The 72,089-nt window shown below is 44.6% G+C and overlaps 3 protein-coding genes across 5 annotated transcripts in view; 1 reads left to right on the top strand and 2 right to left on the bottom strand.

Moving 5' to 3' along the window:
• Positions 1–2,737: 2,737 nt before the first annotated feature.
• Positions 2,738–17,052, bottom strand: epsti1 (epithelial stromal interaction 1). Of its 2 annotated transcripts, XM_014173911.3 has the most exons (11): positions 16,776–17,052; positions 14,912–14,970; positions 14,286–14,369; positions 14,143–14,216; positions 13,061–13,144; positions 12,369–12,442; positions 11,389–11,473; positions 8,358–8,441; positions 8,179–8,240; positions 7,689–7,894; positions 2,738–3,530 (listed from the first exon to the last, which is right to left on the bottom strand). In XM_014173911.3, exons 1-11 carry the CDS (start codon positions 16,967–16,969, stop codon positions 3,403–3,405), a joined length of 1,134 nt encoding a protein of 377 aa, XP_014029386.1. In that variant the 5' UTR covers positions 16,970–17,052; the 3' UTR covers positions 2,738–3,402. The 2 variants fall into 2 exon arrangements, with proteins under 2 accessions (XP_014029386.1, XP_014029387.1); XM_014173912.3 differs by lacking the exon at positions 14,912–14,970 and having other exon boundaries at positions 16,776–17,045.
• A 3,022-nt stretch (positions 17,053–20,074) lies between these two features.
• LOC106586410 (DnaJ (Hsp40) homolog, subfamily C, member 15) lies at positions 20,075–37,002 on the top strand. Its single transcript, XM_045707432.2, has 6 exons — positions 20,075–20,375; positions 20,742–20,793; positions 22,266–22,336; positions 25,158–25,237; positions 25,603–25,673; positions 36,328–37,002. The coding sequence occupies exons 3-6, from the start codon at positions 22,325–22,327 to the stop codon at positions 36,399–36,401; spliced, it is 237 nt and encodes a 78-aa protein (XP_045563388.2). The 5' UTR covers positions 20,075–20,375; positions 20,742–20,793; positions 22,266–22,324; the 3' UTR covers positions 36,402–37,002.
• Positions 37,003–68,595: 31,593 nt separating this feature from the next.
• The window catches only part of enox1 (ecto-NOX disulfide-thiol exchanger 1), a 127,723-nt gene continuing 124,229 nt past the window's right edge, over positions 68,596–72,089 (bottom strand). For both annotated transcript variants that reach the window (XM_045707661.2, XM_045707659.2), the window contains 2 exons: positions 71,002–71,087; positions 68,596–70,846 (listed from right to left, as the gene is read on the bottom strand). In XM_045707661.2, coding sequence (XP_045563617.1) covers positions 70,715–70,846; positions 71,002–71,087 — 218 coding nt within the window. In that variant the 3' untranslated portion in view covers positions 68,596–70,714. The remainder of the gene's footprint in view (positions 70,847–71,001; positions 71,088–72,089) is intronic.

Genomic DNA, 72,089 nt, shown 5'->3' on the forward strand with positions numbered 1-72,089 from the left:
GCTGGTGTATGGACAGGAAGTTAGGGTTAGAGCTGAGCTGGGGTATGGACAGGAAGTTAGGGTTAGGGTTGAGCTGGGGTGTGGACAGGAAGTTAGGGTTAGGGCTGAGCTGGGGTGTGGACAGGAAGTTAGGGTTAGGGCTGAGCTGGGGTGTGGACAGGAAGTTAGGGTTAGGGCTAGCTATATCTACATCCCTGAGAGAAATTTTGTTTTTGACATTGTTGACTCATTTTGGGTCAATTCTATGAGTTTCTGTCTTCTTTGTAGCTAACCTCCCATGTTTCCTGTGCATATCATACACACTTGTCAAGTCAGCTGTTACTGCTTACTGTGTGTGTGTGTGTGTGTGTGTGTGTGTGTGTGTGTGTGTGTGTGTGTGTGTGTGTGTGTGTGTGTGTGTGTGTGTGTGTGTGTGTGTGTGTGTGTGTGTGTGTGTGTGTGTGTGTGTGTGTGCCAGATCCTGTAACAGATACACATACACCACCAGAGAATCATCATGTTATACCTTATTATAGCATGGTCTCATCAAGACAAAGCTTTGTGCAATACTGGTTTGATTATGGTGGTGGTTTGTACCACGATTTAGCCAACTGTATGTACACACAACATTCATCTAGGGATAGAGGACTCGTCCACTTAAGAGATAGCGAACAAAAGCCCATTGGAAACTATATACACTGCTCAAAAAAATAAAGGGAACACTTAAACAACACAATGTAACTCCCAAGTCAATCACACTTCTGTGAAATCAAACTGTCCACTTAGGAAGCAACACTGATTGACAATAAATTTCACATGCTGTTGTGCAAATGGAATAGACAACAGGTGGAAATTATAGGCAATTAGCAAGACACCCCCAATAAAGGAGTGGTTCTGCAGGTGGGGACCACAGACCACTTCTCAGTTCCTATCCTTCCTGGCTGATGTTTTGGTCACTTTTGAATGCTGGCGGTGCTTTCACTCTAGTGGTAGCATGAGACGGAGTCTACAACCCACACAAGTGTCTCAGGTAGTGCAGCTCATCCAGGATGGCACATCAATGCGAGCTGTGGCAAGAAGGTTTGCTGTGTCTGTCAGCGTAGTGTCCAGAGCATGGAGGCGCTACCAGGAGACAGGCCAGTACATCAGGAGATGTGGAGGAGGCAAGGAGGGCAACAACCCAGCAGCAGGACCGCTACCTCCGCCTTTGTGCAAGGAGGAGCAGGAGAAGCACTGCCAGAGCCCTGCAAAATGACCTCCAGCAGGCCACAAATGTGCATGTGTCTGCTCAAATGGTCAGAAACAGACTCCATGAGGGTGGTATGAGGGCCCGACGTCCACAGGTGGGGGTTGTGCTTACAGCCCAACACCGTGCAGGACGTTTGGCATTTGCCAGAGAACACCAAGATTGGCAAATTCGCCACTGGCGCCCTGTGCTCTTCACAGATGAAAGCAGGTTCACACTGAGCACGTGACAGACGCGACAGAGTCTGGAGACGCCGTGGAGAACGTTCTGCTGCCTGTAACATCCTCCAGCATGACCGGTTTGGCGGTGGGTCAGTCATGGTGTGGGGTGGCATTTCTTTGGGGGGCCGCACAGCCCTCCATGTGCTCGCCAGAGGTAGCCTGACTGCCATTAGGTACCGAGATGAGATCCTCAGACCCCTTGTGAGACCATATGCTGGTGAGGTTGGCCCTGGGTTTCTCCTAATGCAAGACAATGCTAGACCTCATGTGGCTGGAGTGTGTCAGCATTTCCTGCAAGAGGAAGGCATTGATGCTATGGACTGGCCCAGACCTGAATCCAATTGAGCACATCTGGGACATCATGTCTCGCTCCATCCACCAATGCCACGTTGCACCACAGACTGTCCAGGAGTTGGCGGATGCTTTAGTCCAGGTCTGGGAGGAGATCCCTCAGGAGACCATCCGCCACCTCATCAGGAGCATGCCCAGGCATTGTAGGGAGGTTATACAGGCACGTGGAGGCCACACACACTACTGAGCCTCATTTTGACTTGTTTTAAGGACATTACATCAAAGTTGGATCAGCCTGTAGTGTGGTTTTCCACTTTAATTTTGAGTGTGACTCCAAATCCAGACCTCCATGGGTTGATAAATTGGATTTCCATTGATTATTTTTGTGTGATTTTGTTGTCAGCACATTCAACTATGTAAAGAAAAAAGTATTTAATAAGATTATTTCTTTCATTCAGATCTAGGATGTGTTAAGTGTTACCTTTATTTTTTTTGAGCAGTATATATATATATACACACACACACACAAGCTGCTTCAGCTATGGCAGGTGTGTTCAGGTGTACTCCTATCCTCACTGTGTAGCTGAAGAGGCATGACGTTGGTTGTTAAGTTACTGTATCACAACCTGGCCCAGTTGAGCGATGGTAACAGGAAGATCTCCAGGTCATCTCTGAAGACTTTGTGGAGTCACATTTACCATAAGTACTTCCATTATGTCTGAGAGGGGTTTTGGTTGGCAGTAACACAACCCTGGGCCATGTGAAAGTACCACTCTGTTCTTTGTTCTGATCATTTATAAGGGGATGACATCGCTATTGTCCAGTAAATAATGAATGGAAGTGTTGTTTTTTTTAATCACCTTTGTGTCCTATTGTTACAAACACTGGCTTCTATGTTGTTCTATTTTGGGTCAACTGACAAAGACCTATTTGCAAGTACCCTTACAAAGTACAGCATCATAGAAAGACAAAGACAAAGCTTCTTCAACCATGCATAGCATCGTGTTGAACAACGATTTATTAAACACAGCCCTGGACAGCTGACCCAAACATTTACAATACTAATTCAATCAGGGAAACATCTGAAGAATACAAAGTGAAAAGTCAAACATCTCAGTGAAACCAGAGGTGACACAGAACATAAAGACCCAATATATTATCTAATAGGACACACCAAGGGAGATGGTCTATTGTTGTCCATCTTACAGATGAGAAACCCTTGTAATGGATAGCCAACATGTTATTGTGATTAGCCTTTATACAGAGAAAATGAAAACAGGACAGATGTTTCCATAACAACACAATGAGCTTGTTAAAAGCCAAATGGATATAAAGATGCTGACTCATCCTAGTGACCTACAACTCATTTGTAAAAAACACATCATCCTAAATCAATACCAGACACAATGGAGCTGAAGAAATTAAGTAGTTTCACTCTATTATTATTACTAAGATATTACCTTTCACAATGGTATCATTACTTGATCTAATAGATATTGTAAAGTTTCACAATATTATCATTATTTTCACAATTGTACTATTACTTTCAAGGTTCACAATATTATTAGTACAAGACGAAGATATGAGGAAGATTCAGCACTAAAAGTTAATACACAAGGGTTGTCATTAGACTAACACACATGCCTGTTGGTAGTCTCTGCAACACTAGATAAGTAAGTCATAGGCCTGTTGATAGTCTCCGTTACACTGAATGACGATGTCCTCCAGAAAGGGTCTCTCACAGAACGGGAAGCTATTCTGAAGCTTCATCACAACCCACTCAAAGTCTGGATCTACAGGAGAGAAACACAGAGTTCAGTGTTACATTTTACATTTATGCACATGTATGATTTTTCCAGTCATATTAGGTAACAAAGAAATCCTTTGTTGCGGTCTCTTGACAAGCCTGGGAAAGCAAGACAACTGCTCTCATAGAGTTTTATACCACACACAGTGTATGATCCTTTAGTTCTGAATACAGATGCAGGATCTTAATTTCAAATGTATATTGTCACAGCAAAATAATCATGCAGCAACAGGATTTGAACACTTTGTACATAATATTACTTGATTAGGCTGTTAGGCTATTAGGTGGTTAGGCTATTAGCCATCCAAAAGTAGACTACATGAAAAGTGCAATACTGTTAATAGAACCGTGTGTTAATGAGAGTTTTCAGTGAATTTATGTAAATCACAAAGCTCATCTGCATTTCCAGCAGGAACATTTTCAGCAACAAAAGAGTGATCAAATTAAGATCCTACATCTGTATCTAAACGCTGGGGTATGGAGACAGAGGTACCATATCCTGACCTATCAAACCCTAAATGAAAGCTGTATATTTCTTCTGCATACAGCTGGATCTGTGCAACAGATGCCGTGGAATATAAACTTGACTTTAGACCACTTTATGAGTTATGAAACGTTTTGAATACTTTGATTTGGGATGAATGTTCCTTGTAATGAGAAACGATGACAGACACAGAGCTCTGCTTTGTGTTCTAAACACCAAAGCCTCATCCAATCACACACACACACGCACACACACACACGCACACACACACACACACGCAGGCAGGTTCACACACACACAGTCAGACAAGACATTAGGATGACAGTCTCATCCCAGACCAAGCCCATTCACTGCAGTCAGAGAGGACACTCCCATGATGCTCTCTGCTGGGTCATCTGGTTCAGCCAGGAAGGACAGATGAGCGGAGAAGAAAGAGAGAGAGAGAGAGAGAGAGAGAGAGAGAGAGAGAGACAAAGAGAGGTACGTAGGTAGGTAGGTAGGTAGGTAGGGTAGGTACAAAAAAAATGCATGAAATGAAATGGATGCATTCACTACTGTAAGTCGCTCTGGATAAGAGTGTCTGCTAAATGACTAAAATGTAGGTAGGTAGGTAGGTAGGTAGGTAGGTAGGTAGGTAGGTAGGTAGGTAGGTAGGTAGGTAGGTAGGTAGGTAGGTAGGTAGGTAGGTAGGTAGGTAGGTAGATAGATAGATAGATAGATAGATAGATAGATAGATAGATAGATAGATAGATAGATAGATAGATAGATAGATAGATAGATAGATAGATAGATAGATAGATAGATAGATAGATAGATAGATAGATAGATAGATAGATAGATAGATAGATAGATAGATAGATAGATAGATAGATAGATAGATAGATAGATAGATAGATAGATAGATAGATAGATAGATAGATAGATAGATAGATAGATAGATAGATAGATAGATAGATAGATAGATAGATAGATAGATAGATAGATAGATAGATAGATATGGTGAGAAAGAAAAACAAGAAACACTGATCTTCCACCACAGTCATTCTGATCCAACCTGATCCTCCAACTAACCACACTATAACAGGCCCTGATCTCTCTCACACACACACACACACACACACACACACACACACACACACACACACACACACACACACACACACACACACACACACACACACACACACACACACACACACACACACACACACACACAGAGCAGGGCAGGGCAGTGTGAGGAGCCTGGAGGGAGAGGGCATCAGCCAGCCAGGAGGAGATTAGGAGTGTTAGGGTGGTGTAGGACTAGCTTTACATCCTAATCACCACGGCCATTTAGCCAACAGATGCTTTTCTCCAAAACTATTTCCAGTTGACCGCTGGACTCCGTACATTACACCCTAATGAGGGTGGTTACTGAACATGGCCATTTACAACAGATATCAGATCCAAGTTGACGGGTGTCTTCAGGATCAACCCACAACCCTGGCATCGAACCCACAACCCTGGCAACAAACCCACAACCCTGGCATCGAACCCACAACCCTGGCATCGAACCCACAACCCTGGCATCGAACCCACAACCCTGGCATCGAACCCACAACCCTGGCATCGAACCCACAACCCTGGCAACAAACCCACAACCCTGGCATCGAACCCACAACCCTGGCAACGAACCCACAACCCTGGCAACGAACCCACAACCCTGGCAACGAACCCACAACCCCGGCATGGAACCCACAACCCCGGCATCGAACCCAGAACCCCGGCATCGAACCCACAACCCTGGCAACGAACCCACAACCCTGGCAACAAACCCACAACCCCGGCATGGAACCCACAACCCCGGCATCGAACCCAGAACCCCGGCATCGAACCCACAACCCTGGCAACGAACCCACAACCCTGGCAACGAACCCACAACCCCGGCATGGAACCCACCACCCCGGCATGGAACCCACAACCCCGGCATGGAACCCACAACCCCGGCATGACCCCGGCATGGAACCCAAAAGCCTGGCATCAAACCCACAACCCTGGGCCCATGCTCCAAACCACTGAGCCATCCAAGCCATCCAAGCCAGTACACAGGCTGCTGCTAACTGGTTAGAGAGGATGAATGGCGCTGGTTTCTCAGGGGTGATGGCTGAGATAGTGTGGCCAGGCAAAGCTCTGCACTGACAGGCAGAAAATGATGTGTACTTTGAGGACAGCTGGGTTCAAACCCAAGTCTCCTGCGAAACCCACTGAGCAAAGCCTAGGCAAACAAATGCAAGTTTTCATGGGTGCGATGTGACTGCGAGAGCAAAAGTATTTTGCAGATGTGATGACAAGTAGCAGTAGTTCCTGAAGTGAACTGTTCCTGACATGAACTGTTCCTGCAGTGAACTGTTCCTGCAGTGAATTGTTCCTGACGTGAACTGTTCCTGACGTGAACTGTTCCTGCAGTGAACTGTTCCTGACGTGAACTGTTCCTGAAGTGAACTGTTCCTGACGTGAACTGTTCCTGAAGTGAACTGTTCCTGACGTGAACTGTTCCTGCAGTGAACTGTTTCTGCAGTGAACTGTTCCTGAAGTGAACTGTTCCTGACGTGAACTGTTCCTGAAGTGAACTGTTCATGACGTGAACTGTTCCTGAAGTGAACTGTTCATGACGTGAACTGTTTCTGCAGTGAACTGTTTCTGCAGTGAACTGTTTCTGCAGTGAACTGATCCTGAAGTGAACTGTTCCTGACGTGAACTGTTCCTGACGTGAACTGTTCCTGCAGTGAACTGTTCCTGACGTAAACTGTTCCTGCAGTGAACTGTTCCTGACGTGAACTGTTCCTGAAGTGAACTGTTCCTGAAGTGAACTGTTCCTGAAGTGAACTGTTCCTGACGTGAACTGTTCCTGACGTGAACTGGTCCTGACGTGAACTGGTCCTGACGTGAACTGTTGCTGACGTGAACTGGTCCTGAAGTGAACTGTTCCTGACGTGAACTGTTCCTGACGTGAACTGGTCCAGAAGTGAACTGTTCCTGATGTGAACAGTGAAATCCAACAGAAATAAGCTCAATCATCAGATGGCATCAGCTACAGAAGCCCAGGAACGTGGGAAGGGAATCAAAGTGTACCTTTGTTATGAGGAAACTCTAGTCAACAGAACATCTCCTCCTGTCCTGCTGCTGCTATGTGGGCTTTGGCAATGGCTGTTGCCATTGATGGGTTCATTTAAAGGCTTTAGTCTTCTGCACACACACACACACACACACACACACACACACACACACACACACCACACACACACACACACACACACACACACACACACCTTGGCACCAGGAAAATGAAATAATGTCAGAAGCATCTCTAAGAAGTCTTTCAAGCCCTGAACACTGGAATGTCTCTGACACATTGATTCATAAATTATTTTGGAATTGTATTTACACTACACTGTATTATTGCCTTTTTTTGTAGATAGGGGGCAGTGGTCAAAGTGGCCCATGGCAAGTGAGGTGAGAGCCATGAAGTCATTCACGACTCTCTCTCTCTGACACCATCACACTGAGGAGCTTTTCCTTTCTACTTGACAGCTTGGCTCAGAGACACCAGAATTTCCCTCCCTTACTGACACATTGTAATTAACGGTACCCAGTGTGTACGTGCATCCGTGTGTGTCTTACTGGTCTCCTCTCGCCAGTCTGAGGTGCTGTGTTCTGGGTCAGGCTCCAGGGATGTAAAGGTGTCTTGTGGTCGGGAGGTCTGGCTATGGGTCTGCCAGTCTTTTCTGTCCTCCTCCATAGCCACAGGAGGGCGCTGTAGCTCAACCTGCCCCCCTGCAACCTCTGTGGCCCCACCCTGCAGTCGGTCGAGGAAAGCTGATCTCCCCCTGCCACCAGACATAATCATTTGTGTGTTATAAAATGTCTGTGTTTCTTTGGAATGTATTCAGTATGTTTCTATGCTAATGTTTGTAATGCTGCAAGCAACATCTCCTTTACAGGGATAATAATATATTTACAACTCTTAAAAAGAGACTAAAAATATCAATAGATTACAGGCCGTCCAACCAGCTACTGGAGCAAAATAAATAAGGGAACAATGTCTAAACAGATCACTCGATATAAAAAAATTACAATTAGGTTTGAACATTGTTGTAATAAATGTGCACACCTTCTCAATTCTCTCCTCCTCTCCTCCTCTTGATCATTCTCTTTCTCCTCCAAAGCCTCACTCTGAGGGGAAGAACATGGATTAATACTGCCCCGATACCTGAACTGTAGTTCCATTCCTGCTTGGGCTTCATATACCGATAACATTTGTTAGCAATGGTTGTATATTTGACAGGGTACCTTCATCCTCTGTTCCTCCTTCTTCAGCTGTAGAGCTGTGTTCTCCTCCTCTCTCCTCTCTGCCCTGTATTCCTGGGCTCTGGCCTGCAGGAGACAGACAGACAGACAGACAGACAGACAGACAGACAGACAGACAGACAGACAGACAGACAGACAGACAGACAGACAGACAGACAGACAGACAGACAGACAGACAGACAGACAGACAGACAGACAGACAGACAGACAGACAGACAGACAGACAGGATGTTGTTTTTCTGGAGTCAGGCCTTTTCTCTTTCTCTGTTCTCTATCCTCCGACTGAGGAGAGTAGGGAGTGCACACAAAACTCACACAGACACACACACACGTGCACGCACACTCCCCCACACAAACAGAGGATATAAGGAATATTAATCGTCCCTTAAGGAACCATCTCTGAAAGAACAACAAATTCCCCAGTACCCCAGTAGAGACCACATCAACCACACTCTCTTCCCCTCTCTCCCCCTTCTTCCCGTTGCTCTCCCCCCTCCTGTTCGGCGGCTTTGATCACTGGGTCTGTGACGTTGGTTTAGCTTGGAGGGATCCAGTACTGCAGTCTGGAGCACCTCCAGAGGACCAGGTCAGTAGAGAGTAAAGCAGGAACACAGACATCCTGACACTCCTTCACTACCATGTTTTCAGAGAAAACAAGCAGAAAATATATGAATAGAACGTAGGATCTCTATGGAAACTGGAGAGGCATACCGCTACACACATTACTCCATGTATGTCTGTCTCCACAGGGATGACAGGTATTGTCATGTGATGTTTCTATCCTTTTGGGTTCTCCTACAGTCACTGTCTGTCAGCGATAGCAATCCCTTTCTCTCTTCTGCTATCACTCTCTCTATTTCTCTATTCCTGTTTCCACATCTTTGCATGCAGCCCTCTTCCCATCGCTCTCTCTCCCTCTCTCTCTCCTCTCCCTCTCCTCGCCCTCACTCTCGCTCTCCTCACCCTCTCTCTCTCCCTATCCTCACCCTCTCTCTTGCTCTCTTCTCCCTCTCTCTCTCCCTATCCTCACCCTCTCTCTTGCTCTCTTCTCCCTCTCTCACTCTCCCTCTCCGTACCCTCTCTCTCCCTCTCTTCCTTTCCTCGCCCTCTCTCCCTCTCCTTACCCTCTCTCTCTTCTCCCTCTCTCACTCTCCTCTCTATCTTCTCCCTCTCTCGCTCTCTTTTCCCTCTCTCCCTCTCCTCTCTCTCCTTACCCTCTCTCTCTTTCTCCCTCTCCTCACTCTCTCTCCATCTATTTCTCTCTTTCCCTCCCTCTCTTCAGCCTCTCTCTCCCTTTCCTCGCCCTCTCTCTCTCCCTCTCCTCACCCTCTCTCTCTCCTTCTCTATCACTCCTGGCATTGCTAATTCTCCCAATAAGGTGAGAAATAAGGGAAGCTAGATAAACTTGCACAACAATGAGAAAAGGCACACAAGAAAACATTTCCTCTGTCTATCTGTCTGTCTACCACAGCTGTGTGTGCAATTCCAATAAAGATGTCAGTTGACACATAATACTGTTGTCAGTCGGTACAGTATGAAACCCTTCCCTAACACACACATAGTCAAACCCTGAAAAACTTCCTTCCTGCTCTCCCCTGTCTGCTGTCTGCAGCATCACCAGACACGACACCACTGAGACCAGCCTAGGGCTGAGATGAGACATCAACACTACTATTATTAGCACTACGTACAAACAATAGTATATTACACACATTAAGCTATGATGGCTTGTGGTCTATTTCTCCTTCCTCTCCAGGTAGATTGATTGGTTCTTCTGGAGCTGGTTGACATAGCGACCTGGATGACATAGCAAAGATGACCTCTGTGATTGGCAGGTCTTCCTGGGCTCTCATTGGCTGACAGCCTGGCTTTCTTCCAGGTACTTTCACCAGAACTACGCAGGTTATTCCACCCTTGGTCTGTCGGCAGTGAACTCCCCCCCCCCTCTCTCTCCCTCTTTCTCTCTCTCTCTATCCATCGCTCTCTCTCTTTCTCTCTCTCTCTCTCTCTCTCTATCCATCGCTCTCTCTCTCTCTCTCTATCCAGTTCTCTCTCTCTCTCTGTCTATCTCTCTCTCCATCCATTTCTCTCTCTCTCTGTCTATCTCTGTCTCTCTCTCTCTATCCATCGCTCTCTCTCTCTCTCTATCCAGTTCTCTCTCTCTCTGTCTATCGCTCTCTCTATCCATTTCTCTCTCTCTCTCTCTCTGTCTATCTCTGTCTCTCTCTCTCTCTATCCATCGCTCTCTCTCTCTCTCTATCCATCTCTCTCTCTCTATCCATCTCTCTCGCTCTCTATCCATCTCTCTCTCTCTATCTATCTATCCGTACTTTATGTGAACTCTGTGAGCCTCACCCCACCAACTCCCTTCCTTTAACCATCAAATTATGAGGTGGGGGGATAGAGAGAGAAAGAGATGGAGAAGGAAAGCGAGGGTAAAGAAAGAGAGAGAGAGAGATTGAGTGAGTGAGAGTGAGAGACAGAGAGAGACAGAGAGAGAGAGACAGAGAGAGACAGAGAGAGAGAGACAAAGAGAGAGAGAGCGAGTGAAACTTCTAGTGAGTATTTATTTACACTTACTTAAATCCAATCATACCCTCTAAAGTCTCTTTGTGCACAGGCTCTCTCTCTCACACACACACACACACACACACACACACACACACACACACACACACACACACACACACACACACACACACACACACACACACACACACACACACACACACACACACACACACACACACACACACACACACACACACACACACACACACAGTGTCCACTAGCTCTGACCAGAGGATAATATTAAGGGGATGGGTCCTCTCCCCGGGCTGGGCTGGACCAACATTTCTGGGGCTGAGTTTATCCCCACTCCACCCCGGTCAATGAAAGCAGATCGTATACAAAGATGGATCCATTGGTGTGAATTACCCCTGACCTCACAGCCACAGCTCTGAGAGTTCTGGACCCAGGGCCCTGTCTAGGATACACACACACATAGTCCTACCCAGGGTGATGTGTGTGAGGCACTAGTCACTGCCACTGGAGCTGCATCTGACCTCTCCACCCTCTGAAGGAACTGCTTTGTCTTCCTGCAGATCACACACACACACACACACACACACACACACACACACACACACACACACACACACACAGTGGTGTTAATGTTTTCTGCAGACACTCCTGATTCTCCCCACAACAAGATGCTGTTTCACAGAGGAGTCACCTAGTCTGTTTGTCCTGGTCTGACTCCTACTGTTTTCATCCTCCTTCCTGTCCTCTGTCTCAGTCCTCTGTCCTAGCTGTCCTGTCCCCGTCTCAGTCCCATTTCTAGCCCTGTCATCTGTACTCTGTAACTGCCTCTCCTCTCTCTACCCCTGACTCCAACATGCTCTCTGTCTGTCTGTCTGTCTGTCTGTCTGTCTGTCTGTCTGTCTGTCTGTCTGTCTGTCTGTCTGTCTGTCTGTCTGTCTGTCTGTCTGTCTGTCTGTCTGTCTGTCTGTCTGTCTGTCTGTCTGTCTGTCTGTCTGTCTGTCTGTCTGTCTGTACATGTTTGTATTTTTCCTTCCCTACAGTTCTCCTAGTGTGTTGTATCATGTTTGTTGTTGTTAGGCTGGTGCCAGTGGTGTGACATCAAACAGACCTTTTCCTCCAGAGGGGTTGGAAAGTAGTCAGGGTTCCAATAACACAATAACTCTGTGGGGTGCTTAAGGGCTAAGGGTTTGGACCAGTGTTAATATTATTATGCTTTGGTGAAGAGATTCCTGCACATAACACTCTGTACATAAACATCCATTAAAGTGCAAGGGTTCGGCATTCTCCTTAAGTTTTTGACTCTACTCCACCTGTAATGATACGGTATGTTACTTCAGGTGAGTAGAAGGGTTTACATGGTTCAGTGACGGATGTGAGGGTAAACGCCTCCATCTCCTCTGATGTCTGCTACAGAAACACCTTGTTTATTCACAAGTTCAAAGTGCTGACCTGAGGTGGTCCTGTTGGAGAACTTCTCTCCTCTGCCTCTCCTCCTGTTCTCTCTTCTCCTCCAGTCTCTCAGCCTGTAACATATTGAACACATCAGTGACTTGTTACTAATTAGTAGTGACTTGTCGTAACCATTCCCTCTCAGGTTACAACCAAGGACTAGGTTGTGGAGAGAAACATGGTCAGCTTCATTAGGTGGGTCACAAGACAGTGCTTGAAATGTTATTAAGGTGACAGCTCGTTAAAGGTTCTGTAACCACTGCTCTGGTGTCCTACATGAACCACTGGTAAGACATCTATTCACCACTCAGAGAAGGCCAGCCAGATATGGACTCCAACATGTCTAACAGCTCTATCTGCTGCAGCCTGTGGTTCCTGGAAACACCAACGCTCATCAACCAGTCAGGAAACTATTGTCTCCTTAATGATGGGTGTGGATATGTTTCTTTCTCTCTGTCTATTTTCCTCTCTTTCTCTCTCGCTCTCCCTCTCATTCAATCACCACATCTAGGATTGTTTTACTGTACCTGCCAGCTGTCTGCAGTGACATCTGTTGGAATTAAATGGTATTATAGAGAGAAACAATACCTTCTGTATACCTACAGTATATGTTATGTAACAATACAGTGACATTAATAGTAAGTAAGAGATGTATTCGTACAGTGCTGACACCCTTTCCATCCCTCTCTTACCTTCTCCCGCTGTTTAGCCTTCATCCTGTCATTCTCCTCTTCCTCAGCCTGTTTCCGTTGCCGGTCCATCTCCTCTTTTCTCAGCTTCACACACACAACACAAGTAGACAACTTACTCACACTGTCTGTCAAGGGTTATTTAGAAGGCATCATCAAGAAATGAACAGAATGTGAGGGTTTTAAATGCCATGCTGGGATACGGGCCATAAAGGTATAAATACATCTTTATTGTAAAATGTAATATGGAATACGGGCCATAAAGGTATAAATACATCTTTATTGTAAAATGTAATGATTGAATACGGGCCATAAAGGTATAAATAAATATTTATTGTAAAATGTAATGATGGAATACAGGCCATAAAGGTATAAATACATCTTTATTGTAAAATGTAATGATGGAATATGGGCCATAAAGGTATAAATACATCTTTATTGTAAAATGGAATGATGGAATACGGGCCATAAAGGTATAAATAAATATTTATTGTAAAATGTAATGATGGAATACGGGCCATAAAGGTATAAATAAATATTTATTGTAAAATGGAATGATGGAATACGGGCCATAAAGGTATAAATAAATATTTATTGTAAAATGGAATGATGGAATACGGGCCATAAAGGTATAAATAAATATTTATTGTAAAATGGAATGATGGAATACGGGCCATAAAGGTATAAATAAATATTTATTGTAAAATGTAATGATGGAATACAGGCCATAAAGGTATAAATACATCTTTATTGTAAAATGTAATATGGAATACGGGCCATAAAGTTATAAATACATCTTTATTGTAAAATGTAATGATGGAATACGGGCCATAAAGTTATAAATACATCTTTATTGTAAAATGTAATGATGGAATACGGGCCATAAAGTTATAAATACATCTTTATTGTAAAATGTAATGATGGAATACGGGCCATAAAGTTATAAATACATCTTTATTGTAAAATGTAATGATGGAATACGGGCCATAAAGTTATAAATACATCTTTATTGTAAAATGTAATGATGGAATATGGGCCATAAAGTTATAAATACATCTTTATTGTAAAATGTAATGATGGAATACCTGTTTCTGCAGTTTAGATCGGCGTAACTCCAACAGCTGCCTCTCTCTGGCCTCAGCCAATGACACAGCACCACCTTACAAAGATACATGCATTAGAAGATAATATTATTAGTGTGTGTGTGTGTGTGTGTGTGTGTGTGTACCTAGCCTCTCTGGTGCCAGCTGGACAGGACCAGGTCTGTTTGCTTCCTTCCATCTCTGTAAATCCTCCTCTTCTTTCTGACCCACTGCAGTTTAAGAGAGAATGGTGACATGTTGGCATTTTACATTCCAAGTATATTTCAGCAATAAGGCACGAGGGGGTGTGGTATATGGCCAATATACAATGGCTAAAGGTTGTTCTTAAGCACGACGCAACGCGGCCGTGGTATATTGGCCATATACCACAAACTACCGAGGTGCCTTATTGCTATTATAAACTGGTTACCAACATAATAAGAGTAAAAACAAATGTTGTGTCATACCTATGCTATATGGTCTGATATACCACGGCTGTCAGCCAATCAGCATTCAGGGCTCGAACCACCCAGTTTATAATACAATATATAGTATATTACTAATATATACTATTACTGGAGGGAGGGGTAGATGGGAAGGGAGGGAGGAATAGAGGGATTGAGGGAGGGATGGAGAGATATATCAATGCTAATGTAATAAAAGAGGCAGGGATTTCACCTCGAACTGACCCGCAGAAATCGATTGTGCCACAAAAGCGTGCTCAATATACCAGGGTCGCTCAATATACCAGGGTCGCTACAACGAGACTTACTCATTTGTAGTTTACTCCTTCGTGATTCAATGGGTGGTATCATGGTGAACCCATCTGAACTGAGAGAGAGAGAGCATGGAAATTAAAATCAAATTGTATTTGTCACATGCACCTGTAACCGATGTGAAATGGCTAGTTAGTTAACGGTGGTGCACGCTAATAGCGTTTCAATCAGTGACGTCACTCGCTCTGAGACTTGAAGTAGGGTTTCCCCTTGTATTGCAAGGGCCGCGGCTTTTGTGGCGCGATGGGTAACGATGCTTCGTGGGATGTCAGTTGTTGATGTGTGCAAGGGTCCCTGGTTCGAGCCCAGGTTGGGGCGAAGAGAGGGACGGAACGGAACCTACACTGTTACACACCGAATACAACATGTGAAATGCTTACTTGCAAGCCCTTAGCCAACAATTTTTTGTAAGAAAATATTTGCTAAATGTTAATATATATTTATATTTAAGTACGAAAAAAAGTAATAAAATAACAATAACGAGCCTACAGTATATACAGGGGGTACCGGTCCCGAGTCAATTTGCTGGGGTAAAGGTTAGTCTTAGTAAATTGAGGTAATATGTACATGTAGGTAGGGGTAAAGTGACTATGCATAGATAATAAACAGTGAGTAGCAGCAGTGTAAAAAGGGGGTCAATTCAAATATTCTGGGTAGCCATTTGATTAACTGTTCAGCAGTCTAATGGCATGTGGTTAGAAGCTGTTAAGGAGCCTTTTGGACCTAGACTTTGCTCTGACGTCGCTTGCCGTGCGGTAGCAGAGAGAACAGTCTATGACTAGGGTGGCTGGAGTCTTTGACCATTTTTAGGGCCTTTGACACCACATGGTATAGAGATCCTGGATGGCAGGAAGCTTGGCCCTAGTGATGTACTGGGCCGTACTACGCACTACCCTCTGTAGCGCCTTGCGGTCGTATGCGGAGCAGTTGCCATATCAAGCGGTGATGCAAGCAGTCAGAGAAAGCGAGAGAAATGGAAATGTAAATGCCTCCCCCTACTTAGACGTGTAATAACCCTCATAATCTTCTGTGCCAAGGGTTTTACCAGACAGATGCAATATTATTGTACACCAAAACAGAACGCAGTCGTCTGTTCATGTGCGCATGCGTGCGCATAGACTAGTTTCACCAGAGCTGTTCAAGACAGGAGGAGATAGAAACGAATGGCCAATGCATAACATCCCGCCCAGCAAACTGTCGACCAATCACGTTTACGTTGTCATTCTGTGTCACGCGGTTGCTAATTTAATCGTCACGCAATCCGTTCTCAAAATCACGTATGAGTCGATAAACCTGCTTATTTTCCTCGGAAGTACGTAATGTCACGATTCCAAAGCTATACGATATTACAGAGAACAAGTTAATCTCCAAAAGCTGTGTAATTGTGTACTTCATGTTGACGAAATTCATAGTAATGTTAGGTTTTTAAACTAGCGCCCAATTGACTCCCATTCACTCCTGAAAGGAGAGCTCTAATTGTCCGACAAGCGCCCAGAATGCACCGCGCGGCCCATTGCCAACGTACACAATAGGCCGTAAAATGATTGCATTGCAGTTTTCCATCTCCTCAAAATAATCTCTGGTTTCGCTTCCACTTCACAGGAATTAAGAGCATGAAACGAAACTGAAACTTACTCTAGTCAAAGGAGAATATGACTTTCCATAAATACTTAATTTAATACATTCTTAATTTGAATGACATTCCCAACTTTTACATAATAATACTTCCAAAACTTTCCCCAATTTGTCTTAAACTTGATGCAGAAGAGAACCTTCCATATCAGTATAGCCCGAATATCCCCTTGAAACATTGGAAAATACATAGTCTACTGTAGATAAATATTATTGGCTACAACTCACTGTCGAGGCTGAGTTGGATCCTGCTGTGTTTGTGGGTCGGTGTTCGCGTGGACAGGTGCGTTAGCATTGACATCAGGATTGGAATCCCCGGGCTCTTGCCATGCATTATTTCCAGACTGCCTATTTGTTCTCCGATTAACTCCTGAATTGGTATAATTGATTCTATTATTACTATAATGTCCCTGGTCGTCCATGATGGCAGCCTATATCTTATGGCTATACACAGAACTGTCTGAGACGACGGTAAATTGGAGAAGACTCTACCCCCTGTGGCAGACACGCGTATTGGAAAGTTAACTCCCAGTATTACCCACAGACTACAGTGCCTTCATTAAGTATTCACACCTCTTGACTTTTCCAAATGCTGTTGTACAAAGTGGGACTTTTTATGGATTTAATTGACATTGTTTGTCAATGATCTACACCAAACACTCTGTAATGTCGAAGTGTAAGAAAAATTCGAACATTTTGTAAACAAATCAAAAAAAGAAAACACAAATATATCTTGATTAGGTAAGTATTCCACAAGTCAGTACATGTTAGAATCCCCTTTGGCAGCGATTACAGCTGTGAGTATTTCTGGGTAAGTCTCTAAGAACTTTACCTACCTGGATTGTACAACATTTGCCCATTTATTATTTTCATAATTCTTCAAGCTCAGTAAAATTGGTTGTTGATCATTGCTAGACAACCATTTTCAGGTCTTGCCATAGATTTTCAAGCAGATTTAAGTCAAAACTGTAACTCGGCCACTCAGGAACATTCACTGTCTTCTTGGTAAGCAAGTCCAGTGTAGATTTGGCCTTGTGTTTTAGGTTATTGTCCTGCTGATAGATGAATTCATCTCCAAGTATCTGGTGGAAGCAGACTGAACCAGGTTTACCTCTAGGATTTAGCCTGTTCTTAGCTCCATTCCATTTATTTTTTATCCTGAAAATCTACCCAGTCCTTAACTATTACAAGCATACCCATAACATGATAAAGCCACCACTATGCTTGACAATATGGAGAGTGGTACTCAGTCATGTGTTGTATTGGATTTGCCCCAAACATAACACTTTGTATTCAGGACCAAAAGTTGTGCTTTGCCAAAAAAAAATCAGTATTACTTTAGTGACTTGTTGCAAACAGGATGCATGTTTTGTAATATTTTTTATTCTGTACAGGCTTACTTCTTTTCACTCAGTCATTTAGGTTAGTATTGTGGAGTAACTACAATGTTGTTAATCCATCCTCAGTTTTCTATCACAGCCAATAAACTCTGTAACTGTTTTAAAAGTCACCATTGGCCTCATGGTGAAATCCCTGAGCGGTTTCCTTTTTCTCCGGCAACTGAGTTTGGAAGGACGCCTGTAAATTTGTAGTGACTGGGTGTATTGATACACCATCTAAAGTGCAATTAATAACTTCGCCATGCTCAAAGGGATATTCAATGGCTGCTTTTTATTTTTTACCCATCTACTAATAGGTTCCCTTCTTTACAAGGCATTGAGAAACCTACCTGGTCTTTGTGATTGAATCTGTGTTTGAAATGCACTGCTTGACTGAGAGACCTTAAAGATAATTGTATGTGTGGGGTACAGAGATGTAGTCATTCAAAAATCATGTTAAACACTTATTGCACACAGAGTGAGTCCATGCAACTTATTATGGAACTTGTTAAGCAAATCTTTACTACTGGACTCATTTAGGCTTGCCATAACAAAGGGGTTGAATACTTATTGACTCAACACATTTCAGCTTTTCATTTTTAATACATTTGTAAAAATGTCACAAAACATCATTCCACTTTGACATTATGAGGTATTGTGTGTAGGTCAGTGACACAACATCTATTAAATCCATTTTAAATTGAGTCTGTAACAACAAAATGTGGAGAAAAAAATCAAGGGGTGTGAATACTTTCTGAAGGCACTGTACAGCCTACAACACTATAAAAGTTTAGTAGAATCGTTTTTACAACTGAATAAAAAGTAATATTGCTGTATCTTAATACAAATTGTGTTGCAGGATTTAAATTCCCTAGAAGTAAATACAAATGTATTGCTGCCATCTGCTATGAATTATCTCACTATGTATTGCCATATTCGTGTATGTAGGTGGCAGGGAAGTCAGGCGCAGGAGAAACCAAGTTGGTTAATATGGAGTATTTAATGGAAAACAAACTCCAAAACCAAAGTACAAAATAAAATGGGTAAAGGATACCTGCCGCACACCGATATACAAACCCACGTAACATAACATACAAACAATCACCGACAAGGACATGAGGGGAAACAGAGGGTTAAATACACAAGTAATTAATGGGATTGGAAACAGGGGTGATGGAAGACAAGACAAAACCAATGGAAAATGAAAAACTGATCAATGATGGTTAGAAGACTGGTGACGTCGACCGCCGAGCACCACCCGTGCAAGGAGGGGCATCGACTTCGGCAGAAGTCGTGACATGTATATTTTTTATGACATTTAATTTGTTTGTTTTCATGTGGTTCATTGATTAATAACATTTTTCCACAGAATGTTTTGCAAGAAAGGGCCTTCAGGTAACTGCCAAAATAAAGGAAACACCAACATAGTATGTTAATAATAGAGCGTTGGGCCACCATGAGCCGCCAGAACAGCTTCAATAGGCCTTGGCATATATTCTGCTATGTAGCGTAAGTGTCTGGAACTCTATTTGATACCATTCTTCCACGATAAATTCAGTCATTTGGTGTTTTGTTGATGGCAGCGGAAAACGCTGTTCCAGAATTTCCCATACATGTTCAATTAGGTTGAGATCTGGTAACAGACACACACGTTAAATCCCTTATGCCTCCTTTGAGACCCTTCTTTCAAAGTCACTGAGAACTCTTCTTCTAGCCGTGGTAGCCAAAATAATTGGCAACTGGGGATTTGTATACATGACCCTAAGCATGATGGAATGTTAATTGCTTAATTAACTTTCAATATACATTATATCCCTTATTTACTCAAGCGTTATCTTTATTTTGTCAGTTACCTGTAGATCACCTGTTCGTTCTGGATTACGAAATTATATTTAAATTGATCTTGGGTTTTGATCCATCAGACGCTTCGTAAATTAGTTGTGTCCTTCAAGTGACGGTACAGGTACAGGGGCATTGCAGTGACAGCGTGGGGAACAACGCCAGCGCGCTAACTATGGAAGGAGAAACGGCGCAATTGTAACGCCCTGGCCATAGAGAGGGTTTTTTGTTCTCTATTTTTGGTTAGGCCAGGGTGTGACATGGGTGGGCGTTCTAGGTTTCTTTTTCTATGTTGGTGGTTTTCTTTGTTTTGGCCGTGTATGGCTCTCAATCAGGAACAGGTGTAGATCGTTGTTGCTGATTGAGAGTCATACATAGGCAGCCTGTTTTTCCTTTGGGGTTTGTGGGTGAATAATTTCTGTTTAGTGTTTGCACCTGACAGTACTGTTTGGCTGTCGGTTTCTTGTTTTTTTTTTTGTCTAACGTGGTCGTTCTTGAACACATCCTCCGCTGCACCTTGGTCTCATTCTGACGACGGCCGTTACAGCAATATGCTGAATACAATCCTAAATCTAACATCTGGAGCGACACAGAAATCGACAAAAGACTTGTATGTATATCGATTATTTTGTGGTTTGAAATTTTGGTGGATAGCTGCACTAGCTAGTTACATAACTCTGAAACTTGCTAGCCAGCTAACGTTAATACCAGACCGTTTAGCCAAACTGTTTTACAGCTACGCTAGCTAGTTAGCGGATAGCTAGCTGCTAGCTACAGTAAGCAAGTTATGGTTGCAAATCCCAGAAATTATCAACGGAACCAAGGTTCTCATTAAGGTGATTCATCTAGCAATCCCCAGTAACATGATGTGATGTAATCAAACGGCTTGTGATTCAGCCATGCAATGAATGAATGAATGAATGAATGAATGAAACTGCATTGTTGCAGTAGTATTGATATTCTTCTGTATCTTCAGGGTGGTACTCTGATAGCGGTTGGCCTTGGTGTTGCTGCCGCAGGATTTTCAGGTAAGAAATGGCAAACACTCACACACCCAGATTATTCAGAAAGTGTGTCTTACAGAACATTGTCATCTTCCAATTCAACACAACCGAAGTGGTGTTTTCAGGTTCTTGCAGAGAGCAACAGTGAATAGGTCCTTCATGACATTGCTATCAGGGTTGGCTGAAGAGTGTCTGCACAGCCATATTGTCTCATGGTTAATAGTTAAGCAGTGTGGTCTGCCAGTTGCCACAGGTTTGATCTGAGGTCAGAGTGTTAGCAGTTGTGGTGGCCTTGAGGAAGAGCACAGCCTGATTATCCTCACTCTGTACATGGAAAGGGGGGGGGGGGTTAGGAAAACAGAACTTCCAGGCAGCCTGGAGTAGCCCACTTAGAACATGTCAATCATCAGTTTATAATTTATGCCCTGATTACTCCCTGTGCTTAGCAGCATGGCTCTATAGATGACTGATTTAGTGTTTGTCTCTTGGAAACCAGCTCCTCCCAGAGGGGTTTTCTGCTAACGTGTGAGTGTATATAAACAGACAATGTTTAGCAGGGTCTAGGTGCTGACTAGCTGTATGTGGGTTTGGAGCGGGACAACAGCCACTGACCCAGTACACACCGATGACACATACACGCTGAAGTGTATATAAAAAATATATATACTTAACAAAAATATAAACACAGTATGCAACAATTTCAATGATTTTTACTACCCCCCCCCCCCCCCCCCCCACAAAATAACTTTATTTATTACAGACAGAAATACTCTTTAGTTTCATCAACTACCCGGGTTGCTGATCTCAGACAATACTGCAGGTAAAGAAGCCAGATGTGGAGGTCCTGGGCTGGCGTTGTTATACGTGGTCTGCGGTTGTGAGGCCAGTTGGACGTACTGCCAAATTCTCTAAAACAACGTTGGAAGTGGCTTATGGTAGAGAAATTAACATTAAATTCTCTGGCAACCTTTCTGGTGAACATTTCTGCAGTCAGCATGCCAATTGCATGCTCCCTCAACTTGAGACATCTGTGGCATTGTGTTGTGTGACAAAACTGCACATTTTAGAGTGGCCTTTTATTGTCCCCAGCACAAGGTGCGCCTGTGTAATAATCATGCTGTTTAATCAGCTTCTTGATATGCCACACCTGTCATTTCTGGGATCTTTTATTTCACCTCATGAAACATGGGATGAGCACTTTACATGTTGAGTTTATATATTTCTGTGTGTGTTTGTCATATACACCTGATAGGTGCAGTGAAATGTGGTGTTTAACAGGGTCAGCCATAATGGTATTGTGCCCCTTGAACAAATTAGGTTTAAGTGCCTTGCTCAAGACACATCGACAAATTTATTTCACCTTGATGGCTCAGGTCTTTTGGTTACTGGCCCAAAACTCTAAACGCTAGGCTACCTGCCACCCATATTGACAGGGCAAGAACATGGAACTGTTGAAAGGTGTTTGTGTAGGACAATAAAGATGTAGTGTGTTTCAGGTCGCTATGCGTTCCAGTTGTGGAAGCGTCTAGGACAGGTCGTGTCACAGACTAAGAAGATGCCCACCTCAGTAAGTAACCAACTTAGCTATGTAGTTCACAGTTCTAGGAGAGTATCACAATCCTAACCATAAGAGTGATAAAACATGTGTGGTTTTGAGCAACTTTTACATACTGTCTTTTATTAGAACACCGCACTGAAGCTATGCATGATCAGTGATGACACCTGCTGATTTTGCAGAAAATTCTCCCCACACATGCACACATTGGCAAAACTGGGGATATCTTGTTTTGCTCCATCAGATAGTCATCAAGCACCAATGTTTGTGGTGAAGTGTTCATTCCACTGACTGTCTGTAGGTCGGGTAGCGGGTGGGCTGACTGTCTGGTAGCGGGTGGGCTGACTGTCTGGTAGCGGGTGGGCTGACTGTCTGGTAGCGGGTGGGCTGACTGTCTGGTAGCGGGTGGGCTGACTGTCTGGTAGCGGGTGGGCTGACTGTCTGGTAGCGGGTGGGCTGACTGTCTGGTAGCGGGTGGGCTGACTGTCTGGTAGCGGGTGGGCTGACTGTCTGGTAGCGGGTGGGCTGACTGTCTGGTAGCGGGTGGGCTGACTGTCTGGTAGCGGGTGGGCTGACTGTCTGGTAGCGGGTGGGCTGACTGTCTGGTAGCGGGTGGGCTGACTGTCTGGTAGCGGGTGGGCTGACTGTCTGGTAGCGGGTGGGCTGACTGTCTGGTAGCGGGTGGGCTGACTGTCTGGTAGCGGGTGGGCTGACTGTCTGTAGGTCTGGTAGCGGGTGGGCTGACTGTCTGTAGGGTGATGGTTTTTGTTGTCACATACAAAAGATAGGTGCAGTAAAATACTTTGTTTTACAGGGTCGGCCATAGTAGTATGGCACCCTTGGAGCAAATTAGGGTTAAATGCCTTGCTCAAGGGCACATCAACCATTTTTTTTCTTCTTCACATTGTTAGCTCGAGTATTCGAAGCAGGGACTTTTCGGTTGCTGGCCCAACACTTTAAACGCTAGGCTGCCCGTGGGTAGTGTGTGGACTGACTCACAATTTGACATTCCCCTGCTGCACCTGAGTTTGTCTCCACCGGCCAGAGGTTCCAACAACAGGTTCCCAGGCGTATGATGCACCCACTGCACTCTCTCACCTCCTCCTTAACCTGATCTGTGTTTTGTGTCTATGTACATAAGTTCAGTTGAGGGCACCTACAGTTGAAATCGGAAGTTTACATACACTTAGGTTGGAGTCATTAACTTGTTTTTCAACCACTCCACAAATTTCTTGTTAACAAACTATAGTTTTGGCAAGTCGGTTGGGACATCTACTTTGTGCATGACAAAGTCATTTTTCCAACTATTGTTTACAGACAGATTATTTCACTTTACATACACTAAGTTGACTGTGCCTTTTAAACAGCTAGGAAAATTCCAGAAAATGATGTCATGGCTTTAGAAGCGTCTGATAGGCTAGTTGACATCATTTGAGTCAATTAGAGGTGTACCTGTGGATGTATTTCAAGGCCTACCTTCAAACTCAGTGCCTCTTTGCTTGACATCATGGGAAACTCAAAAGAAATCAGCCAAGACCTCAGAAAATAAATTGTAGACCTCCACAAGTCTGAAGGTCCCACATTCATCTGTACAAACAATAGTACGCAAATATAAACACCATGGGACCACGCAGCCGTCATACCGCTCAGGAAGAAGATGCGTTCTGTCTCCTAAGGAAAAAGGGGGAGGCTTGCAAACCGAAGAACACCATCCCAACCGTGAAGCACAGGGGTGGCAGTATCATGTTGTGGCGGTGATTTGCTGCAGGAGGGACTGGTGCACTTCACAAAATAGATGGCATCATAAGGAAAGGAAAATTGTGGATATATTGAAGCAACATCTCAAGACATCAGTCAGGAAGTTAAAGCTTGGTCGCAAATAGGTCTTCCAAATGGACAATGACCCCAAGCATACTTCCAAAGTTGTGGCAAAATGGCTTAAGGACAACGAAGTCAAGGTATTGAAGTGGCCATCACAAAGCCCTGACCTCAATCCTATAGAAAATTTGTGGGCAGAACTGAAAAGGCGTGTGCGAACAAGGAGGCCTACAAACCTGACTCAGTTACACCATCTCTGTCAGGAGGAATGGGCCAAAATTCACCCAACTTATTATGGGAAGCTTGTGGAAGGCTACTCAAAACGGTTGACCCAAGTTAAACAATTTAAAGGCAATGCTACCAAATACTAATTGAGTGTATGTAAACTTCTGACCCACTGGGAATGTGATGAAAGAAGTACAAGCTGAAATAAATAATTCTCTCTACTATTATTCTGACAGTTCACATTCTTAAAATAAAGTGGTGATCCTAACCTAAGACAGGGAATTTTTAATAGGATTAAATGTCAGGAATTGTTCAACTGAATTTAAATGTATTTGGCTAAGGTGTATGTAAACTTCTGACTTCAACTGTAGGTCAGCTGGGAAAGGGAGGGGTCAGAAAGAGCAGACACACAGCTGTACTTTTTGATGACTCACTTTGGGTGTGTGAGTGAAACAGTCATTCCATATAGTGTGTGATTGAGGCAGTGCGTGACATGAGCTAGTTGAGGGATCAGACCTCCCACTCTTTATGCCTGCTTGTGGGAGTCACTGACTGTGTCAAATAAAGCAGTGTGTGGGGGCAGGGAGTTACTGAACCCTAGCCAACAACTCATATCTCTGACAGTCTTATTTTGATCTGTTGTACCAAATAATGCACTTCCACCTTTCATACTATAAACCTTTACACTGAGGACAGAAGGATATGATTGTAGACAGTCAGTGGGTGAGTTTACTGATAAATACAGGTTTGTTGTATACTTTCAGTACTAACATCTCTCCTCGCTCTCCAGGCCTTCTCATCCCAACACTATAAAGGAGGGTTTGACCAGAATATGACTAAAAATGAAGCCAGCCTCATCCTTGGTATTAGGTAAGACTGCTGATATCATGTTTGTGTGCATGCTACTCATGCTCGACTGTTTGTGCGGGTGTGTGCGACTGTTTCTATTTGTCAATGTGTGTTCATGCTAAGGATGTGTGTGATTTCTCTGGGTCTTTGATGGGGTTTATATTAGTCATCTCTCTTCCTGGTTTAGTTCCATTTCGCACTGTATCACATTAGGGAGAGAACAGAACACCACTGAATAGTTTAGTGGTCAGAAGTACTGGATGGGATTTACAGCAACTTGTCAGTCTGTGCTGAGGCCACTAGATGATGCTGTAATCCTGCTCTAAATCTGTTTTGTATAGCCCAACCACCCCTCTCTAACCTTTTATCTGTCGCTTCCCCTGAAGCCCAACCAGCACCAAGTCCAAGGTGAGAGATGCCCACCGGAGGATCATGGTCCTGAACCACCCAGATAAAGGTCAGTTTAACCCCAAGGTACTAGACATGATAAATTACAGATTAGATATTGCTTTTGCGTGGTTAATCTCTTTATTACTGGTTATCAGCATGAACAGGAGAGCACCTGTCTATTGAAGCACTCGTCCCTTTTCTCTTCTACTCAAGGTTAATGGCCTTCCTCAGTCTCCCTCTGCTGAGAGGATTACATGCACGCGCGCACACACACAGTCATGCACAAACATGCATACACAGTAGCTAGTTTTACACACTCGTCCCCAATGTGTTTTTCCCTCCTGAGAGGAGTACACACACGGCGGGTAGTTGTACTCTGTAAAATGAGAAATGGCCTGTGGGATTCCTATCTGACTCTGGGCGATAAGGGCTGAGGTGACAGAGAGGAAGGAGGAGAAGAAAGGAGAGGGAGAATAAGGGTATGAAATAGTGGGCTATAAGCTCTATAGGGTCACCTTCTGTAGCCACATCCATCAATGCTGTCACCCTTGGATATGTTGGGTTCTGGTAGCACAGTATCTATTAGTTTCCATGTGTTTGGTGAGGGGGACATCAATGGAGAAGAGAGGGTAATAACTAGGGCTGTTGCGGAGACCGTATTACCGGCAGTCATGAGTCATGACTAGACCTGCACGGAATCCGCGCACAGAGAAATCCGACAAATCTGCAGAATTTCAAATAGAATGCATAGCATTCTGAAGCAAAAATAAGATGCCAGCAAAGTTAAATAAAATTGACTTGTTTTAATTTAAATGTTCTGTTTTCATTGAAATACATCAATCACCGAAAGTGTAGTCCCTTCCCTGTGTGAGAGGTCCAGGGTGCAGACGGCTTCGTGAATGAATGACAGCTGTCTGAGGAAAGAATTATTGAACAAAAAATGCCCAGATTTACACAAGAAGAGCTGAAGAGTAAACAGTTGGCAACCAGAATAACAGTCAGGGACAGGGCCAGGTAGTTTCCAGGATGGAGGAGTACTTTTCTTCCAAGTCTGTCAGCATTCAATCGACTACATACAGCGTCAAACTGAGGTCGAGCACCTGCGGTTACTCCGACTCAAAAATAGGACGGCTAGTGGACCAGGTGAACGTTCTGATGCTTTAGCTATAGACATATTAACTAGCTAGTAGTTTTGTTTAAGTTTGCTAATATCTGTTCTTGACAATTAAATTGTCTGCATTGGTGTAAAAATACTTTAGTTGTGTTTTGGAGTACCTGTACTGTATAACAGAACTCATATGGCAGGCCAAAACCTGAGAAGATTCTATATGGGAAGTGCCCTGTCTGACCATTTCTTGGCCTTCTGTAGCCTCTTTATCGAAAATACAGGATCTCTGCTGTAACGTCACATTTTCTAAGGCTTTCATTGGCTCTCAAAAGGCGCCAGAACGTTGAATGATAACTCTGCAGTCTCTGGGCGAAAAACAGTAGGGGTTTTGGAGAGTGGTACTTCTGAGAACAATGACACTGGCGCGCATGCATGTGACGACTCCATTTTCTTATTTAGTGTTTGAACGGATACAACGTCTCCCGGTTGGAATATTATCGCTATTTTACGAGAAAAATCGCATTAAATTGATTTTAAACAGCGTTTGACATGCTTCGAAGTACGGTAATGGAATATTTTGAAATTTTGTCACGATATGTGCCGGCGCGTCACCCTTCGGATAGTGTCTTGAACGCACAAACAAAACGAAGCTATTTGCATATAACTATGGATTATTTGGAACCAAAACGACATTGGGTGTTGAAGTAGAAGTCCTGGGAGTGCATTCTGACGAAGAACAGCAAAGGTAATCCAATTTTTCTTATAGTAAATCTGAGTTTGGTGAGTGCCAAAATACCTAGCCGTGATGGCCGGACTATCTACTCAGAATATTGCAAAATGTGTTTTCACCGAAAAGCTATTTTAAAATCGGACACCGCGATTGCATAAAGGAGTTCTGTATCTATAATTCTTAAAATAATTTGGTTTTTTGTCAACGTTTATCGTGAGTAATTTAGTAAATTCACCGGAAGTTTTCGGTGGGTATGCTAGTTCTGAACGTCACATGCTAATGTAAAAAGCTGGTTTTTGAGATAAATATGAACTTGATTGAACAAAACATGCATGTATTGTATAACATAATGTCCTAGGATTGTCATCTGATGAAGATCATCAAAGGTTAGTGCTGCATTTAGCTGTGGTTTTGGTTTTTGTGACATATATGCTAGCTTGAAAAATGGGTGTCTGATTATTTCTGGCTGGGTACTCTGCTGACATAATCTAATGTTTTGCTTTCGTTGTAAAGCCTTTTTGAAATCGGACAGTGTGGTTAGATTAACGAGAGTCTTGTCTTTAAAATGGTGTAAAATAGTCATATGTTTGAGAAATTTAAGTAAAAGCATTTCTAAGGTATTTGAATAACACGCCACGGGATTCCACTGGCTGTTGAGTAGGTGGGACGATTTCGTCCCACATACCCTAGAGAGGTTAACAATGTTTTCGAATAGTAATTTTGTAAATTGTAGCGCTGATTCACCGGAAGCATTTGAGGGAAAATATTTTCTGAACGTCACGCGCCGAAGTAAAATGCTGTTTTTATATATAAATATGAACTTTATCGAACAGAAAATGCATGTATTGTGTAACATGATGTCCTAGGAGTGTCATCTGAAGATTGTCAAAGGTTAGTGCTGCATTTAGCTGTGTTTTGGGTATTTGTGATGCATGCTAGTTGCTTTGAAAATGGCAGTGTGATTTTTTTTTTTTTTTTTTTGGCAGGGTACTCTCATAATCTAATGTTTTGCTTTTGCTGTAAAGCCTTTTTGAAATCGGACTACATGGTTTGATTCAGGAGAGGTGTGTCTATAAAATGGTGTAAAATAGTCATATGTTTGAGAAATTGAAGTTATAGCATTTATGAGGTTTTGTATTTCGCGCGACGCGATTCCACTGGCAGTTGACTAGGGTGGGACGCAAGCGTCCCACGTTCCCAGACAGGTTAAAATGGTGTAAAATAGTCATATGTTTGAAAAATTGAAGTTTTTGCATTTTTGAGGTATTTGTAATTCGCGCCACTCTATACCATTGGATATTGGTGAGGCGTTCCGCTAGCGGATCGTCTGTCCCTAACAGGTTTTAATAGGAGTTGGCTTACTGTATGTTATCTGGCTATGCGCCCTGCCATAGGCTGTAGGATAGTTCAGACAAGCTGTGCTTAAGCCCTGTCATTATTTTATAGTAAGAATATAATTGAACATAGCTGAATAAAAATAAGAAGGATATTTGTCCCATTCTGGAGTAGGTTCACATATGAAGGCTATGTTGAACATAAGTGATCATTTGAAACAGGTTCTATGTGCTAGATTTAGTTATTTGGCAACTTTAGTTGTTAATGATACAAATCTTAGAAATCCAAACATATGGGCTGCATGGTGTGACTATATGCTATTGATGATTTGAGAAAGTCACACAGAAAGCTTGTGCTCTGTTCCTTGCCTAAGGCTGCACATGCTGTTCTCTACCAAGTTCTTCATTTGGTAAACCAAGTGAGATCTGTTCGGGAACATCGATAGTAACATGTTTTCACAACTAAACACATTTAATTAAACTGTTGACAGCTCCGCTCTCACTGAGGAATAGGAGATGGAAACGCATGGTGTCACCCTGTTAATTGTGAGAAGCAATGTAAACGCCTATTACTAGGCTATAAAATCTAATTGACTGGGCTCCTGAGTGGTGCGGCGGTTTAAGGCACTGCAACTCAGTGGCTTCACTACAGCTTTCTGCGGTGGGTAATATGGCTAGGTTATTGTATAACGAACAGCACAATTCTTTTAATTACGGGTTTCTTTTTGGGGGGGGGGGGGCTAGAGTTCATATATAGGCCTAGGCGTATACACAATGCACATGGGTGTTTTGAATTAACCTCTCTGGGCTAGGCGGGACGAAATCGTCCCACCTACGCAACAGCCAGTGTAATCCCGTGGCGCGATTTTCAAATACCTTAGAAATGCTATTACTTCAATTTCTCAAACATATGACTATTTTACACCATTTTAAAGACAAGACTCTCGTTAATCTAACCACACTGTCCGATTTCAAAAAGGCTTTACAACGAAAGCAAAACATTTAGATTATGTCAGCAGAGTACCCAGCCAGAAATAATCAGACACCCATTTTTCAAGCTAGCATATAATGTCACAAAAACCCAGAAGACAGCTAAATGCAGCACTAACCTTTGATCTTCATCAGATGACACACCTAGGACATTATGTTATACAATACATGCATGTTTTGTTCAATCAAGTTCATATTTATATCAAAAACCAGCTTTTTACATTAGCATGTGACGTTCAGAACTAGCATACCCCCCCGCAAACCTCCGGTGAATTTACTAAATTACTCACGATAAACGTTGACAAAAAACAGAAATTATTTTAAGAATTATAGATACAGAACTCCTTTGTGCAATCGAGGTGTCCGATTTTAAAATAGCTTTTCGGTGAAAGCACATTTTGCAATATTCTCAGTAGATAGCCCAGCCATCACGGCTAGCCATTTAGACACCGACCAAGTTTAGCCCTGACCAAACTCCGATTTACTATTACAAAAGTTTGATTACCTTTGTTGTCTTCGTCAGAATGCACTCCCAGGACTGCTACTTCAATAACAAATGTTGGTTTGGTCCAAAATAATCCATCGTTATATCCAAATAGCGGCGTTTTGTTTGTGCGTTCAAGACACTATCCGAAGTGTAAATAAGGGTCACGAGCAGGGCGCAATTCGTGACAAAAAAAATTCGAAATATTCCATTACCGTACTTCGAAGCATGTCAACCGCTGTTTAAAATCCATTTTTATGCCATTTTTCTCGTAAAAAAGCGATAATATTCCGACCGGGAATCTGCGTTTAGGTAAACAGAGGAAAGAAAACAAAGCATTCGGTCGACGCGGGCACGCACCTGAGTCTCACAGTACTGTAACCAGCCACTACCCAAACGCGCTACTTTTTTTCAACCAGAGCCTGCAAAGCCACGATTCAGCTTTTTGCCGCCTTCTGAGAGCCCATGGGAGCCGTAGGAAGTGATCCTTTGTAACAGCAGAGATCCTTTGTTATGGATAGAGATGGCAAAGAAGGCCAAGAAATGGTCAGACAGGGTACTTCCTGTACAGAATCTTCTCAGGTTTTGACCTGCCATTTGAGTTCTGTTATACTCACAGACACCATTCAAACAGTTTTAGAAACTTTGGAGTGTTTTCTATCCAAAGCCAATAATTATATGTATATTCTAGTTACTGGGCAGGAGTAGTAACCAGATTAAATCGGGTATGTTTTTTTTTATCCAGCCGTGTCAATACTGCCCCCTAGCCCTAACAGGTTAATCCATTTTGTTGTTAGGCTTTGAAACAACATCCACAATGACCATGTTTTCCACTGTTTCAACCTGCTGTTTAACTGTTCTTCAAATTCAGCAATCACAGTGAGGTGACTTTTAAAAGCATAATACTGTTTTGATGATAAGTGGTTGATGTGGTTTTCGATTGCATTTCATGTCAGTGGTTAGAAGGACAATAGAGCCCTGAGTACCAGGCCATTAGTGACTTGGATACTACCAAAGCATGTCCTGAGTGCATAAAAAGAGATTACCATGACTCAACGGTCATATGGAATCTTACTGTGGTCATGGCCAAACAGAATCTGCAGGGATTCTTTTCTATTTTCTGCAGAAAGCTTTTTCTTGGCCTCTATTGTAGTAACATTACTTGATAACATTGGGAACATGGTTTTATGGAAATAAATGCGTAATTCTCTGTATTAGATGACATTGAACCTACAGTTATCTTACTAAAGCTCAGTCAAAAATAACCTCTACAGACTCAACATTTAATCATAAATGTTTCCTTAATGGAAATATTATAAAGAGTGAAAGTGCAAAGGAATACAAATACATTGAAGCCATCTATAAATACATGAACAATTATGTCTCTTTGTTCCATTCCCCATATAACTAGTCATTAACTATTATCAAATTGATTCAAACCAAAACACAGAAAGAGTGGTAGTGTTGGTGGGGGTGTGTGACTGACATGCTTTTTAGTACTCAATGCTGTTATACTTTGCAATCAAAAACATTTCTCTGTGAAGCTCTTACGCTGACTGAGTAGTATCTGATAATGTGAGAAAAGTCTCCATCCACTGAGGTAGTGGGGAAACAGATGTATCACTGCAATGTGAGCTAAGACTGGCATCCTGTCCTGGTAAGGTCCTAGTGAAGTCAGTGAGCACATCCATGTACTCTGCAAGGAACTCCACAGCAGGTATCCAGGAGCCCCACCTGGTCTCCACAGGCATCACAGGAGAATGGCTGTTATCCAGCATGAATGATCTCAGCTCCAGACGCTGGTGTGCCTGACAGAACACCTTCACCAGAGCACACAGCCTGTTCACGTCCTCAAACATCTCTGGAAAACATCCAGCACCAGGAGATGGGCAGAGCAGGTGAAGTGTCCAGAGCTGGGGGAAGAGGCCATTCAAAATGCTGGTGAAAGCCTTCATATAGATAGCTGCATCACTTACAAAAGCCCACACGTTGCTAAAAAGTCAACCCCATTGTTGTTGAGACAGGAAATGACAGCTTGGGACACAGTGGTAAAGTTTACTTTATCCAAGAAACTGGCTGGAGTCTTCCAAAGGCATCGGTCATCTCATCAAGGATGACAAATGGCCTTTCCCTTTACAGCATCTGTGATGTCCTGCTCATATTGTGGATATAATTCTGGTAGAGAAAAAATAAAACAAAAATGTAGAAAATAAAGAACAATGGTTAAGTTTGGTAAATTAAGAATTCTCAGGTTGAGTTCAATAGCAGGCCTACAGGAGACCAAGCTTTGAGGCTAAACACACTTTACTGAAGCCACACACACAGCCCATAAACCAGACAGTGTCTCAAATACATTTTCAAACAATGATACTTAACAAAAAAAAGTAATAATAAATAAATATACTGCTCAAAAAAATAAAGGGAACACTTAAACAACACATCCTAGATCTGAATGAAAGAAATAATCTTAATAAATACTTTTTTCTTTACATAGTTGAATGTGCTGACAACATCACACCAAAATAATCAATGGAAGTCCAATTTATCAACCCATGGAGGTCTGGATTTGGAGTCACACAAAATTAAAGTGGAAAACCACACTACAGGCTCAGCCAACTTTGACGTAATGTCCTTAAAACAAGTCAAAATGAGGCTCAGTAGTGTGTGTGGCCTCCACGTGCCTGTATGACCTCCCTACAAAGCCTGGGCATGCTCCTGATGAGGTGGCGGATGGTCTCCTGTGGGATTTCCTCCCAGACCTGGACTAAAGCATCCGCCAACTCCTGGACAGTCTGTGGTGCAACGTGGCGTTGGTGGATGGAGCGAGACATGATGTCCCAGATGTGCTCAATTGGATTCAGGTCTGGGGAACGGGCGGGCCAGTCCATAGCATCAATGCCTTCCTCTTGCAGGAACTGCTGACACACTCCAGCCACATGAGGTCTAGCATTGTCTTGCATTAGGAGGAACCTAGGGCCAACCGCACCAGCATATGGTCTCACAAGGGGTCTGAGGATCTCATGTCGGTACCTAATGGCAGTCAGGCTACCTCTGGCGAGCAGATGGAGGGCTGTGCGGCCCCCCAAAGAAATGCCACCCCACACCATGACTGACCCACCGCCAAACCGGTCATGCTGGAGATGTTGCAGGCAGCAGAACGTTCTCCACGGCGTCTCCAGACTCTGTCACGTCTGTCACGTGCTCAGTGTGAACCTGCTTTCATCTGTGAAGAGCACAGGGCGCCAGTGGCGAATTTGCCAATCTTGGTGTTCTCTGGCAAATGCCAAACATCCTGCACGGTGTTGGGCTGTAAGCACAACCCCCACCTGTGGACGTCGGGCCCTCATACCACCCTCATGGAGTCTGTTTCTGACCGTTTGAGCAGACACATGCACATTTGTGGCCTGCTGGAGGTCATTTTGCAGGGCTCTGGCAGTGCTTCTCCTGCTCCTCCTTGCACAAAGGCGGAGGTAGTGGTCCTGCTGCTGGGTTGTTGCCCTTCTACGGCCTCCTCCACGTCTCTTAATGTACTGGCCTGTCTCCTGGTAGCGCCTCCATGCTCTGGACACTACGCTGACAGACACAGCAAACCTTCTTGCCACAGCTCGCATTGATGTGCCATCCTGGATGAGCTGCACTACCTGAGCCACTTGTGTGGGTTGTAGACTCCGTCTCATGCTACCACTAGAATGAAAGCACCGCCAACATTCAAAAGTGACCAAAACATCAGCCAGGAAGCATAGGAACTGAGAAGTGGTCTGTGGTCCCCACCTGCAGAACCACTCCTTTATTGGGGGTGTCTTGCTAATTGCCTATAATTTCCACCTGTTGTCTATTCCATTTGCACAACAGCATGTGAAATGTATTGTCAATCAGTGTTGCTTCCTAAGTGGACAGTTTGATTTCACAGAAGTGTGATTGACTTGGAGTTACATTGTGTTGTTTAAGTGTTCCCTTTATTTTTTTGAGCAGTGTATATATGTCTGTGACTTGCTGCTTTTGTCATTCCTAACTTGTGATGGAGCTGTCAAAACAAGTGACATTACTTTGGCTAACATTACCTCAGCTAAGTTAGCTAGCCTAAGTGATGTGATGGAGCTGGTGTGACAACATGGGAAGCTTGCCAGGCTAACATTACCTCAGCTAAGTTAGCTAGCCTAAGTGACGTGATGGAGCTGGTGTGACAACATGGGAAGCTTGCCAGGCTAACATTACCTCAGCTAAGTTAGCTAGCCTAAGTGACGTGATGGAGCTGGTGTGACAACATGGGAAGCTTGCCAGGCTAACATTACCTCAGCTAAGTTAGCTAGCCTAAGTGACGTAATGGAGCTGGTGTGACAACATGGGAAGCTTGCCAGGCTACCATTAGCTAGCTAACTTGCCACTATGTAGATCCAGATCATCAGTGGTGGAAAAAGTACTCAATTCTCATACTTTAGTTAAAGTAAAGATACCTTAATAGAAAATGACTCAAGTGAAAGTCACCCAGTAAAAATACTTGCGTAAAAGTCTAAAAGTATTTGTTTTTAAATATACTTAAGTATCAAAAGTAAATGTAGTTGCTAAAATATACTTAAGTATTAAAAGTATGACCAATTTAAAATTCCTTATATAAGCAAACCAGACGGCACAATTGTATTTTTATTTACAGATAGCCAGGGTCACACTCCAACATAATTTAAAAACAAAGCATTTGTGTTTAGTGAGTCCGCCAGATCAGAGGCAGTAGGGATGCCCTCTTGATAAGTGTGTGAATTGGACCATTTTCTGTCCTGCTAAGCATTCAAAATGTAACAAGTACTTTTGGGTGTCAGGGAAAGTGTATGGAGTAAAATGAACATCATTTTCTTTATGAATGTAGCGAAGTGAAAGTTGTCAAAAATAGAAATAGTAAAGTACTGTACATTTAATTGGCACGCATCAGCGGCTTGTAGGTGTGGAGGCCTGGAGATGCTAAACATCTTTTGTTAATTAACTGTCAAGTACTGTGAGACATGTCAGTCAGATGGGTCTGGGCAGGAAAGTGTTGACTGATTCCTGGTCAGAGTAATGGGATGGAATGATTGCTTAAATACCTCATTAGTTCCTGTCTGTGAGCCAATGAGAGTCAGTGGACAAGATGTGTTTTGCTATTTCTGAAAGTAATTACCTGAGTTGGCCCTCTAGCCCTGTTTTTGGTATCTCTCTTTCTCTGTTAATGTGCTGTAGGCCCCTCGCCAGGCCGGCTCTGTGTTTGTCAGTGACTGATTAGCAGACTAGTTGAGGCCTTCGTCAGGCCCTGCTCTCTGCCACTGCAAAACACTCCTTAACGCTTTCTCTCATTTATTACTATAAAAACACACACAGTACTGCTGAAAAACACACACCGCACACCGCCTAGAGAGGGCAGTATACACACATGGCTATTGGCTACTGAGGTTTGTGTTGTGTACACACACATCTGTGCCCTCAAGGTTTTCTTGGTGTCACATAGCAGACTCAACTTCTCCTAGGACGCTGTACTCATTGACCACACTGACCCAGGACACACACACACATCTCTATCATGAGTCTTCAGAACAATGTGTTGAAGGCTAGGAGATGAGGAGAGGATGTCACTTAACACTACTAGTATGTGACCCATCCTCTGTTTGTGCTAGCTCAGCATACACTTATCCCCTGTACTCTATAGTGATTACTGTTCCACAGGGTGTGAATGCACAGTGCCGGCAGGCGGAGAAGCTGTAGATTGGATATGACTCAGACGGCTAATGACTGAGCCTGCTGTAGTCCACCTACACCTGACCTCCACTTGACCTCTGACACATCCAGTCTGTGTAGTCAGTAGAAGGCACTGAAGGGGTTTTGAGAGGGCATTAGTTGGGCGGGACTGAATGTCTTGCATGCCATGTGCATACTGTGGTATCTTGTTCTCACCCGGAATGGTTAGAGGGCTGAGAGATATGGAACAGGAGGATGAGAACATTTTAAATGGGGTGGTAGCGAGGACAGATGGAGGAATGGACAGAGTAAGGGAGGAAAAGGGAGGATGAAACAGATAGGTATTGATGAAGCGGATGTGTGTTCTCCCTCTAGGGGGATCTCCTTATATGGCCGCGAAGATCAACGAGGCCAAGGACCTGCTGGATAAAGGCCAACAGGGTGGATAACTACAGCCCCCATCACCCCACTGACCTCCTGGACTACAGTACACTACAGATTAAAACTAAAGATCCCAACTATAGACCTAGCTGCTGACCTGGACTACAGTACTCTACAGATTAAAACTAAAGATCCCAACTATAGACCTAGCTGCTGACCTGGACTACAGTACTCTACAGATTAAAACTAAAGATCCCAACTATAGACCTAGCTGCTGACCTGGACTACAGTACTCTACAGATTAAAACTAAAGATCCCAACTATAGACCTAGCTGCTGACCTGGACTACAGTACTCTTCAGCTCCATTTCTATCCCTTACCTTCCCCAGAAGCAGTGTGACTGCACAAATGGACAATATACACAATCCTTGTTACGTCTCAGTCAGGAAAGGTGCTCTTTCAAGTTGAAGGTTTCCTGTAGTTATAGGTTTACAAAAGTCAACATGTTTACTGTACAGTCTGTTGTAAATGCACTATAACATAAGATACAAGATGATAATAATATTCCTTAGAATTCCTCAATGTGGTAAAGACATTATGGCTGCTGTGGTGTGTGTGTGTGTAAAATTTAGCCAATGTTGCTGAATAAAGCATTTTTTGGAATGGTAATCAATGACTCATTATTGTGTTTCTGTTTGAATGTGTTTCTGTGATTATTCCCTCTGCGCTGAAACGCCATCGTAGTAAACTACTAACTGTACTGCAGCAATAGCAGGTGCTGATGAGAGGGGGAACATTGGGTAAGAGATGTTTTTGAAGCTCCTGCGCCAAACGGTGACATTTGGTAACATTAAATGAAAGCTGTTTCACCAGTAGCCTGCAGTAAAAGGTTTTTCCACATACCAGTATCTAAGCCGATGGCTAAACGACCATGTTTGTCGACCATGTTATACATGCCTTCATTCCAGCATGCTTCATCTATCATTCAAATACATACTAAACCAACTCATTCTGGGAGAATGCAGTTCCCATCTGAAGTTGCAGTAAAGCGTTTCCCTATTAGCAGTTAGTGTGTTTTCCCTCTGAACCCCTGTACAGGTCAGGGCTGTTGTGTGCTTGGCTAAGGCCTGCTCTGCTCTCCTGTCCCTCCTGTGGATGGGTCTAGTTCAAACTGGGAAGAACCCACATGGCCCTCCTGAGCCAGCCTCCTGAGCCAGCCTCCTGAGCCAGCCTCCTGAGCCAGCCTCCTGAGCCAGCCTCTCCCTTCCACCTCCTGATCTCTCGCTCTACCTCCCTCCACCAGAGTATAGTTCCATAACACGTGTAAAAAAGAACAGATTCTGCTGTCTAAAAGATTTGTTTTGCCGAGCTTCTGCAACTCGGCTGTACTGCTGCCATGCTGGAGAGGGAAAATGACTTGCCTATAACTCCCACCACCCAACTCATTTTATTAACAGTTTGTGCACTGTAAATATGCAAGGCTATGGGAATTTGCTGGTAAAATATATATATCCAATGCTTTGCCTAAATATATCACATGGTATACACTGAGGCATGAATGAACTCAGGAATGTATGTGTGGCATGCCCTGTTGGGATTAGTCAGATTCATCATTCAGTAGATTCTAGAATAGTATCTCTCCTAACATTCTAAACAAAGCATTGAGTTCTAGAATTTCATCATTCTTGGCATTCAAGAGTCGCTGGATGCATTGAATCCTCAGGTTTCTGCCAGTTTGGTGTAAATGTGGAATCAGATTGGGGTTTTTCTTCCCTATCTGCTGTGAATAGTCTCTGACAGGCACCCAGACAGACACACAGGCAGGTCTTTGATCCATATATCTGGTTCCCCTCCTCTCAGATAGCTATCACAGAGAAGTGCAGTAGGGCTTCAGCTGTAATGTCCTCCATGTGTCTCTGAGCAGCGCACTCCGTCAGATCCAAACTCTCTCTCTGTCCCACACATCTCGCCACTGTTAATAACATAACACAAACCATATGGCAGTGTATAACTCAGGAAAACTACCCCATGATCTATTCTACATTCTAGAGTATTTTGGGTGTGTGCATGTCAGTGTGCTTGCATAGAAATAATATCTCATTCTAGTTGTGTGTGTGCATGACAGTCTCAAGGTCGAGGTTCGTTTATCTGACACCATCCTGGTTGAAAAGATGACATGGCTAGTATTAGGAGACGAGGACTCATCCTTTACCAGTGATGCTGAGATGCACACTGGTCTCTGCTCTGATCACAACAACAACACCAGACAGGCCAACTGTTCCACTTTGTTCTGTTCTCCCTCAACAGAATGACCTGACACAGGTTGCTTAGCAACTGTTATTCAACATTCTTTTGTTTGCAAGTTGCAATGTCAAGATGCCCTTCAATAGCTCTACTGTATTGTATGAGGGCGATGCATTCTATAGGACAGAATGTCATACCCCAACTATGACATCATATGACAGGTTCATTCATGGGGTTCTCATTGCATTGAGACAGCATTTGAAAGATTAGCTCAGAATGTGTAAAAAACTGAGATTACTTTATCAGTTAATGTGACATACATGTAGTTTGGGCTTCAACTCAGTGGGCTAACTCAGTGTTTTGACGCACAGATCATCCAGGTTCAATGTCAGTTGGCACACACACACACAGAGACTACTGTATTCTGCATCCCCTCATCTTTTGATACAACTAAAATCTCTCCTCTACCTGTCAGTCCTCACGTCTCAGATCTCAGCGGATCCCTCTCCTCCTGCAGCTGTGCTGTCAGACACACAGGAGGACGAGAGGTTCTGTTCAGATGTAGGCCAGCCAGAGAAGTTACAACATCAGCCCTCAGGATGTCTGCCCCAGGGCTGGGTGCGGTGGAGCGTCTGTCTGGCAGAGGGCTCCAATGGCAGCCATGTTAGAGAGGTCACCGGGGGGATGGCAGCCATTTTGGTGAGTTTAGTGTGATTGATATCTGGATGTTAATCTGATGAGAACCAGATAGAGAGGTAGAGAGAGGTGACAGAACAGCTGCAGCAACCAGGGGGCTCATTCAGGTGGGCACAACAAAATCCGTAGGTCATTCATAAGATAACGTTGTGGGATGTAAGAGATGCAGACCTACTGAGTGACCTGCATCCCTCAATATTTCCTGGTACAAACACGGCAACATCATAATAAAGCAATTGCTCCCAGGCAAGGATAATTCCTTGCAACTAGGCCTCAGTAAAGAGCCATGACATTGGTGAGGCTGTGAAACAGGTGGAATGTGAAACGCCTTGTTGCTGTAGATAGACACACAAAGGCCCTTGGCTAATTACTGCTGTCAACAAATGTCATTATAACAGGCTAATGCTGCTGTTGCTGTCTGTACTCCCTCTACTGCTAACACTACAGGTATTTATAGATGGAGCCCTCATTTATACACACACTGTCATAGGCAGGCACACAGACACAGGAGCGTACACACACACACACACGCACACACGCACACTGTCATAGGCAGGCACACAGACACAGGAGCGTACACACACGCACACACACGCACACACACACTGTCATAGGCAGGCACACAGACACAGGAGCGTACACACACACGCACACACATGCACACACACATGCACAAACACACACTTAAGCAGACATACAGATAGACAGACAGACACACACATACACACAAGACCTCAGAGCCGAGAGAAGCAGCAACAGATTTCTTGGCCCAGAGGCATACGTGTGTTGGCACCCTAGCTGACAGTCTGCATCTCTCTCTCTCTCTCTCTCTCTCTCTCTCTCTCTCTCTCTCTCTCTCTCTCTCTCTCTCTCTCTCTCTCTCTCTCTCTCTCTCTCTCTCTCTCTCTCTCTCTGAGATGTGTATTTGCATTTTAGAAATGGGAGACTATAAACGGCATGTCATTGAAGGTCACAATGACGCAGTACTGCAGCTGTTGTCTATTATCATAGATACATCAATTCTCTTTGTTTACTTGTCACTGTGGTGTGGACCCAATCATAACTGGAGATACAAAGTGCATAAGTCAAAAGTTTTAACTGTTGTGTAAATCTTACATAATGTCAGTGGGAGATTTGCTCAATGTCCCTAGACACTTCCCAAACAATTTGCTATTGTTTCCTCTTCTCTTCTCCTTTGTTTTAATGTTGACTGATACAAATGATAGTGTATGGGTTTCCACCATATTGCCTCCACCTATCCTGGGTTTTCAGTTCAGAGCATATGAAGGAGAGAAGATGAGAAGATAACTTGAGACTATGGAAAAGAGGAGATGAAGAGATTAGGAAGCTACTTCAGACTATTGAAACTCTGGTTGATCCCATTACTGTCGCAGACAATAAACAGTACATGTTCACAGCTTCCAACAGACAACTAAACTGTACGACCTCTGTGTCTGCCAACAGCTAGCTGGTGATGTCACCCACACACACCAGAGAACAATACAGACACAATTGTCAGGGAGAGAGAGAATGAGAGAGAAAAAAACAATGCGACAGAAAGGGAGGAAGAGAGGGAGGGAGAATGAGGGAGGGAGATTGAGAGAAAGGAAGAATACGATAGAAAGGGAGGAAGAGAGAAAGAGAGAGAAGGCAAGAGACAGAATGAGAGATATGGGGACAGGGAAAGGGCAAGAGGAGAGTAGGATGGGAATTCTAAATGAGGCTTCTAGAACAGCAGGCTATGACAGGCCCTCTGTCAGCATGTGTAAACTGTAAACATTGGGTTGTGTTTGTCCCAGTCCCATTGGTCGTTCATCATTCTCCATCCATACATCATCATCTTCCAGGCCTGACCCTACACTCCTGGGTGGAAAGATGGTGTTCATAAACTACACGGAAAGAGAGGAAGAGTGTCACGACTCCCGCCGAAGTCGGCCCCTCTCCTTGTTCGGGCGGCGTTCGGCGGTCGACGTCACCGGCTTACTAGTTACCACCGATCGATGTTTCACTGTTTGTTTGGTTTTGTCTTTATTGTGTACACCTGTTTTTGATTTTCCCTAATTATGTTCATTATTGAAACCTCTGCATTTCCTGTTTGTCTTGTCGGTGATTGTTTCCTGTTTTGTGTGGTCGGAGGTGTTTCTCCGCACTATTTATTTTCCGATGAGAAGATTTATAGATTTTTCAAGTAAACACGTTTGTTTACATTGATCCCTGTGTCCTGCGCCTGACTACTCTACTTCTCTAAAAGAAAACCATTACAAAGAGAGAGTAGGTCCTAGATTCAAGAAGATGAAACGTTAACTAGCGATAGCAGACACCTGCATAGCGGATGTTTTGGCATGGTCGGAAGTGGAACTGTGTTGGAGCCATCATTTTGGTGAGCGACTGCTCTTGCGAGCTTGGGATTTCTGTGACTGAAACTCCGTGCAGCCAATTTGCTATGTTTGCTTTAGGTATAATACTGGGAGCCACTTGTGGATTTTACAGCTCTAATGCAGTTCCACCCCTGACACCCCCAAAACAACCACTTTGACAATGTTGGCTAAAGAGGATCTGATTGAATCGAGCCCTAAGAACAGGCATCATGGACCCCTACTGCATGCTGTCTGTGTACAAATACAGGGACGGCATGATCAAACACCACTTCAACCACCTCTTCCCAGGCTCAGAGAGAGTTGACATGTGCAAATCAAACATTACTATGAATGATGTCCTGTAGTAGTAAACTGTGCGTGCTGTTTCAGCAGAGCTTACTGTGGTCCTCTGCTTTACAGCACCGGCTTGAGCTCTGCGATTTTACCTGTTCACTATTTAGGAGGGTAAAAATAGAAAACCACTGTGTATGTACCCACCTTGACCAAACCCCTCAGCCTAATACAGGACTGTGTATGTACCCACCTTGACCAAACCCCTCAGCCTAATAGAGGACTGTGTATGTACCCACCTTGACCAAACCCCTCAGCCTAATACAGGACTGCGTATGTACCCACCTTGACCAAACCCCTCAGCCTAATACAGGACTGCGTATGTACCCACCTTGACCAAACCCCTCAGCCTAATACAGGACTGTGTATGTACCCACCTTGACCAAACCCCGCAGCCTAATACAGGACTGTATGTACCCACCTTGACCAAACCCCTCAGCCTAATACAGGACTGTATGTACCCACCTTGACCAAACCCCTCAGCCTATTACAGGACTGTGTATGTACCCACCTTGACCAAACCCCTCAGCCTAATACAGGACTGTGTATGTACCCCCCTTGACCAAACCCCTCAGCCTAATACAGGACTGTGTATGTACCCACCTTGACCAAACCCCTCAGCCTAATACAGGACTGTGTATGTACCCACCTTGACCAAATCCCTCAGCCTAATACATGACTGTATGTACCCACCTTGACCAAACCCCTCAGCCTAATACAGGACTGTATATGTACCCACCTTGACCAAACCCCTCAGCCTAATACAGGACTGTGTATGTACCCACCTTGACCAAACCCCTCCGCCTAATACAGGACTGTGTATGTACCCACCTTGACCAAACCTTTCAGCCTAATACAAGACTGTGTATGTACCCACCTTGACCAAACCCCTCAGCCTAATAGAGGACTGTGTATGTACCCACCTTGACCAAATCCCTCAGCCTAATACATGACTGTATGTACCCACCTTGACCAAACCCCTCAGCCTAATACAGGACTGTATATGTACCCACCTTGACCAAACCCCTCAGCCTAATACAGGACTGTGTATGTACCCACCTTGACCAAACCTTTCAGCCTAATACAAGACTGTGTATGTACCCACCTTGACCAAACCCCTCAGCCTAATACAGGACTGTGTATGTACCCACCTTGACCAAACCCCTCAGCCTAATACAGGACTGTGTATGTACCCACCTTGACCAAACCCCTCAGCCTAATACAGGAATGTGGTAAAGACAGGTGTTACTCCTCTATTGAGCTAGTCTTGATGTGGTTAATTTCATCACATTTCTGACAACTGCCATCACTGGGTCAATGCAAAGTGACAATTATTTTAGTCAGATTCAACAATAGCAATTATACTTTCATAAATAGACTTACGATTAAATTAATCAACAATTGCTTTTGAGATTGAATGAACACATTTATAATCAACTTCGGAAATCGAAACTGGAAAAAGTTAATCTTATTATGATAATTTGCAGAATTGATATTCAAAAGACATCAGGGGCATATCTAGACAATCAGGCGTTCCTGATAAAAGTAATTATGCCATTACTGAATGATAATGTGTAGATTAATGAAAGATTTAATTAATATAGAACAGTGAAATAGGCAGAATCTGCTAATATGACTTTATCAAGACATTCAGTGTAGCTCAGTATTCAGAGATTAATTTTAGTCAGTTTTTCCTGGTTACATGGTGAGGGACAACTCCTGGCCCTATTATGTATTCTTTATTGCCCTGCTAGTTAACATCAGCTATTTCTTTGTCCACTTGAGTTGCAAAATATAAACAGATAATCTATGGGGTATCAATGCAGCTAGGAGAAAATATTTCATATTTCATCATAGATTCAAAATATGAATCAGTAAAGTGAATTATTTTTTTTATGTCTTTCTCCAGCTGGACATCCTGAATGTGTGTCTGTTTTGATCCTCAACAGATGAGAGAGTTAGTCTGAAGTGGAATCATATGGAGAGCAGAGGTGTAGGATGGAGGGGAGACTCAGCAAAGCCTTGGTCACATGGCCAGGCATCAATCAGGGATGAAGTATTCATCTCTTGAAATGGACGACATTCCAACCCAATCACATCTGGTCAGCTGATCTCTTTGTGGATAGGAGTGATTGGAACTGAACATATGATTCTACATGAGATTAATAGAATGAAAAGAGCAGTGGAATCAGAGCCTTATACAGTGGGGAGAACAAGTATTTGATGCACTGCCGATTTTGCAGGTTTTCCTATATACAAAGCATGTAGAGGTCTGTAATTTTTATCATAGGTACACTTCAACTGTGAGAGACGGAATCTAAAACAAAAATCCAGAAAATCACATTGTATGATTTTTAAGTAATTAATTTGCATTCACAGTATAAACACACGAGTCTGACTGGTACAGTACACACACATGGGTCTGACTGGTACAGTACACACACATGGGTCTGACTGGTACATTATATACACATGGGTCTGACTGGTACAGTATACACACATGGGTCTGACTGGTACACACACATGGGACTGACTGGTACAGTATACACACATGGGTCTCACTGGTACAGTATACACACATGGGTCTGACTGGTACAGTATACACACATGGGTCTGACTGGTACAGTATATACACATGGGTCTGACTGGTACAGTATACACACATGGGTCTGACTGGTACAGTATACACACATGGGTCTGACTGGTACAGTATACACACATGGGTCTTACTAGTACAGTATACACACATGGGTCTGACTGGTACAGTATACACACATGAGTCTGACTGGTACAGTATATACACATGGGTCTGACTGGTACAATATACACACATGGGTCTGACTGGTACAGTATACACACATGGGTCTGACTGGTACAGTATACACACATGGGTCTGACTGGTACAGTATACACACATGGGTCTGACTGGTACAGTATACACACATGGGTCTGACTGGTACACACATGGGTCTGACTGGTACAGTATACACACATGGGTCTGACTGGTACAGTATACACACATGGGTCTGACTGGTACAGTATATACACATGGGTCTGACTGGTACAGTATATACACATGGGTCTGACTGGTACAGTACACACACATGGGTCTGACTGGTACAGTATATACACATGGGTCTGACTGGTACAGTATATACACATGGGTCTGACTGGTACAGTACACACACATGGGTCTGACTGGTACAGTATATACACATGGGTCTGACTGGTACAGTATATACACATGGGTCTGACTGGTACAATATACACACATGGGTCTGACTGGTACAGTATACACACATGGGTCTGACTGGTACAGTATACACACATGGGTCTGACTGGTACAGTATATACACATGGGTCTGACTGGTACAGTATACACACATGGGTCTGACTGGGTCTGACTGGTACAGTATACACACATGGGTCTGACTGGTACAGTATACACACATGGGTCTGACTGGTACAGTATACACACATGGGTCTGACTGGTACAGTATACACACATGGGTCTGACTGGTACAGTATACACACATGGGTCTGACTGGTACAGTATACACACATGGGTCTGACTGGTACAGTACACACACATGGGTCTGACTGGTACAGTACACACACATGGGTCTGACTGGTACAGTATATACACATGGGTCTGACTGGTACAGTATACACACATGGGTCTGACTGGTACAGTATACACACATGGGTCTGACTGGTACAGTATACACACATGGGTCTGACTGGTACAGTATACACACATGGGTCTGACTGGTACAGTATATACACATGGGTCTGACTGGTACAGTATACACACATGGGTCTGACTGGTACAGTATACACACATGGGTCTGACTGGTACAGTATACACACATGGGTCTGACTGGTACAGTATACACACATGGGTCTGACTGGTACAGTACACACACATGGGTCTGACTGGTACAGTATACACACATGAGTCTGACTGGTACAGTATATACACATGGGTCTGACTGGTACAATATACACACATGGGTCTGACTGGTACAGTATACACACATGGGTCTGACTGGTACAGTATACACACATGGGTCTGACTGGTACAGTATACACACATGAGTCTGACTGGTACAGTATACACACATGGGTCTGACTGGTACACACACATGGGTCTGACTGGTACAGTATACACACATGGGTCTGACTGGTACAGTATACACACATGATTGACTGGTACAGTATACACACATGGGTCTGACTGGTACAGTATATACACATGGGTCTGACTGGTACAGTATATACACATAGGTCTGACTGGTACAGTATATACACATGGGTCTGACTGGTACAGTACACACACATGGGTCTGACTGGTACAGTATATACACATGGGTCTGACTGGTACAGTATACACACATGGGTCTGACTGGTACAGTATACACACATGGGTCTGACTGGTACAGTATACACACATGGGTCTTACTAGTACAGTATACACACATGGGTCTGACTGGTACAGTATACACACATGAGTCTGACTGGTACAGTATATACACATGGGTCTGACTGGTACAATATACACACATGGGTCTGACTGGTACAGTATACACACATGGGTCTGACTGGTACAGTATACACACATGGGTCTGACTGGTACAGTATACACACATGGGTCTGACTGGTACAGTATACACACATGGGTCTGACTGGTACACACACATGGGTCTGACTGGTACAGTATACACACATGGGTCTGACTGGTACAGTATACACACATGGGTCTGACTGGTACAGTATATACACATGGGTCTGACTGGTACAGTATATACACATGGGTCTGACTGGTACAGTATATACACATGGGTCTGACTGGTACAGTACACACACATGGGTCTGACTGGTACAGTATATACACATGGGTCTGACTGGTACAGTATATACACATGGGTCTGACTGGTACAGTACACACACATGGGTCTGACTGGTACAGTATATACACATGGGTCTGACTGGTACAGTATATACACATGGGTCTGACTGGTACAGTATACACACATGGGTCTGACTGGTACAGTATACACACATGGGTCTGACTGGTACAGTATACACACATGGGTCTGACTGGTACAGTATATACACATGGGTCTGACTGGTACAGTATACACACATGGGTCTGACTGGTACAGTATACACACATGGGTCTGACTGGTACAGTATACACACATGGGTCTGACTGGTACAGTATACACACATGGGTCTGACTGGTACAGTACACACACATGGGTCTGACTGGTACAGTATACACACATGAGTCTGACTGGTACAGTATATACACATGGGTCTGACTGGTACAATATACACACATGGGTCTGACTGGTACAGTATACACACATGGGTCTGACTGGTACAGTATACACACATGGGTCTGACTGGTACAGTATACACACATGAGTCTGACTGGTACAGTATACACACATGGGTCTGACTGGTACACACACATGGGTCTGACTGGTACAGTATACACACATGGGTCTGACTGGTACAGTATACACACATGATTGACTGGTACAGTATACACACATGGGTCTGACTGGTACAGTATATACACATGGGTCTGACTGGTACAGTATATACACATAGGTCTGACTGGTACAGTATATACACATGGGTCTGACTGGTACAGTACACACACATGGGTCTGACTGGTACAGTATATACACATGGGTCTGACTGGTACAGTATATACACATGGGTCTGACTGGTACAGTACACACACATGGGTCTGACTGGTACAGTATATACACATGGGTCTGACTGGTACAGTATATACACATGGGTCTGACTGGTACAGTATACACACATGAGTCTGACTGGTACAGTATATACACATGGGTCTGACTGGTACAGTACACACACATGGGTCTGACTGGTACAGTATATACACATGAGTCTGACTGGTACAGTACACACACATGGGTCTGACTGGTACAGTATACACACATGGGTCTGACTGGTACAGTATATACACATGGGTCTGACTGGTACAGTATATACACATGGGTCTGACTGGTACAGTACACACACATGGGTCTGACTGGTACAGTACACACACATGGGTCTGACTGGTACAGTATACACACATGGGTCTGACTGGTACAGTATATACACATGGGTCTGACTGGTACAGTACACACACATGGGTCTGACTGGTACAGTACACACACATGGGTCTGACTGGTACAGTATATACACATGGGTCTGACTGGTACAGTATATACACATGGGTCTGACTGGTACAGTACACACACATGGGTCTGACTGGTACAGTACACACACATGGGTCTGACTGGTACAGTATATACACATGGGTCTGACTGGTACAGTACACACACATGGGTCTGACTGGTACAGTATATACACATGGGTCTGACTGGTACAGTATATACACATGGGTCTGACTGGTACAGTACACACACATGGGTCTGACTGGTACAGTATACACACATGGGTCTGACTGGTACAGTATATACACATGGGTCTGACTGGTACAGTATATACACATGGGTCTGACTGGTACAGTACACACACATGGGTCTGACTGGTACAGTACACACACATGGGTCTGACTGGTACAGTATACACACATGGGTCTGACTGGTACAGTATATACACATGGGTCTGACTGGTACAGTACACACACATGGGTCTGACTGGTACAGTACACACACATGGGTCTGACTGGTACAGTATACACACATGGGTCTGACTGGTACAGTATATACACATGGGTCTGACTGGTACAGTATATACACATGGGTCTGACTGGTACAGTATACACATATGATTGACTGGTACAGTATACACACATGGGTCTGACTGGTACAGTATATACACATGGGTCTGACTGGTACAGTATATTCACATGGGTCTGACTGGTACAGTACACACACATGGGTCTGACTGGTACAGTATACACACATGGGTCTGACTGGTACAGTATACACACATGGGTCTGACTGGTACAGTATATACACATGGGTCTGACTGGTACAGTACACACACATGGGTCTGACTGGTACAGTATACACACATGAGTCTGACTGGTACAGTATATACACATGGGTCTGACTGGTACAGTACACACACATGGGTCTGACTGGTACAGTATACACACATGGGTCTGACTGGTACACACACATGGGTCTGACTGGTACAGTACACACACATGGGTCTGACTGGTACAGTATATACACATGGGTCTGACTGGTACAGTATACACACATGGGTCTGACTGGTACACACACATGGGTCTGACTGGTACAGTATACACACATGGGTCTGACTGGTACAGTACACACACATGGGTCTGACTGGTACAGTATACACACATGGGTCTGACTGGTACAGTATACACACATGGGTCTGACTGGTACAGTATACACACATGGGTCTGACTGGTACAGTATATACACATGGGTCTGACTGGTACAGTACACACACATGGGTCTGACTGGTACAGTACACACACATGGGTCTGACTGGTACAGTATATACACATGGGTCTGACTGGTACAGTACACACACATGGGTCTGACTGGTACAGTATACACACATGGGTCTGACTGGTACAGTATACACACATGGGTCTGACTGGTACAGTATACACACATGGGTCTGACTGGTACAGTATACACACATGGGTCTGACTGGTACACACACATGGGTCTGACTGGTACAGTATACACACATGGGTCTGACTGGTACAGTACACACACATGGGTCTGACTGGTACAGTATACACACATGGGTCTGACTGGTACAGTATACACACATGGGTCTGACTGGTACTACAGTATACACACATGGGTCTGACTGGTACAGTACACACACATGGGTCTGACTGGTACAGTATACACACATGGGTCTGACTGGTACAGTACACACACATGGGTCTGACTGGTACAGTACACACACATGGGTCTGACTGGTACAGTATACACACATGGGTCTGACTGGTACAGTATACACACATGGGTCTGACTGGTACAGTATACACACATGGGTCTGACTGGTACAGTACACACACATGGGTCTGACTGGTACAGTATACACACATGGGTCTGACTGGTACAGTATACACACATGGGTCTGACTGGTACAGTATACACACATGGGTCTGACTGGTACAGTATACACACATGGGTCTGACTGGTACAGTACACACACATGGGTCTGACTGGTACAGTATACACACATGGGTCTGACTGGTACAGTACACACACATGGGTCTGACTGGTACAGTATACACACATGGGTCTGACTGGTACAGTATACACACATGGGTCTGACTGGTACAGTATACACACATGGGTCTGACTGGTACAGTATACACACATGGGTCTGACTGGTACAGTACACACACATGGGTCTGACTGGTACAGTATACACACATGGGTCTGACTGGTACAGTATACACACATGGGTCTGACTGGTACACACACATGGGTCTGACTGGTACAGTATACACACATGGGTCTGACTGGTACAGTATACACACATGGGTCTGACTGGTACAGTACACACACATGGGTCTGACTGGTACAGTACACACACATGGGTCTGACTGGTACAGTATATACACATGGGTCTGACTGGTACAGTACACACACATGGGTCTGACTGGTACAGTATACACACATGGGTCTGACTGGTACAGTATACACACATGGGTCTGACTGGTACAGTATATACACATGGGTCTGACTGGTACAGTATACACACATGGGTCTGACTGGTACAGTATACACACATGGGTCTGACTGGTACAGTATACACACATGGGTCTGACTGGTACAGTATACACACATGGGTCTGACTGGTACAGTATACACACATGGGTCTGACTGGTACAGTATACACACATGGGTCTGACTGGTACAGTATACACACATGGGTCTGACTGGTACAGTACACACACATGGGTCTGACTGGTACAGTATACACACATGGGTCTGACTGGTACAGTATACACACATGGGTCTGACTGGTACAGTACACACACATGGGTCTGACTGGTACAGTATACACACATGGGTCTGACTGGTACAGTATACACACATGGGTCTGACTGGTACAGTATATACACATGGGTCTGACTGGTACAGTATACACACATGGGTCTGACTGGTACAGTATACACACATGGGTCTGACTGGTACAGTATACACACATGGGTCTGACTGGTACAGTATATACACATGGGTCTGACTGGTACAGTATACACACATGGGTCTGACTGGTACAGTATACACACATGGGTCTGACTGGTACAGTATACACACATGGGTCTGACTGGTACAGTATACACACATGGGTCTGACTGGTACAGTATACACACATGGGTCTGACTGGTACAGTATACACACATGGGTCTGACTGGTACAGTATACACACATGGGTCTGACTGGTACAGTACACACACATGGGTCTGACTGGTACAGTATACACACATGGGTCTGACTGGTACAGTATACACACATGGGTCTGACTGGTACAGTATACACACATGGGTCTGACTGGTACAGTATACACACATGGGTCTGACTGGTACAGTACACACACATGGGTCTGACTGGTACAGTACACACACATGGGTCTGACTGGTACAGTATACACACATGGGTCTGACTGGTACAGTACACACACATGGGTCTGACTGGTACAGTATACACACATGGGTCTGACTGGTACAGTATACACACATGGGTCTGACTGGTACAGTATACACACATGGGTCGACACATGGGTCTGACTGGTACAGTACACACACATGGGTCTGACTGGTACAGTACACACACATGGGTCTGACTGGTACAGTATACTACACATGGGTCTGACTGGTACAGTACACACACATGGGTCTGACTGGTACAGTATACACACATGGGTCTGACTGGTACAGTATACACACATGGGTCTGACTGGTACAGTATATACACATGGGTCTGACTGGTACAGTACACACACATGGGTCTGACTGGTACAGTATACACACATGGGTCTGACTGGTACAGTATACACACATGGGTCTGACTGGTACAGTATACACACATGGGTCTGACTGGTACAGTATACACACATGGGTCTGACTGGTACAGTAACACACATGGGTCTGACTGGTACAGTACACACACATGGGTCTGACTGGTACAGTATACACACATGGGTCTGACTGGTACAGTATACACACATGGGTCTGACTGGTACAGTATACACACATGGGTCTGACTGGTACAGTATACACACATGGGTCTGACTGGTACAGTATACACACATGGGTCTGACTGGTACAGTATACACACATGGGTCTGACTGGTACAGTATATACACATGGGTCTGACTGGTACAGTATACACACATGGGTCTGACTGGTACAGTATACACACATGGGTCTGACTGGTACAGTATACACACATGGGTCTGACTGGTACAGTATACACACATGGGTCTGACTGGTACAGTATACACACATGGGTCTGACTGGTACAGTACACACACATGGGTCTGACTGGTACAGTATACACACATGGGTCTGACTGGTACAGTACACACACATGGGTCTGACTGGTACAGTATACACACATGGGTCTGACTGGTACAGTACACACACATGGGTCTGACTGGTACAGTATACACACATGGGTCTGACTGGTACAGTATACACACATGGGTCTGACTGGTACAGTACACACACATGGGTCTGACTGGTACAGTATACACACATGGGTCTGACTGGTACAGTATACACACATGGGTCTGACTGGTACAGTATACACACATGGGTCTGACTGGTACAGTATACACACATGGGTCTGACTGGTACAGTATACACACATGGGTCTGACTGGTACAGTATACACACATGGGTCTGACTGGTACAGTATACACACATGGGTCTGACTGGTACAGTATATACACATGGGTCTGACTGGTACAGTATACACACATGGGTCTGACTGGTACAGTATACACACATGGGTCTGACTGGTACAGTATACACACATGGGTCTGACTGGTACAGTATACACACATGGGTCTGACTGGTACAGTACACACACATGGGTCTGACTGGTACAGTATACACACATGGGTCTGACTGGTACAGTATACACACATGGGTCTGACTGGTACAGTACACACACATGGGTCTGACTGGTACAGTACACACACATGGGTCTGACTGGTACAGTACACACACATGGGTCTGACTGGTACAGTATACACACATGGGTCTGACTGGTACAGTACACACACATGGGTCTGACTGGTACAGTATACACACATGGGTCTGACTGGTACAGTACACACACATGGGTCTGACTGGTACAGTACACACACATGGGTCTGACTGGTACAGTACACACACATGGGTCTGACTGGTACAGTACACACACATGGGTCTGACTGGTACAGTATACACACATGGGTCTGACTGGTACAGTATACACACATGGGTCTGACTGGTACAGTATACACACATGGGTCTGACTGGTACAGTACACACACATGGGTCTGACTGGTACAGTACACACACATGGGTCTGACTGGTACAGTATACACACATGGGTCTGACTGGTACAGTACACACACATGGGTCTGACTGGTACAGTATACACACATGGGTCTGACTGGTACAGTATACACACATGGGTCTGACTGGTACAGTACACACACATGGGTCTGACTGGTACAGTACACACACATGGGTCTGACTGGTACAGTATACACACATGGGTCTGACTGGTACAGTATACACACATGGGTCTGACTGGTACAGTATATACACATGGGTCTGACTGGTACAGTACACACACATGGGTCTGACTGGTACAGTATACACACATGGGTCTGACTGGTACAGTATACACACATGGGTCTGACTGGTACAGTATATACACATGGGTCTGACTGGTACAGTATACACACATGGGTCTGACTGGTACAGTATACACACATGGGTCTGACTGGTACAGTATACACACATGGGTCTGACTGGTACAGTATACACACATGGGTCTGACTGGTACAGTATATACACATGGGTCTGACTGGTACAGTACACACACATGGGTCTGACTGGTACAGTATACACACATGGGTCTGACTGGTACAGTATACACACATGGGTCTGACTGGTACAGTATACACACATGGGTCTGACTGGTACAGTATACACACATGGGTCTGACTGGTACAGTATACACACATGGGTCTGACTGGTACAGTATATACACATGGGTCTGACTGGTACAGTACACACACATGGGTCTGACTGGTACAGTACACACACATGGGTCTGACTGGTACAGTATACACACATGGGTCTGACTGGTACAGTATACACACATGGGTCTGACTGGTACAGTACACACACATGGGTCTGACTGGTACAGTATACACACATGGGTCTGACTGGTACAGTATACACACATGGGTCTGACTGGTACAGTATATACACATGGGTCTGACTGGTACAGTACACACACATGGGTCTGACTGGTACAGTATACACACATGGGTCTGACTGGTACAGTATACACACATGGGTCTGACTGGTACAGTATACACACATGGGTCTGACTGGTACAGTATACACACATGGGTCTGACTGGTACAGTACACACACATGGGTCTGACTGGTACAGTATACACACATGGGTCTGACTGGTACAGTACACACACATGGGTCTGACTGGTACAGTATACACACATGGGTCTGACTGGTACAGTATACACACATGGGTCTGACTGGTACAGTATACACACATGGGTCTGACTGGTACAGTATACACACATGGGTCTGACTGGTACAGTATACACACATGGGTCTGACTGGTACAGTATACACACATGGGTCTGACTGGTACAGTATACACACATGGGTCTGACTGGTACAGTATACACACATGGGTCTGACTGGTACAGTATATACACATGGGTCTGACTGGTACAGTACACACACATGGGTCTGACTGGTACAGTATACACACATGGGTCTGACTGGTACAGTATACACACATGGGTCTGACTGGTACAGTATACACACATGGGTCTGACTGGTACAGTACACACACATGGGTCTGACTGGTACAGTATACACACATGGGTCTGACTGGTACAGTATACACACATGGGTCTGACTGGTACAGTATATACACATGGGTCTGACTGGTACAGTACACACACATGGGTCTGACTGGTACAGTATACACACATGGGTCTGACTGGTACAGTACACACATGGGTCTGACTGGTACAGTACACACACATGGGTCTGACTGGTACAGTATACACACATGGGTCTGACTGGTACAGTATACACACATGGGTCTGACTGGTACAGTACACACACGAGTCTGACTGGTACAGTACATACACATGGGTCTGACTGGTACAGTACACACACATGGGTCTGACTGGTACAGTATACACACATGGGTCTGACTGGTACAGTACACACACATGGGTCTGACTGGTGCAGTATACACACATGGGTCTGACTGGTACAGTACACACACATGGGTCTGACTGGTACAGTACACACACATGGGTCTGACTGGTACAGTACACACACATGGGTCTGACTGGTACAGTATATACACATGGGTCTGACTGGTACAGTATACACACATGGGTCTGACTGGTACAGTATACACACATGGGTCTGACTGGTACACACACATGGGTCTGACTGGTACAGTATATACACATGGGTCTGACTGGTACAGTATATACACATGGGTCTGACTGGTACAGTACACACACATGGGTCTGACTGGTACAGTACACACATGGGTCTGACTGGTACAGTACACACACATGGGTCTGACTGGTACAGAATACACACATGGGTCTGACTGGTACAGTATATACACATGGGTCTGACTGGTACAGTACATACACATGGGTCTGACTGGTACAGTATATACACATGGGTCTGACTGGTACAGTACACACATGGGTCTGACTGGTACAGTACACACACATGGGTCTGACTGGTACAGTATACACACATGGGTCTGACTGGTACAGTATATACACATGGGTCTGACTGGTACAGTATATACACATGGGTCTGACTGGTACAGTACACACACATGGGTCTGACTGGTACAGTATACACACATGAGTCTGACTGGTACAGTATATACACATGGGTCTGACTGGTACAGTATACACACATGGGTCTGACTGGTACATACACATGGCTCTTACTGGTACACACACATGGGTCTGACTGGTACAGTATACACACATGGGTCTGACTGGTACAGTACACACACATGGGTCTGACTGGTACAGTATATACACATGGGTCTGACTGGTACAGTATACACACATGGGTCTGACTGGTACAGTATACACACATGGGTCTGACTGGTACAGTATACACACATGGGTCTGACTGGTACAGTATACACACATGGGCCTGACTGGTACAGTATATACACATGGGTCTGACTGGTACACACACATGGGTCTGACTGGTACAGTACACACACATGGGTCTGACTGGTACAGTATATACACATGGGTCTGACTGGTACAGTACACACACATGGGTCTGACTGGTACAGTATACACACATGGGTCTGACTGGTACAGTATACACACATGGGTCTGACTGGTACAGTACACACACATGGGTCTGACTGGTACAGTATACACACATGGGTCTGACTGGTACAGTATACACACATGGGTCTGACTGGTACAGTACACACACATGAGTCTGACTGGTACAGTACATACACATGGGTCTGACTGGTACAGTACACACACATGGGTCTGACTGGTACAGTATACACACATGGGTCTGACTGGTACAGTACACACACATGGGTCTGACTGGTACAGTATACACACATGGGTCTGACTGGTACAGTACACACACATGGGTCTGACTGGTACAGTACACACACATGGGTCTGACTGGTACAGTACACACACATGGGTCTGACTGGTACAGTATACACACATGGGTCTGACTGGTACAGTACACACACATGGGTCTGACTGGTACAGTATACACACATGGGTCTGACTGGTACAGTATACACACATGGGTCTGACTGGTACAGTATACACACATGGGTCTGACTGGTACAGTATACACACATGGGTCTGACTGGTACAGTATACACACATGGGTCTGACTGGTACAGTATACACACATGGGTCTGACTGGTACAGTACACACACATGGGTCTGACTGGTACAGTATACACACATGGGTCTGACTGGTACAGTACACACACATGGGTCTGACTGGTACAGTATACACACATGGGTCTGACTGGTACAGTATATACACATGGGTCTGACTGGTACACACACATGGGTCTGACTGGTACACACATGGGTCTGACTGGTACAACACACATGGGTCTGACTGGTACAGTATACACACATGGGTCTGACTGGTACAGTACACACACATGGGTCTGACTGGTACAGTACACACACATGGGTCTGACTGGTACAGTATACACACATGGGTCTGACTGGTACAGTATACACACATGGGTCTGACTGGTACAGTACACACACATGGGTCTGACTGGTACAGTACATACACATGGGTCTGACTGGTACAGTATACACACATGGGTCTGACTGGTACAGTATACACACATGGGTCTGACTGGTACAGTACACACACATGGGTCTGACTGGTACAGTATACACACATGGGTCTGACTGGTACAGTACACACACATGGGTCTGACTGGTACAGTACACACACATGAGTCTGACTGGTACAGTACACACACATGGGTCTGACTGGTACAGTATACACACATGGGTCTGACTGGTACAGTATACACACATGAGTCTGACTGGTACAGTACACACACATGGGTCTGACTGGTACAGTATACACACATGAGTCTGACTGGTACAGTACACACACATGGGTCTGACTGGTACAGTATATACACATGGGTCTGACTGGTACACACACATGGGTCTGACTGGTACAGTATATACACATGGGTCTGACTGGTACAGTATACACACATGGGTCTGACTGGTACAGTATACACACATGGGTCTGACTGGTACAGTATACACACATGGGTCTGACTGGTACAGTATATACACATGGGTCTGACTGGTACAGTATACACACATGGGTCTGACTGGTACAGTATACACACATGGGTCTGACTGGTACACACACATGGGTCTGACTGGTACAGTATATACACATGGGTCTGACTGGTACAGTATATACACATGGGTCTGACTGGTACAGTACACACACATGGGTCTGACTGGTACAGTACACACATGGGTCTGACTGGTACAGTACACACACATGGGTCTGACTGGTACAGAATACACACATGGGTCTGACTGGTACAGTATATACACATGGGTCTGACTGGTACAGTACACACATGGGTCTGACTGGTACAGTACACACACATGGGTCTGACTGGTACAGTATACACACATGGGTCTGACTGGTACAGTATATACACATGGGTCTGACTGGTACAGTATATACACATGGGTCTGACTGGTACAGTACACACACATGGGTCTGACTGGTACAGTATACACACATGAGTCTGACTGGTACAGTATATACACATGGGTCTGACTGGTACAGTATACACACATGGGTCTGACTGGTACATACACATGGCTCTGACTGGTACACACACATGGGTCTGACTGGTACAGTATACACACATGGGTCTGACTGGTACAGTACACACACATGGGTCTGACTGGTACAGTATATACACATGGGTCTGACTGGTACAGTATACACACATGGGTCTGACTGGTACAGTATACACACATGGGTCTGACTGGTACAGTATACACACATGGGTCTGACTGGTACAGTATACACACATGGGCCTGACTGGTACAGTATATACACATGGGTCTGACTGGTACACACACATGGGTCTGACTGGTACAGTACACACACATGGGTCTGACTGGTACAGTATATACACATGGGTCTGACTGGTACAGTACACACACATGGGTCTGACTGGTACAGTATATACACATGGGTCTGACTGGTACAGTATACACACATGGGTCTGACTGGTACAGTATACACACATGGGTCTGACTGGTACAGTACACACACATGGGTCTGACTGGTACAGTATACACACATGGGTCTGACTGGTACAGTATACACACATGGGTCTGACTGGTACAGTACACACACGAGTCTGACTGGTACAGTACATACACATGGGTCTGACTGGTACAGTACACACACATGGGTCTGACTGGTACAGTATACACACATGGGTCTGACTGGTACAGTACACACACATGGGTCTGACTGGTACAGTATACACACATGGGTCTGACTGGTACAGTACACACACATGGGTCTGACTGGTACAGTACACACACATGGGTCTGACTGGTACAGTACACACACATGGGTCTGACTGGTACAGTATACACACATGGGTCTGACTGGTACAGTACACACACATGGGTCTGACTGGTACAGTATACACACATGGGTCTGACTGGTACAGTATACACACATGGGTCTGACTGGTACAGTATACACACATGGGTCTGACTGGTACAGTATACACACATGGGTCTGACTGGTACAGTATACACACATGGGTCTGACTGGTACAGTACACACACATGGGTCTGACTGGTACAGTATACACACATGGGTCTGACTGGTACAGTACACACACATGGGTCTGACTGGTACAGTACACACACATGGGTCTGACTGGTACAGTACACACACATGGGTCTGACTGGTACAGTATACACACATGGGTCTGACTGGTACAGTACACACACATGGGTCTGACTGGTACAGTACACACACATGGGTCTGACTGGTACAGTATACACACATGGGTCTGACTGGTACAGTATACACACATGGGTCTGACTGGTACAGTATACACACATGGGTCTGACTGGTACAGTACACACACATGGGTCTGACTGGTACAGTACACACACATGGGTCTGACTGGTACAGTATACACACATGGGTCTGACTGGTACAGTACACACACATGGGTCTGACTGGTACAGTATACACACATGGGTCTGACTGGTACAGTATACACACATGGGTCTGACTGGTACAGTATATACACATGGGTCTGACTGGTACAGTATACACACATGGGTCTGACTGGTACAGTATATACACATGGGTCTGACTGGTACAGTATATACACATGGGTCTGACTGGTACAGTACACACACATGAGTCTGACTGGTACAGTATATACACATGGGTCTGACTGGTACAGTATACACACATGGGTCTGACTGGTACATACACATGGGTCTGACTGGTACACACACATGGGTCTGACTGGTACAGTATACACACATGGGTCTGACTGGTACAGTACACACACATGGGTCTGACTGGTACAGTATATACACATGGGTCTGACTGGTACAGTATACACACATGGGTCTGACTGGTACAGTATACACACATGGGTCTGACTGGTACAGTATACACACATGGGTCTGACTGGTACACACACATGGGTCTGACTGGTACAGTATACACACATGGGTCTGACTGGTACAGTATATACACATGGGTCTGACTGGTACACACACATGGGTCTGACTGGTACAGTACACACACATGGGTCTGACTGGTACAGTATATACACATGGGTCTGACTGGTACAGTATACACACATGGGTCTGACTGGTACAGTATACACACATGGGTCTGACTGGTACAGTATACACACATGGGTCTGACTGGTACAGTACACACACATGGGTCTGACTGGTACAGTACACACACATGGGTCTGACTGGTACAGTATACACACATGGGTCTGACTGGTACAGTACACACACATGGGTCTGACTGGTACAGTACACACACATGGGTCTGACTGGTACAGTATACACACATGGGTCTGACTGGTACAGTATACACACATGGGTCTGACTGGTACAGTATACACACATGGGTCTGACTGGTACAGTACACACACATGGGTCTGACTGGTACAGTATACACACATGGGTCTGACTGGTACAGTACACACACATGGGTCTGACTGGTACAGTATACACACATGGGTCTGACTGGTACAGTACACACACATGGGTCTGACTGGTACAGTATACACACATGGGTCTGACTGGTACAGTATACACACATGGGTCTGACTGGTACAGTATATACACATGGGTCTGACTGGTACAGTATATACACATGGGTCTGACTGGTACAGTACACACACATGAGTCTGACTGGTACAGTATATACACATGGGTCTGACTGGTACAGTATACACACATGGGTCTGACTGGTACATACACATGGGTCTGACTGGTACACACACATGGGTCTGACTGGTACAGTATACACACATGGGTCTGACTGGTACAGTACACACACATGGGTCTGACTGGTACAGTATATACACATGGGTCTGACTGGTACAGTATACACACATGGGTCTGACTGGTACAGTATACACACATGGGTCTGACTGGTACAGTATACACACATGGGTCTGACTGGTACACACACATGGGTCTGACTGGTACAGTATACACACATGGGTCTGACTGGTACAGTATATACACATGGGTCTGACTGGTACACACACATGGGTCTGACTGGTACAGTACACACACATGGGTCTGACTGGTACAGTATATACACATGGGTCTGACTGGTACAGTATACACACATGGGTCTGACTGGTACAGTATACACACATGGGTCTGACTGGTACAGTATACACACATGGGTCTGACTGGTACAGTATATACACATGGGTCTGACTGGTACAGTATATACACATGGGTCTGACTGGTACAGTATATACACATGGGTCTGACTGGTACAGTATACACACATGGGTCTGACTGGTACAGTATACACACATGGGTCTGACTGGTACAGTATACACACATGGGTCTGACTGGTACAGTATACACACATGGGTCTGACTGGTACAGTACACACACATGGGTCTGACTGGTACAGTATACACACATGGGTCTGACTGGTACAGTACACACACATGGGTCTGACTGGTACAGTACACACACATGAGTCTGACTGGTACAGTACACACACATGGGTCTGACTGGTACAGTATACACACATGGGTCTGACTGGTACAGTACACACACATGGGTCTGACTGGTACAGTACACACACATGGGTCTGACTGGTACAGTATACACACATGGGTCTGACTGGTACAGTATACACACATGGGTCTGACTGGTACAGTATATACACATGGGTCTGACTGGTACAGTACACACACATGGGTCTGACTGGTACAGTATACACACATGGGTCTGACTGGTACAGTATACACACATGGGTCTGACTGGTACAGTATATACACATGGGTCTGACTGGTACAGTATACACACATGGGTCTGACTGGTACAGTATACACACATGGGTCTGACTGGTACAGTATACACACATGGGTCTGACTGGTACAGTATACACACATGGGTCTGACTGGTACAGTAACACACATGGGTCTGACTGGTACAGTACACACACATGGGTCTGACTGGTACAGTATATACACATGGGTCTGACTGGTACAGTATACACACATGGGTCTGACTGGTACAGTATACACACATGGGTCTGACTGGTACAGTATACACACATGGGTCTGACTGGTACAGTATACACACATGGGTCTGACTGGTACAGTATACACACATGGGTCTGACTGGTACAGTATATACACATGGGTCTGACTGGTACAGTATACACACATGGGTCTGACTGGTACAGTATACACACATGGGTCTGACTGGTACAGTATACACACATGGGTCTGACTGGTACAGTATACACACATGGGTCTGACTGGTACAGTATACACACATGGGTCTGACTGGTACAGTACACACACATGGGTCTGACTGGTACAGTACACACACATGGGTCTGACTGGTACAGTACACACACATGGGTCTGACTGGTACAGTATACACACATGGGTCTGACTGGTACAGTATACACACATGGGTCTGACTGGTACAGTACACACACATGGGTCTGACTGGTACAGTATACACACATGGGTCTGACTGGTACAGTATACACACATGGGTCTGACTGGTACAGTATACACACATGGGTCTGACTGGTACAGTATACACACATGGGTCTGACTGGTACAGTATACACACATGGGTCTGACTGGTACAGTACACACACATGGGTCTGACTGGTACAGTATACACACATGGGTCTGACTGGTACAGTATACACACATGGGTCTGACTGGTACAGTATACACACATGGGTCTGACTGGTACGAACACACATGGGTCTGACTGGTACAGTATATACACATGGGTCTGACTGGTACAGTACACACACATGGGTCTGACTGGTACAGTATACACACATGGGTCTGACTGGTACAGTATACACACATGGGTCTGACTGGTACAGTACACACACATGGGTCTGACTGGTACAGTATACACACATGGGTCTGACTGGTACAGTATACACACATGGGTCTGACTGGTACAGTACACACACATGGGTCTGACTGGTACAGTACACACACATGAGTCTGACTGGTACAGTACATACACATGGGTCTGACTGGTACAGTATACACACATGGGTCTGACTGGTACAGTATACACACATGGGTCTGACTGGTACAGTACACACACATGGGTCTGACTGGTACAGTATACACACATGGGTCTGACTGGTACAGTACACACACATGGGTCTGACTGGTACAGTACACACACATGGGTCTGACTGGTACAGTACACACACATGGGTCTGACTGGTACAGTATACACACATGGGTCTGACTGGTACAGTATACACACATGGGTCTGACTGGTACAGTACACACACATGGGTCTGACTGGTACAGTATACACACATGGGTCTGACTGGTACAGTACACACACATGGGTCTGACTGGTACAGTATATACACATGGGTCTGACTGGTACACACACATGGGTCTGACTGGTACAGTATATACACATGGGTCTGACTGGTACAGAATACACACATGGGTCTGACTGGTACAGTATACACACATGGGTCTGACTGGTACAGAATACACACATGGGTCTGACTGGTACAGTATATACACATGGGTCTGACTGGTACAGTATACACACATGGGTCTGACTGGTACAGTATACACACATGGGTCTGACTGGTACACACACATGGGTCTGACTGGTACAGTATATACACATGGGTCTGACTGGTACAGTATATACACATGGGTCTGACTGGTACAGTACACACACATGGGTCTGACTGGTACAGTACACACATGGGTCTGACTGGTACAGTACACACACATGGGTCTGACTGGTACAGAATACACACATGGGTCTGACTGGTACAGTATATACACATGGGTCTGACTGGTACAGTACATACACATGGGTCTGACTGGTACAGTATATACACATGGGTCTGACTGGTACAGTACACACATGGGTCTGACTGGTACAGTACACACACATGGGTCTGACTGGTACAGTACACACACATGGGTCTGACTGGTACAGTATACACACATGGGTCTGACTGGTACAGTATACACACATGGGTCTGACTGGTACATACACATGGGTCTGACTGGTACACACACATGGGTCTGACTGGTACAGTATACACACATGGGTCTGACTGGTACAGTACACACACATGGGTCTGACTGGTACAGTACATACACATGGGTCTGACTGGTACAGTATACACACATGGGTCTGACTGGTACAGTATACACACATGGGTCTGACTGGTACAGTATACACACATGGGTCTGACTGGTACACACACATGGGTCTGACTGGTACAGTATACACACATGGGTCTGACTGGTACAGTATATACACATGGGTCTGACTGGTACAGTATACACACATGGGTCTGACTGGTACAGTATACACACATGGGTCTGACTGGTACAGTATACACACATGGGTCTGACTGGTACAGTATATACACATGGGTCTGACTGGTACACACACATGGGTCTGACTGGTACAGTACACACACATGGGTCTGACTGGTACAGTATATACACATGGGTCTGACTGGTACAGTACACACACATGGGTCTGACTGGTACAGTATACACACATGGGTCTGACTGGTACAGTATACACACATGGGTCTGACTGGTACAGTACACACACATGGGTCTGACTGGTACAGTATACACACATGGGTCTGACTGGTACAGTATATACACATGGGTCTGACTGGTACACACACATGGGTCTGACTGGTACAGTACACACACATGGGTCTGACTGGTACAGTATACACACATGGGTCTGACTGGTACAGTATACACACATGGGTCTGACTGGTACAGTATATACACATGGGTCTGACTGGTACAGTATATACACATGGGTCTGACTGGTACAGTATATACACATGGGTCTGACTGGTACAGTATATACACATGGGTCTGACTGGTACAGTACATACACATGGGTCTGACTGGTACAGTATATACACATGGGTCTGACTGGTACAGTATATACACATGGGTCTGACTGGTACAGTACATACACATGGGTCTTACTGGTACAGTACACACACATGGGTCTGACTGGTACAGTACACACACATGGGTCTGACTGGTACAGTACATACACAAATTTGTCTGACTGCTACAGTACATACACATGGGTCTGACTGGTACAGTATATACACATGGGTCTGACTGGTACGTACATCCACTACTGCTGCTTAGGAAATGCCTATGACCGTTCATATTAGGATTGGGATCAATTCCATTTAATTTCCAGTCAATTCATAAAGTAAACCCATTTCTATTTCAACATTTTCCTAGTTGAAAAACATTGAAGAGAATTGGAATTGGTATTTCAGTTTACTTCCTGTAATTGAAATGGAATGGAATTGACCCCAAACGTCCTTCATACTGCTGTCTCCATGGTTACCGTGATCCTCTGTCCATCAGAGAGCAGAAAGCGGTCAGTGCAGAGCAGACAGGGCCAGATCCTCGCATTTACTACTGTCACGACTTCCGTCGAAGTCGGTCCCTCTCCTTGTTCGGGCGGCGTTCGGCGGTCGACGTCACCGGCCTTCTAGCCATCGCCGATACACTTTTCATTTTCAATTTGTTTTATCTTTGTCTTACACACCTGGTTTCAATCCCCCAATTACCTGTTCATTATTTAACCCTCTGTTCCCCCATGTTTGTTTGTGAGTGATTGTTTCTATGTAGGAATGTCTGTTTTTGTATTGCATTTATTATATGTTGAGTCAAATACGTTTATTTACTCATATCTGCTGTCGTGCGTACCTTATACACCGGATCCACATAGACCTCCTGACAACTACCCTGCTTACCCTGATGTTGCATCAGACAAAGTAATACGTGCGTGTGTGTGTGTGTGTGTGTGTGTGTGTGTTTGTGTCAGTTGAGGCTCCTCAGAGGAGGAAGGGGAGGACCATCCTACTCAGTGAATTTCATAAAAATAAAAAGTGAAACATTTTTTATTCCTTTTTAGATTAAACTATACTAAATGTATGCATGTCACCAAATAACTGATTAAACGCACTGTTTTGCAATAAAAGTAACCTCAACAGCACTCTCTGGGGTAGCACTATGGTCTAGCCAGCCGGAGGACAGCTATTTTCCATCCTCCTCTTGGTACATTGACTTCTATACAAAAAACTTGGAGGCTCATGGTTCTCAACTCCTTCCATAGACTTACACAGTAATTATGATGACTTCCGGAAGACATTGTCCAACCTATCAGAGCTCTTGCAGCATGAACTGACATGTTGTCCACCAAATCAAAGGATCAGTAGTAAAAGGATAAGCTAGTAGTAGTAGTAAAAGGATAAGCTACAGCTAGCTAGCACTGCAGTGCATAAAATATGGTGAGTAGTTGACTCAAAGAGCGAGAAAGACAATAGTTGAAAAGTTTTGAAAACATTTACTTCTTTAAAAATAAAGGAGCTATATAGCGAGCTAGCTTTTCACTTTCACTCACTTATTTAGCTAGCTAATGCAGCTAGCTAATTTAGCCTACTCAAACATCCGGCTCAAAAAGAGAGGAAGGCTATTTATGTTAGCTAGCTGGCTAAAGCTATCCAACACTGGAACTTTTCCAAGTCAAGGTAAGCTTTCGGTTTTATTTATTTATTGCCACCGGGGCCCGCCGGTGTAACTGTTAAACTGCTTGCTGCATACTGTACTGTGTGATTGTAGCAGGTTTACTAATGCGTTAGTTCTAGTAGCTATGTTGACTATGACATTACCTAATATGGTGACAACGATGTAGGCTGTGTGTAGTGGTTATGGTATGAAGGTTTGGCTTGGAAAGTTTTTTTTTGCCAGGTCACAGAGAGCTGTTGTGTTGTGCACTGAAGGGAAAAGTTGAGAGGAGGAGAGCGTGTAGATGCGAGAAGGAATTATACAACGAGTGATGTAAAGTGACGATGCTGTTTGTGTGGCTGCTATGAAAGTGAAATGTGTGTGCGGGTGATCAGGGGTGTATTCATTCTGCCGATTCTGTTGAAAAAACGTTTCTTAAACGGAACGAACCAACCTGAATTTGTCCAATAGAAACTGTTATTGAATGTGGGTATTGAATGTGTCACTGTCTGTCACCTTGATTACTACAATTTGTCTCTCGACCTGTGCACCTACGTTATGAACTTTCATTCGTAGGCTAGGTTGTAGGAATCTCATGATGGGTATAGGGAAAATTAAGAGTATCATTTAGTAGCCTAAACCTATCGCTGTTACATTGAGCTGGGTGTATGGAATATGAATACAGTCATCCAATATGCTTTAACAGGAATAAGGCCATGCTCACCCCCCCAAAAAATCGTAGTTTGCCTGCATGAATGATGCTTGCTTTACATCAGTCCAGATTTACCAGAATAGAGCACACCAGCACACGATCAGAATTAGAGGAGAGAGTACAGGGAGAGGAGGAGAGAAGAGTGGAGTACCACTCCTCATCCAGTATTAATATAGTATTTTATCCTCCATCATCAGAGAGGCACACCACATCATCCAACATGGAATATCAGCTCACTATCTGGATCACAAACAGAAAACCAAAACATACATTTCAAATCTACTGTATGCACAAGCTTTGATATTTTGCCATTTGTAGCATTGTCTTGCCATTACCAGCCTTGTCTTGCCATTACCAGCCTTGATAATGTGAATTTAGTTGCGTGTCATACCTATAAAGCTTCTTGAATTTAAAATGTTTTGGATTGATCAGATGAGTTTTGGATAAAAACATTTTATTCGATTAGAAAACATAATTTAAATGAGTAGATACCAATTAAACAGAGACAACAAGCACAGCACACACTGGACACAAGGCCAGAGCAGAGGGAGAGAGACAGACAGAGATAGAGACATCCATATATGGATATGTAGACCTAAAATCCAAACCCAACAGTATCAGTAGGCTACTAAAGTCAGGAGAGAGAGAGAAAGAGAAAGAGAGCGAGAGAGAGAGAGAGAAAGAGAGCGAGAGAGAGAGAGAAAGAGAGAGAGAGAGCTGTTGAGTATGTTCTTTGTCTGTCTGTCTGTCTGTCTGTCTGTCTGTCTGTCTGTCTGTCTGTCTGTCTGTCTGTCTGTCTGTCTGTCTGTCTGTCTGTCTGTCTGTCTGTCTGTCTGTCTGTCTGTCTGTCTGTCTGTCTGTCTGTCTGTCTGTCTGTCTGTCTGGCTAACGCTGCAGGTCTGATGGAGTGTGAAACTGAGTTTTTACAGCCCCAGAACACACTGGACGTGAGGGGTAACAAGGGTCACAGTTAGAAATCTGTCCTGTACTCCCCCACACCCATTCCCCAATTCTCCAATTCCCGTCCATATTTCAGTTGCAGCAGTCCGATATTCATGGATCCCTCCCAGCCTAGTGGAAGTCAACTGTTGACAGACCAGTTACACAACTGCTCCAGAGAGAGAGAGGATACAGAGAGAGAGGATACAGAGAGAGAGGATACAGAGGGAGAGAGAGAAAGAACAGAGAGAGAGAGGATACAGAGGGAGAGAGGATACAGAGAGAGAGAGAAGATACAGAGAGAGAGAGAAGATACAGAACAGAGAGAGAGAAAGAACAGAGAGAGAGAGGATACAGAGGGAGAGAGAGAAAGAACAGAGAGAGAGAGGATACAGAGAGAGAGAAAGAAAGAACAGAGAGAGAGAGGATACAGAGAGAGAGAGGATACAGAGAGAGAGAGAGAAAGAACAGAGAGAGAAGATACAGAACAGAGAGAGAGAAAGAACAGAGAGAGAGAGGATACAGAGGGAGAGAGAGAAAGAACAGAGAGAGAGAGGATACAGAGAGAGAGAGAGGATACAGAGAGAGAGAGAAGATACAGAGAGAGAGAGAAGATACAGAACAGAGAGAGAGAAAGAACAGAGAGAGAGAGGATACAGAGGGAGAGAGAGAAAGAACAGAGAGAGAGAAGATACAGAGAGAGAGAGAGAAAGAACAGAGAGAGAGGATACAGAGAGAGAAAGAACAGAGAGAGAGAGGATACAGAGAGAGAAAGAACAGAGAGAGAGAAAGAACAGAGAGAGAGAGGATACAGAGAGAGAAAGAACAGAGAGAGAGAGGATACAGAGAGAGAGAGGATACAGAGAGAGAAAGAACAGAGAGAGAGAAAGAACAGAGAGAGAGAGGATACAGAGAGAAAGAACAGAGAGAGAGAGAGAAAGAACAGAGAGAGAGAGGATACAGAGAGAGAGAAAGAACAGAGAGAGAGAGGATACAGAGAGAGAGAGGGAACAGAGAGAGAGAGAAAGAACAGAGAGAGAGAAAGAACAGAGAGAGAGAGGATACAGAGAGAGAAAGAACAGAGAGAGAGAAAGAACAGAGAGAGAGAGGATACAGAGAGAAAGAACAGAGAGAGAGAAAGAACAGAGAGAGAGAGGATACAGAGAGAAAGAACAGAGAGAGAGAGAGAAAGAACAGAGAGAGAGAGGATACAGAGAGAGAGAAAGAACAGAGAGAGAGAGGATACAGAGAGAGAGAGGATACAGAGAGAAAGAACAGAGAGAGAGAGAGAAAGAACAGAGAGAGAGAGGATACAGAGAGAGAGAAAGAACAGAGAGAGAGAGAGGGAACAGAGGGAGAGAGAGTCTGAAATCAGAGAGAGGCATCTCAAACCATTCCAGTCCATGAGAGAGAGACGTTAGGACTGAGAACCTTCTGTTCTGTTGGCTGGGGTCGGGTCACCCTATTACCATAGAGGTCTGCTCTGTGACCACTTTGGCTGACATCAGTGGATTTAGTTATACAGCATCAAGTAGAGATCCATGTGGGTCCCTCTACCTCAGTGGCAGCAGATCCCTTGCAAAGATATAACTCTGAAAGATCCATCAGGGGATCTTGTAGCTTTTGTTCTTTTCCCGTGTCTGTTTGTGTTTGAGTATTAGCACTATGCACTGTGGATGTCTGTGGATACGCAACATACACACACACCGTTCGAACAGTCTGTGGATTTGACACGCCTTCTATTCATGTGTCCACCAGGTTTTGAGGCTGGTCAGGAAGTGTGTATGTTTCTGTTCCACATGTGGTCTTTCAGGCCGTGTGTGAGTCCTGGGTCATCCGATGTGTGTGTGTCCTGTTCCATACAGTGTGTGTATGTGTGTGTGTGTGGGGGGGGGGTTCCTGTGTCACACAGAGCCGAGGCTCTGGAAGCCACAGAACTTCCATCGTTTCTCCAGCGTGGCTCCCACTCCACTCAGCTCCTGTCTGAAGACACTGGGCAGACGACCCATCAGAAACTCCAACTCCCCCGCTGACACCTGGACGGGACAGGGACAGGGACAGGGACAGGGACAGGTGGGATCACCTAACAGGTCTAAGTTCTTATTTGTGCAACAATTAGATGAGATTTCATTTCCTCACAGCTTTATTCCCTTTCTCTATTTGAGTGACTATTTCATGTAAAGAAACTGACCGTAGTGTCTAGTCTCTGAATGTAGGACCACAGATAGTCGATGTTGGCTCCAAACGGGTGGACATGGAGGAAGGTAGATATGATGCCTGCCGAGAGAGAGGAAGAGGAAGAGAGACAGGGAAGGGAAAACAGGCTGTTCAGCTCCAGTTCTCCTCCAAAGCTGCAGTCTGCATCTTGCTGACGTGTCGTGAAATAAATGCAATAAACGCTGTTCCGAGCACAAAGAGCACTTGAGTTGATTACTGAAGTCCTGCAGAGGTAGCATAGCCACTCAGGGGGAGAGGATATAATTCAGTCCCCTGGGAACCCAGAGCCAATATTTACTCCCCTGATTTATATGACGTAACATGGGGGGGGGGGGGGGGGGGGGTTGTTTGCAGATTGCAGACGAGTGTGTATCCATGCATGCTGGCGCGTGTCTGTGTGTGTGTAGGTGTGTGTCCCTTATAGACGCCTGTGTTGGTTATTAAATGAAAAGTCCAGAAGCTGTGGTGTCTGCGGCAGGCAGGGAAGCAGGCAGGGAAGCAGGCTGGGAAGCAGGCAGGGCAGCTTGCTGGCAGGGAGATAGAGAACTCTGCCTCTCCTCTCCTTCATGTTGGCTTTCTGTGGGCCGCGCTAAAAGAGATAAATGTTCTGCTGCCTACTCCTCTCTCCTCTCTGCTCTCATCTCTCCTCTGCTCTCCTCTGCTCTCATCTCTGCTCTCCTCTCGCCTCTCTGCTCTCCTCTCATCTCTGCTCTCATCTCTCCTCTGCTCTCCTCTCTGCTCTCCTCTCTGCTCTCATCTCTCCTCTGCTCTCCTCTGCTCTCATCTCTGCTCTCCTCTCTGCTCTCCTCTCTCATCTCTGCTCTCATCTCTGCTCTCCTCTCATCTCTCTGCTCTCATCTCTCCTCTGCTCTCCTCTCTCCTCTCTGCTCTCCTCTCTGCTCTCATCTCTCCTCTCTGCTCTCATCTCTCCTCTCTGCTCTCATCTCTGCTCTCATCTCTGCTCTCATCTCTGCTCTCATCTCTCTGCTCTCATCTCTCTGCTCTCATCTCTCTGCTCTCCTCTCTGCTCTCATCTCTGCTCTCATCTCTGCTCTCATCTCT

Source organism: Salmo salar, chromosome 25 (assembly GCF_965601325.2).
Source record: "Salmo salar chromosome 25, fSalSal1, whole genome shotgun sequence".
NCBI classification, from domain to species: Eukaryota; Metazoa; Chordata; class Actinopteri; order Salmoniformes; family Salmonidae; genus Salmo; species Salmo salar.

Coding starts and splice junctions, on each gene's coding strand:
- epsti1 (XM_014173911.3), bottom strand. CDS start 16,969: ATGGACGACCAGGGACATTATAGTAATAATAGAATCAATTATACCAAT. Junction 8,442..11,388: donor CCTCACACACATCACCCTGG/GTAGGACTATGT, acceptor TGTCTCCTGCAG/GCCAGAGCCCAGGAATACAG. Junction 7,895..8,178: donor AGGAGGAGAGAATTGAGAAG/GTGTGCACATTT, acceptor GTCTGGTGGCAG/GGGGAGATCAGCTTTCCTCG.
- LOC106586410 (XM_045707432.2), top strand. Junction 25,238..25,602: donor AGCCTCATCCTTGGTATTAG/GTAAGACTGCTG, acceptor CTTCCCCTGAAG/CCCAACCAGCACCAAGTCCA. Junction 25,674..36,327: donor CCTGAACCACCCAGATAAAG/GTCAGTTTAACC, acceptor TTCTCCCTCTAG/GGGGATCTCCTTATATGGCC.